Genomic DNA, 62,419 nt, shown 5'->3' on the forward strand with positions numbered 1-62,419 from the left:
TGAGAAGTGCCCGACAAGACAGCCACAGCTATGGCAAGTGCTACAGGAAGCGTGGGGTGAAATGTCACGTGAGTATCTGGACAAACTGACAGCTAGAATGCCAAGGATCTGCAAAGCTGTCACTGCTGCAGGTGAAGGATTTTTTTTTTTTTAGATGAGAACACTTTGAAGCAGTTTAAGAAGTTCAGAAATATTTTTATTTTTTAAATTTGTAGTAATTTTTCACGTTATTAATGTCCTGACTCTACATTGTCATCAGTTGAATGCCACTTTTGTGAGTAAGTACCAATTTCTTTCCATAAGAGCAAAATCTGTACATTATTTCAAACTTTTGGCTGTCAGTGTATGTTTCAAAATTACTATTAATTTCTTATGGAGTCATTTTTTTTTTTATTTTTGTTTTATAATGAGGGCAAAAATACTGAGTGCACCTTTAAGAAAGTTTGTCATACTGTTGCTTAGGATAGGAACGTTTGACTCCGTTCTTAGTTTCTGCTCGGCCACGACCATGCTGTACTTCTGCGAACAGGCCACGGTCGCATTGGTTTTAAAGACTGAAGATAAATGATCATTTTAAGTTACACGTGACACAATATCATGCAATTATGTACTCCAAGAAATGTTCACGACTTTTTTTTAGGTTGTTAACAGAATCGACGTTTAGATTTACGTTAATCCGAAACGTGTCCTCCAGTTCAAAATCCGTGCGGTCTCTGTGCAGCTGGACGGTGTGTCGGAATTACCGGCAGAGAAATCAGCTGTCAAACGGGTGAGACTCAATTAATAGATTTAACAAGCATGACAGCCCCTTTTCATAATAGGTAATTGAGTTGGTTTACTCAATCTTTCAGTTTTCGTTTACATGCGAATTTGCAATGATCTAAAACAGTTTTCTCCTGCAGACTGCCCCGTCTAAATCTCCGCACAGTTTCTCAGACTACTCTCGACCCCGCAGAGGTGCGGAAGTTTCAGGCCATGGCGAGCAAGTGGTGGGACTTGCAGGGAGAGTTTGCTGCTCTGCACTCCATGAATGACCTGAGAGTGCCTTTCATACGGTTAGTATGTCCCTGGTGACTTCATATAACATCTATTCTATTTACAAAAAAAAAGTATCATGGGTTTTAAACCTGAATACAGTATTTCAAAGTAGCATTGCATTGCCATCTGAGACCAGTGTCATGGTACTTTTTTGTTAGGGTGCTTACTGTGGAAAACTATGTCATGGAAATTATATATATATATATATATATATATATATATATATATATATATATATATATATTATTTGAACAGTCCATATTAATCATGTTTAGAGTCAGGCTGTGCTAACAATAGTTCCAGAATCTATTCTAGTGGAATTTCCACTGCTCAGTGACAGATAGAGAAACTACAGAAGCATCTATGTCCAGGTAATAACAATTAGAGTGAAAGGATGTGAACAAAGGCTAGAGATTAAATGCAGCACACACATATTTGTGATTCTTCTCTTGACATCTGTTTCTGTAAGAGACAGGATGGATATTGTGATTGGCATTGTGTGATTTTTTTTGTTTTTTTTTTTTTTTTCTCGCCTCCTGGAATTTTACAGAGCACAATTCCTTACCCTTCCCTGAGCACGGGATGAGTTGCATCGGCGATGCCATCAGAAGAGTGTGCAACAGCGTGCATGGCAATGGCATTGCCCAGAGGGCAGGTTTAAATGAGGAACCTCACTGCTGTTACTGGTTATTATATCTTACTTGAGGAGTGTGTGTTTTGTAGAGATCAGGCAGGAGGAGAGTAAGGTGGAAGGGAATTCTGTCCAAGATGTTAGGGTTTGTTGGTGGAGATGGGCTGAGATAACAGAACTGGCAGTGAGCACCTCAGGCTGCCTTGATCTGCAAGGACTGTCCAAGCATTTGGGGAGAGAAGTGAAGATGTTGCCTTTGGGTGCAGCAAGACAGACAGTGAGAATTTATCATTGCTTAAGGATGTCAGAGGCATTTGTCTAGCCAGAGGGATGAACAGTAGGACATGTTAGTGACTCAGGAAGCACATTGTGGAATTGCATGCCATGATCAGCATCCGATTTTCTGTTTTATGCCAGTCTGATGGACACCATTTTGAAATTTTACCAGACTGGAGGTGACGAGTGCCCTTTTCTTCCCATTTTGTAACCTTTGACCCCTATTTGCAGGGATAATTTGTTGAATGTGCACGGTGTACAGCAGTTGGGCAAACCTCTGGCTGAGCTCAGAATACTGGACGTTGGCTGCGGTGGAGGGTTGCTGAGCGAGGTAACTAATATCTTAGCAAATTATGCTGTTAAAGGGATAGTTCACCCAAAAATGAAAATTCTCTCATCATTTACTCACCCTCATTCCATCCCAGATGTGTATGACTTTTTCTTCTGCAGAACACAAAGATTTTTAGAAGATTTCAGCTCTGTTGGTCCTCACAATGCAAGTGAATGGTGACCAGAACTCACAAGGTCTAAAAATGACATCAATGGAAGCAAAAAAGTAATCCATATGACCCCAGTGGTTAAGTCCATATCTTCTGAAGCACTATGATGTAGGTGTGGGTGAGAAACGGATACATTTTTAAGACCTTTTTACTATCAAACTGCACCTTTGACCAGCCCCGAACAGTAGGTGGCTGAATGTGAAAGTGAAAGTCACTTCTACGCCAGAAGGTGGAAGTGAACGTGTGGATTTACAGGTAAAAAAAAAGGACTTAAATATTGAATCTTTGTTTTTGTTCAGCAGCAGAAAGAAAGTCATACACATCTGGGATGGCATGAGGGTGAGTTAATAGGGCCTTTCCCACTGGCGGTACTAAAGCCAGTTTTAGGTACTTTTCCCTGGGTCTAGTGCTTTTCGTCGCTTTCACACCTAAGGAACTATAGTTCCTCTAAGCCGTTTTAGGGGGACATTGTTAGCTCCTACTCTGGGGTAGTTACTTTTGGAACATATAGGAACTGTTGGACTGTGGGAGGTGGTGCAGCCTGTGATTGGTCAAAAACCTGCATTAAGAAAGGAGAGGAGCTCCATAGCCACCAAAAGTAAACAGTCTTGCTGCTAACCTGCTACTCAGAGGATTGCGCTAATTTTACAATTCCCTTAACAGAAATAACATAAAACAAAGTATCCAAAGAGAATCACCCATTTCACGTGTTTGTGTGTGTGTGACTTCATTGGAAGACACTATTTGAGTTTTCATTGCATCTGTAATGTACGAAAATACAGAAAATAAAGTGATTTCTGGATTACTACATTGATGGATATAAATAATCAGATGTTTATTGAGAGTGGGAAATTGAACTTTATAAAACACTAAACATCATTAAATCTAGTTTACATGAGGGAAGCATTGCGTGCCTGTTACTGCGTGGTTAACTTGCATCAAGAATTATTATTTTTTTTTTTTTTTTAAGTTAATGAGTGAGTATTTCTGTAGAGTCATTTATGCTGAGTCATAAAAGCCTTTTTGTTGATAAATAGGTTTATAGTGTATTTTCAACATGCTGTCCACTGAGTTCAGCATGGGCTTCGTGGTTAAAGCGCGCTTTCGCCGCCTCGTCTCATTTCTCCGGCTGCAGCACGGAGCACCGCATGTATGCCTCACAAGCCCAGTTTAAACTGTAACCTGAAGACACAAGCTGCCTTCGAAGGCTGTATAAGGATGGATGAAGGTAGAATGAAATAAGGAGCTTTTCAGATAGTTACATTCATCCAAAAACGCTGTTGTTGAAACCATTAACTGATAAGGCAGCTGCCTACGTTTTCCGATGCAGCCACAGTTCGTATAAAACAGCCCAAACAAACAAAAGTGTAGCTCCGATCCCGGCGTCCTTAGTCGGTGTTGCTGATTTTGTTGTTGTTGTTGCAATTACCAGCGATATACTGGTATACATGATAAACCGGTAGAAATTTGGCATCCAGTATACATTTTGGATTATAATCTGTATAGCGGTAACGCAAAATCGCCACTGTGTGACAAGAAATGTGCACCTCATTCTATTCCCATCACATGTACGTGGTACACATTCTGTCTGAGAAATGGAGGAGGAAGACAGAGCGGCTTCAGTTGAGACTGAGAAAATTGAAGAAACTAGGTTTTTCAGGTAGGCTATTAAATTATTTTTGGCGGCCACCCAAGTGAAAATTCGGTCCGCCGAAGCAAAAGCAATCACATTCATCTCGCGTTCTAATTAAATAAGCTTCTCATCTGACACACGCAACTGTGTTTTACATGATTGTCGTGCGCTAAATCTGAAGCATGAAACTGCGTGAGTCCAGGCTTCACCGGTTGTGCCTCATAGACAGGGGAGCTTAAAGCGGGATCACGCTACTCGATCCAGTTTCTCTCTATCGCGGCACAAAGTTCAAAACTTGCGTGACCCGTTTGAATTCTTCTTTTGTTTTTGTTTTTGTTTTTTTTAACCTTGAATTTGTATTTACACTGTACATAACAGACTGTATTAGATTTGCACTACCTATGTGTATGTATGTATGTGTCTGTACGTATGTGTATAATTATTTTTTATTATTATCTATGTCTTGCTGCTGTTTTTGTATTGTTTTTGTATTGTTGTACACTGAAAGCTCCTGTCACCAAGACAAATTCCTTGTATGTGTAAGCATACTTGGCAATAAAGCTCATTCTGATTCTGAAAGGGCTATGGACGTCAAACATCTCAAACAGCAAGAGAGCTCGAAATTCTAACCAACACTGATGAGGAAAACAGCAAATGTTTTGTGCGCCAACAATTATGTGTCATCTGTCATGCAGATTTTTTTAAACTACTCATCACACTTAATAAAATTCAGTTTGCATGATGTTAGATATTAAGAAATGAACCGGACATGTTTGCTTTCAGACATTCAAATGTTCTCTACAGTGATAACTTAAATCATTTAGAGCCAAAGGAAGTTTTTGTATACAGTGAGTTCAAAAATTATTCAGACCCCTTAATTTTTTTACATTTTATGTTGCACCCCTTGTGGAATTTTTTATTTTTTATTTTTTATTTTATTTTATTTTGTTTTTTAATAATTTAAAGCATTTTAGCATATCAGTCTTCACTCCATACCCCAATATGACAAAGCAAAAACCAGATTTTTGATAACGTTGCAAATGTATTAAAAAGAAAAAAACAAATTTCACATTGACATAAGTATTCAGACCCTTTGCTATGACACTTGAAATTTAGCTCAGGTGCATCCCATTTTTCTGGATCATCTTTGAGATGTTTCTACACTTTGATTGGAGTCCACCTGTGGCAAATACCATTGACATGATTTGGAAAGCCACACACCTATCTATATAAGGTCTCACAGCTGAAAATGCATATCGGAGCAAACACCAAGCCATGAGGTTAAAGGAACTGCCTGCAGAGTTCAGAGACAGGATTATGTTGAGGCACAGATCTGGGGAAGGCTACAAAAAAATTTCGGCTGCATTGAAGGTTTCCAAGAGCACAATGGCCTCCATAATTCTTAAATGGAAGAAGTTTGGAACAACCTGGACTCTTCCTAGAGCTGGCCACCCAGACAAACTAAACAATCAGGGGAGAAGGGCCTTGGTAAAAGAGGAGACCAAGAACCCGATGGTCACTTTGGTTGAGCTCCAGAGATCATGTGTGGAAATGGGAGAATCTTGCAGAAGGACAACCATCACAGCAACACTCCACTGGCAGAGTGGCCAGACGGAAGCCTTTCCTCAGTGCAAGACACATGACAGCCCGCTTGGAATTTGCAAAAAAGCACCTTGTAGCAGATCTCTTAGTTCAGGCAATGGAGGAGTCAGGAGACAATGAAGCAGATTCAAGGTCAGTCTCTTTAATGTTCACTTTTGATGGTAACAGTCAATACAAACTAAATGATTTCCAAAATAAAGGCAATCACTCTGTGTTTGGCTGTAGGGTAGTCAGTCACTCTCTCTCTCTCTCTCTCTCTCTCGCTCTGATGCTCTGGCGTGCCTTTTTAAGTCTCCCTCCGCCATCACTATAATGAGAGACAGGTGTTAGATAATTATGAACCAGGTGACAAGCCTTACTGCTCTCTCCCACAGACCGACGCATGACCACGCCCCCCCATGCCACACACCTAAAAGACTCTCAGACTGCGAGAAACAAAATTCTCTGGTCTGTTGAAACAAACTTTGAACTGTTTAGCCTCAATTCCAAGTGTCATGTCTGGAGGAAACCAGGCACCGCTCATCACCTGCGCAATACCATCCTAATGATGAAGCATGGTGGTGGTAGCTTTATGCTGTGGAGGTGTTTTTCAGTGGCAGGGACTGGGGGACTGGTCAGGGTAAAAAAAAAGCTGACCGCAGCAAAATACAGAGATATCCCTAACAAAAACCTGGTCCAGAGCACTCAGGACCTCAGACTGGGCTAAAGGTTCACCTTCCAACAGTACAATGACCCTAAGCATACAGCCAAGACAACGCAAGTTTGGCTTAGGGACAACTCTGTGAATGTCCTTGAGTGGCCCAGCCAGAGCCCAGACTTGAACCCAATCGAACATCTCTGGAGAGATCTGAAAATGGCTGTTCACCAGTGATCCCCATCCAACCTGACAGAGCTTGAGAGGATCTGCAGAGAAGAATGGGAGAAAATCCCCAAATCCAGGTGTGCAAAGCTTGTCGCATCATACTCAAAAAGACTTGAGGCTGTAATCGTTGCCAATGGTTCTTCAACTAAGTAAGTTAAGGATTTAAGGATCTGAATACTTATGTCAGTGTGATATTTTAGTTTTTTCTTTTTAATAAATTTGCAAAGTTATCAAAAATCTGGTTCTTGCTTTGTTATTATGGGGTATGGAGTGTAGATTGATGTGAAAAAAATAAATTAAAGCATTTTAGCATAAGGATGCAACATAAAATGTAAAAACAAAATGAAGGGGTCTGAATACTTAATGTGTGTGTGTGTGTGTGTGTATATAAATATATTATTTTTATTTTTTTTACACCGATCAGCCACAACGTTAAAACCACCTGCCTAATATTGTGTAGTTCCCTCTCGTGCCACCAAAACAGCGCCAACCCGCATCTCAGAATACCATTCTGAGATGCTATTCTTCTCACCACAATTGTACAGAGCAGTTATCGGAGTTACCGTAGACTTTGTCAGTTCGAACTGACAGTCTGGCCATTCTCTGTTGACCTCTCTCATCAAGCATTTCCATACACAGAACTGCTGTTCACTGGATGTTTGTTGTTTTTGGCACCATTCGTAGTAAATTCTAGAGACTGTTGTGTGTGAAAATCCCAGGAGATCAGAGGTGCCAGATGGGCTGGTTTGAGTATTTCTGTAACTGCAGATCTCCTGGGATTTTCACGCACAACAGTCTCTAGAATTTACTCAGAATGGTACCAAAATCAAAAAACATCCAGTGAGCGACAGTTCTGTGGATAGAAATGCCTTGTTGATGAGAGAGGTCAGCAGAGAATAGCCAGACTGGGTTCGAACTGACAAAGTCTACGGTAACTCAGATAAATTCTCTGTACAATTGTGGTGAGAACCCAGCGCGGGTTGGCGCTGTTTTAGCAGCATGAGGGGGACCTACATAATATTAGGCAGGTGGTTTTAATGTGTGTGTGTGTGTGTGTGTGTGTGTGTGTGTGTGTGTGTGTGTGTGTGTGTGTGTGTGTGTGTGTGTGTTTTATATAAACAGTGTGTGTATATATACAGTTCAAGTCAGAAGTTTACATACAATTTCAAGTCTTACAAGTCATTAAAACTCATTTTATAACCACTCCACAGGTTTAATATTAGTAAACTATAGTTTTGGCAAGTTGTTTAGGACATCTACTTTGTGCATGAGTAATTTTTCTAAAGTTGTTTTTTACAGACAGACTGTTTCACTTTTAATTGACTGTATCACAATTCCAGTGGGTCAGAAGTTTACATACACTAAGTTAACTGTGCCTTTAAGCAGCTTGGAAAATTCCAGAAAATTATGTCAAGACTTTAGACAATTAGCCAATTAGCTTCTGATAGGGTGTGCACTGAATTGGAGGTGTACCTGTAGATGTTTTTGTAACAGGTAAAGGATAGGCAAGGAGGAGGCAGAAACCGATGAACAGTCAACATAAAGTTTAAGGTTAAACTCAACGTAAAACAAACATAAACATAAAGCCATCTTTATCCCCCTCCCGGCTGATTAGCCTGATTCTGGGCCGGCCGTGTGTCCTCATGGCCCCACCCTCCTCCTTGTCACAGTATTTTAAGGCCTACCTTCAAACTCAGTGCCTCTTTGCTTGACATCATGGGAAAATCCAAAGAAATCAGCCAATTGTGGACCTCCACAAGTCTGGTTCAACCTTGGGAGCAATTTCCAAACACCTGAAGGTACCACATTCATCTGTAAAACAATAGTACGCAAGTATAAACCCCATGGTCCACGCAGCCATCATACCGCTCAGGAAGGAGACTTATTCTGTCTCCTAGAGAAGAACGTAGTTTTGGGGTGGAAAGTGCAAATCAATCCCAGAACAACAGCAAAGGACCTTGTGAAGATGCTGGAGGAAACAGGTAGACAAGCATCTATATCCACAGTAAAGCAAGTCCTATATCGATGTAACCTGAAAGGCTGCTCAGCAAGGAAGAAGCCACTGCTCCAAAACTGCCATAAAAAAGCCAGACTACAGTTTGCAAGTGCACATGGGGACAAAGATCTTAATTTTTGGAGAAATGTCCTCTGGTCTGATGAAACAAAAATTGAACTGTTTCGCCATAATGACCATCGTTATGTTTAGAGGAAAAAGGGTGAGGCTTGCAAGCCGAAGAACACCATCCGAACCGTGAAGCATGGGGGTGGAAGCATCATATTGTGGGGGTGCTTTGCTGCAGGAGTGACTGGTGTACTTCACAAAATAGATGGCATCATGAGGAAGGAAAACTATGTGGATATATTGAAGCAACATCTCAAGACATCAGCCAGGAAGTTAAAGCTTGGTCACAAATGGGTCTTCCAAATGGAAAATGACCCCATGCATACCCCCAAAGTTGTGGCAAAATAGCTTAAGGACAACAAAGTCAAGGTATTGGAGTGGCCATCTCAAAGCCCTGACCTCAATCCAAGTGCGAGCAAGGAAGCCGACAAACCTGGCTCAGTTACACCAGTTCTCTCTGGAGGAATGGGCCAAAATTCCAGCAACTTATTGTGAGAAGCTTGTGGAAAGCTACCCAAAACATTTGACCCAAGTTAAACAATTTAAAGGCAATGCTACCAAATACTAACAAAGTGTTTATAAACTTCTGACCCACTGGGAATGTGATGAAAGAAAGAAAAGCTGAAATAAATCATTCTCTCTACCATTATTCTGACATTTCATGGTTAAGGTGTATGTAAACTTCTGACTTCAACTGTACATATATATTTACTTATGGAATATTTCCTTAGTTGCATTGCTTTCAAAAGATGTCAAGTTTCTTGAGGTATATTTATAATAAAAAATAATACTAGTCAACATCAGACTGAAATGTGGCGTGTTTGTTTCAGTCATTTTCATTTATAAAGTACTTAAATGAATATTCAAAAATAGGCATTACAATATGGTTATTTAATAAACCCATTTTTATTCAAATTATTTTTAATTAACTATATACTGTATATCGTTATCGTAATGTAAAATGATTCATGTCATGATATAAAATTTTGGTCATATCATCCACTCCTAGCTCACCACTACCGTGCGGGCTACGGGAGTAATAAGGTAAAGTAGTTGTTGATGTGTTGTTTTGGAGGTGGTCAGATGCAAATGTCTACCACAGTGTGTCATCAAAAATCAAATCAAATCACTTTATTGTCACACAGCCATATACACAAGTGCAATGGTGTGTGAAATTCTTGGGTGCAGTTCTGATCAACATAGCAGTCGTGACAGTGATGAGACATATACCAATTTACAATAACATCAAATTAACACAACACAATTTAAACATCTGTTATACACATAATTACATACACTGTACAGTATACAATACGCACTATATAGATATACATTATTCAATTAAAAAAAAAAATATATATATATATATATATATATAGAATGTACAGTATTGTACTGTATTGACATTCAGGCTGTCGGTTGATAGTCAGTTGTTAAGAGAGAACATAATATAATAGTAATATAATTTATGACAGTCCGGTGTGAGATATAAGAGTAAGGGTAATAAAGTGCAGTGCTGATGTATTTTGATCGTGGGAGATCAAGAGTTCAAAATTCTGATTGCTTGGGGGAAGAAGCTATCATGGAGTCGGCTGGTGCGGGTCCTGATGCTGCGATACCACCTACCTGATGGTAGCAGTGAGAACAGCCCATGGCTCGGGTGGCTGGAGTCTCTGATGATCCTCCGAGCTTTTTTCACACACCGCCTTGTATATATTTCCTGGAGGGAGGGAAGCTCACCTCTGATGATGTGTCTGGCAGTTCGCACCACCCTTTGCAGTGCTTTGCGGTTGTGGGCGGTGCTATTGCCATACCAGGCGGAGATACAGCCAGTCAGGATGCTCTCCACAGTGCAGGTGTAGAACCGTGTGAGGATGTGGTGGTTCATTCCAAACTTCCTCAGCCGTCTCAGGAAGAAGAGGCGCTGATAAGCCTTCTTCACAACGACTTCAGTGTGGATGGACCATGTGAGTTCCTCAGTGATGTAAACACAGGAACTTGAAGCTGCTGACTCTCTCCACTGGTGCTCCATTTATGGTGATGGGACTGTGTTCTCTGTCTTTTCTTCTGAAGTCCACCACAAGCTCCTTTGTCTTACTGACGTTGAGGGAGAGGTTGTGCTCCTGACACCAGTGTGTCAGAGTGTGTACCTCCTGTCTGTAGGCTGTTTCATCATTGTCAGTGATCAGACCTACCACTGTTGTGTCATCAACAAACTTAATGATGGCATTGGAGCTATGTGTTGCCACACAGTCATGTGTGTACAGGGAATACAGGAGTGGGCTGAGAACACAGCCCTGTGGGGCTCCAGTGTTGATGGTCAGTGATGAGGAGATGTTGCTGCCTATTCTAACCACCTGGCGTCTGCTTGACAGGAAGTCCAGGATCCAGCTGCACAGCGAGCTGTTTAAGCCCAGAGCCCGGAGTTTCTCATCAAGCTTGGAGGGCACTATGGAGTTGAATGCTGAGCTGTAGTCTACAAACAGCATTCTCACATAAGTGTTCCTTTTTTCCAGGTGGGAGAGAGCAGTGTGTATTGTAGATGCAATGGCATCATCAGTGGAGCGGTTGTTGCGGTAAGCAAACTGCAGCGGGTCAAGAGAGAGTGGCAATACAGAGCAGATGTAATCTCTGATTAGTCTCTCAAAACATTTGCTGCTGATGGGGGTCAGAGCAACAGGACACCAGTCATTTAAACAAGTTATTTTTGATTGTTTTGGAACAGGCACAATGGTGGATGTTTTAAAGCATGTGGGGACTACAGACAAAGAGAGGGAAAGGTTGAAAATGTCCGTAAAAACACCAGCCAGCTGGTTCGCGCACGCTCTGATGACGCGGCCCGGAATGCCGTCTGGGCCCGCGGCTTTGCAGATATTCACCCGTTGAAAGGATCGGGTTACATCCGCTACAGAGACGGAGAGTGAACTAACCTCTGTAGCTTCAGCCGCGAGAGCTCTCTCCGCGAGGGCGGTGTTATTTCCCTCGAAACGAGCATAAAAAGTATTTAGCTCATCCGGTAGAGAGGCAGCGGTGTTCATGGCGGAGTTTTTATTCCCTTTAAAGTCCGTGATGATGTTAATTCCCTGCCACATGCTTCTAGAGTTGGTGGTGTTAAACTGTCCTTCAATCTTACTCCTGTACTGGCGTTTTGCGGTTCTGATAGTTTTCCGGAGGGCATAACTGGCTTGTTTATGCTCCTCCACGTTCCCGGAATTAAAAGCGGAGGTCCGCACATTAAGTGCCGTTCGAACATCGCTATTGATCCAAGGTTTCTGATTCGGATAGATTCGTACAGTTCTGGTCGGAACGACGTCCTCTACGCACGTTCTGATGAAACACATTACGCTATCAGCGTAAAGCTCGATGTCGTCATCAGAGGCGGACCGGAACATCTCCCAGTCCGTGTGATCAAAACAGTCTTGTAGCGTAGAATCTGATTGGTCTGACCAGCACTGGATCGTTCTGAGGGTGGGTGCTTCCTGTTTCAATTTCTGCCTGTAAGCGGGCAGAAGCAGAATGGAAGAGTGGTCCGATTTGCCAAATGGTGGGCGGGGGAGGGATTTGTAGTCATCCCGGAACGGAGAGTAGCAATGGTCCAAAACCCGGTCCCCTCGTGTGTTGAAACTAATGTGCTGATGATATTTTGGTGCGACTGATTTTAAACTGGCTTTATTAAAGTCCCCGGTCACAATGAACGCGGCCTCAGGGTGCGCGGTTTCCTGCTCACTTATAATCCCATACAGTTCCTTGAGTGCCCGGTCTGTGTCGGCATGTGGGGGGATGTACACAGCAGTGATAATGACCGCTGTGAATTCCCTCGGTAGCCAGAATGGTCGACACAGAAGCACAAGTAATTCCAGATCAGGAGAGCAGAAAGACTTGATAGAATGTACGTTCCTCTGATCACACCAGGATTTGTTGATCATAAAACATACACCACCTCCTCTGCTTTTACCTGAGAGGTCTTTCGCTCTGTCCGCTCGGTGCACGGAGAACCCCGCGGGTTCAATGGCTGAGTCTGGAATCTCCGCAGACATCCAAGTTTCCGTAAGGCAGATAATGCAGCAGTCCCTTGTATCTCGTTGGAAAGAGATCCTCGCTTTCAGCTCGCAGAGCTTGTTATCCAGAGACTGAACATTTGCCAGTAGAATAGTGGGTAGCGGGGGTCGATTTGCGCGGCGTCTTACTCTGATGAGAACGCCGGCTCTGTTTCCCCTTTTCCTCCTGCGTTTCCGTGGCCGTGCTGCCCAGACAAAGGGCTCCGCTTGCGTGTTTGTAAACAGTGGGTCGGCATTGAGGAATGTGAAGTCTGGTTTACGGTGTGAGATTGCTGAACTAATGTCCAAAAGTGTTTGTCTGTCATAGACAATAAGGCAGACAACATCCAAGACAAAAAACAGAAGAATTGTGAACAAAACAAACAAAACATTACTATGTTGTGTCGGAGCTCGCAACGCAGCAGCCATACTCGGCGCCATCTTGAGTCCAACCATCAGTCCAACTCACAATGTGGAGGAAGTAGAGAACGAGTTGTTTTGGCAGCTTGGTTTCAACACATGCTCTTTTTGCAATCAGGAGGACGTTGTGGCGGTATTACACTTGGTCACTTCATACGTTTTTACTGATTGGATTGCTATCCTATTGAATAAGCACATTCCATTTACATTTGACCACATCAACCAAACAGATATAAATCCCAATCTGCAATTCCTGCGCTATATGCAAATAAAACATCTGCTAGTTCTTATATGCAAATTTCACTTCGTTATTATGCTAATGCAAGGCAGCAAATATAAAAGATGTGATTTATTATTTAAACAGCCAGATGCATTTAAACTTGACTGAGTTTCGAATGGAGGTGGTTTGAGTGATCAGATTTATATCCATTTCGAATCTATCTTGGAGGGCATTTACACTTGGTCTTTTCATGATTGGATAGCAATCTGATCAGCAAAAATGCATGAAGTGACCCCCTTTGATTCTGAAACTTACAGTATGTTTTTAAAGTATAATGACCTCTTATATATTAAAAGATCAAGGAAAATTGTATTACTCATGTCATGACCCCTTTGACAGTGAACAGATGGTTTCCAATGTTGTTCTCTGGCATAACTTCTAGATTTTTATCATATCAGTGGCCTATAGAAAAAATATATATATATATATATTCATCATGGCGGTTCTCTCTTTTGGTCGTATTGATAACCGAAAACATTTGCTTTTTTGTGATGCTACAACCATGCCAATAAGCATCAGTATAAACTACAAGATCACCAAAGTGAAAAACAATAAATAAATAACTTTGTGCATCTTTTAGTTGTTGAGAATAGTTACTGAATAAACTCTGCAGTACATTACTTGTAATATACTGCAGAACGCCCAACAGAAGAAATCAACAACAAATGCAAGTTTAATTAGACTTGGAGTATCTTTTTCTAAAGGTTTGAACCCAGATTAGAGCTATCCTTTCTCAGCCACTAGGAAGGCTGGGAGCAGATGTGCTTGGGATCGACCCAGTGGAGGACAGTGTGCGAACTGCAGAGATGCACTCCTCCTATGATCCCAATTTGCGGGAAAGGGTTTGCTATCAGGCATGCACACTAGAAGAGCTTGCTGAAGAAGAAGCCGAGGGGTTTCATGCTGTAATTGCATCTGAGGTGGTGGAACATCTGGCTGACCTGGATGCCTTTGCCAGCTGCTGCCGGCAAGTGCTGAAGGTTTGTCACAACATCTTGACTCCTATCTCAAATAAAATCACAGTTGCACAGAATTACAGTGAGTGAGAAAGTATTTTTGTTTTTTGAGGACACATTTAAACATTGAGAGAAATGCAATCCAAATTTATTATATTACTCAACGAGACATGTCAGAGACGACATCTATGCTCAAGACGACAGGTAATTACATTATTTTGTATGAACTTTTTAATGTGGTTTAACTTAAGAACTGTAAACTGTTACAGTGGAATCATTATTAAAATTAGTGCATGAGATGGCTAGATTATTACATATAATATTATGTTTACGTTTTGATTGAGAATCTTACCGGTTTACTTAAAAAAAAAAAAGAAAAAAAAGCCACAACCTTCCTAAGTGAGCAGTCCACTGCACTTACTGAACAAAACAGTGCACAAAATAAGATGAGAAGAATTTAAGGAAAGCTAGCAAAGTTGGCAAATGTAATAACTTACCAAGATCAGCTACAGATGATACTAGTGATTCGGTGTTCGTCTCGAGCGTGACTAACTGAATTTAATGTTTTGGTTAGGACATTAAAGTTGTTTATGATTTGGTCAATCGTCCGATTAAATTGGGAGATTTTTTTTTCCGTATCTCTCATAGACACCTTTTTTTTTCTTAGCGATTTCTCTAGCTTATCTTGGATCTCCGTAGAAGACCATATCGCAAGTAGAGTGCTCGTTTCTGTGGTGGAAATTCGCACCGGCCCAGGAACCCAACCCCAAACCATGTCAGTGGAAAAGGGCTATCAGTCATTTGTTGTATGTAAGTGTGAGATTCCCAGCTGAGAGAAATTGGTAGAGTAGACCTTTTTAATCTCCTGGGTCAGTATGTCAGAAGGCAAACATTCTCTGTGAAGAGTTAGTCCAAATCCTTATAATCTTCCCTAATGCTGCGATATCCAGTTAAAATAAGGTGCATTTTCTTACCCCACCAAAAAAACCATCAGTAAGTTCACCTTTTTGATTTAATGAAATTAAAATAAACCATTCTTTTGTTTTTCTTGTTTCATCTGTTCAATTTTAAATAATCCATTAGTAAGTATTCACTACACTGTAAAATAAAATACTTTAATGTCCTTTTTATGCTAAAGTGTGCATTGTCTTTCCCCTGTAATAGTGTATATTCCGCAGACTGACTGAATTTTTTCACTGGAAATTATTAGTTCTGCAAAACGTTTAAATAAACATCTGAAATAGTATTAAATAAAGTCTGAGCTTAATTATGTTTGCAGAACAAATATCAGCTATACAGAGGATAAGAGCTAATTATGTTTGCAGAACAAATAACAGCTGTACAGAGGATAAGAGTTAGTGTTATCTTTCCTTGTCTTTCTTTCAGCCTGGTGGCTCTCTTTTCATCACCACTATTAACAAAACCAACTTGTCCTATACTCTTGGCATTGTGGCAGCTGAGCAGCTGTTAAGGATTGTACCAAGTGGAACTCATGACTGGGAGAAGTTCATCAGCCCAGAAGATCTGGAAAGACTGCTAGAGTCATGTGAGTGCCATCTCCCACTTCCACCTCGATCTAACTCTGTCTCTTTTCCCATTCATTTGTCCATCATCCATCATTTCCCTTCCACTCATCTTTTTTCACTGTTCTCATTTGGTGTTAACTAACGGCTTCCTTCCCTTTTCTATCAATCTATAAAAAGTCTTTATCTTCTTAGAAAAAGGCTTGTTTACATAAAAGTACATAACTGCTGAACATGATCTAATGGTCTTTGCTACTGCAGAATGTGTTACCTGCTTTTACCAGCTGCCTGTTTCTCTGTATCCCAGCTGGTTTCTATGTGGAGGCTATCAGAGGCATGATGTACAATCCTCTCACAGGAGTGTGGAGCTGGCAGAAAAGTACGGCCATCAATTACGCATTGCACGCTATCAAACGCAAAGAAGAGCCCCAGCCTGAGCAGACCTGGGCTGAGAGTGAGAATCTGGATAAGCCAGGTCAAGCCCCAAGTTACAGCTAAGCTTTTGCAAATGTTGGAGCTGCCAGCAGTTTCACTTTTATCAAAAGGCGGGTGAAGTTATGATCAAGACAAATTCAGGATCTCAGACTTTGCTTAGTTCAGAAATGGTGAACCAGTAAGATAAGGTAGGATTAGGTTGTGTTCCTTCATAAAACAAGCTTTATGAAGCTAGACTGAGATGTGAAGTCATGGTTGAAGCACTTATATTTGATCAACAACACAGTCTTCATGTCTCCTGCCTTTTTTCTCCTTTGTTTTTTTTAAACACAAATTACTTGTGTGTTCTGTGGTGTTGATCTTTGGTTGGTTCCATAAAAATAAAATCAGTCAAATAACACTGACTAATATGTGATAAGTTGATGCTTGTAAAGTACCTACTATACAAAGTTTGTTATGATTGTGGACTTTGTCGTTTGCAATAAAATTCAGCATATGTGTGGAAAAAATAATGAATTTGATTAGTTGCTTGATAGCCTATAAAGACATTATGGTTGCATGACTTCTTTATGGACATGAAAGAGCTTTGATGTGCTTCACATTCATTCAGCTTCACAATACAACTTCTCATGGCAACTTTCAAACACAAATGGACCAGTCGAAGTATTACATAACAGTAAGAAGTCCTCTAGAAGCTCTCAGTCATTCTCAAACATAATAATGAGATCAGATTTCTACTACGAATTAATGCTTTCTACCTTTACACATTAGTCCAGTGTTATAGGTGCTACAGTATGTTAAAAATGATTTATGTAAATTATGATCCAATTATGATTGCAGTAATTATCCCCCCTCCCCTCTTCTCCCTTGCATAATATTTCTTCAATTAGAAGTATTTGCCAAAACATTCTGTGCATTGCCTGCAAATGCTGGGACATTGTTTTAAAATTACAGTAGATTACAGTATATATAATTTTAAGTTTTATTACCTTAGATGCAGCAGGTATCCACTTTCTCTGGGGAACCTGTGTAATGTTACTGACTTAAAGGCTCACTTTCACAACATGCACATATAGGCTTGTGGGTTATGCTGTAGACATTTCTAGAACATCAACCTCACAAGGCATTAATTATGATGATTGCCTTGATATACATCAGATGTTGGTGCAATGTAAGTAGAACTCCCTACACCTCAGATAAGTAATTAATTTTGCAATAATATATTTATACATATATATATATATATATATATATACACACACTGATCAGCAACAATATTAAAACCACCTGCCTAATATTGTGTTGGTCCCCCTTGTGCCGCCAAAACAGCACCAACACGCATCTCAGAATTGAGATGATATTCTTCTCACCACAATTGTACAGAGTGGTTATCTGAGTTACTGTAGACTTTGCCAGTTTGAACCTCTCTCATCAACAAGGCATTTCCGTACATAGAACTGCCCTAACTGGATGTTTTTTGTTTTTGGCACCAGTCGGAGTAAATTCTAGAGACTGTTGTGTGTGAAAATCCTAGGAGATCAGCAGATGCAGAAATACTAAAACCAGCCCATCTGGCACCAAAAATCATCCATGCGATTATCTAATCAGCCAGTCGTGTGGCAGCAGTGCATAAAATCATGCAGATACAGGTCAGGAGCTTCAGTTAATGTTCACATCAACCATCAGAATGGGGAAAAAATTTGATCTTAGCGATTTGGACCGTGGCATGATTGTTGGTACTAGATGGGCTGGTTTGAGTATTTCTGTAACTGCTGATCTACTGGGATTTTCACATACAACAGTCTCTAGAATTTACACCGAATGGTGCCAAAAACAAAAAAAAAACATCCAGTGAGGGCAGTTCTGTGTACGGAAATGACTTGTTGATGAGAGAGGTCAACAGAAAATGGCCAGCCTAGTTCGAACTGACAAAGTTTACGGTAACTCAGATAAATGCTCTGTACAATTGTGGTGAGAAGAATATCATCTCATAATGCTATTCTGAGATGCAGGTTGGTGCTGTTTTGGTGGCACAAGGGGGACCTACTCAATATTAGGCAGGTGGTTTAATGTTGTGGCTGATCGGTGTATATATATATATATATATATATATATATATATATATATATATATATATATATATATATCATAAAACAAAGATCTATACGCTACTTTAAGATTAACTAAAATATAAATTAAATGTTTATTTAGAGAAATCTATTTATTACCTATTCAGGCATATTTAAATTATATTATTTTTATATTTCATATCAAATTTGAATTTGGGATGACTTACTTAAAGCCTGCATAGGTTTCATATGCTTAGTATCCATGTTTGACAGAGTGATGCGCTGTGACATCACTCAGCTTCACCAGCGCAAACAAAAGATGGATGCTGATCTGGATGCGGGAGCCAATTCCTGTTAAAATGCCGTTCTTTTGCTTTATTATGATGTCTAAATAACAGACAAACATGTAACAGTTGTGCGTTATTAAATGGATAAATGAAGTGGCGCAGGATTTGTTGGAAGAAGCGGGAGGAGAGAGAGCATGTACTGGGTCGCTGGATTCGCCTCCTCCCGGTCGTTCGTGATTGATCTCGGCCGGAATCAGAGCCCGTCCTTCGGGTTGTGTGGCTCTGATGAGCGGCAGTTATTCTATGGGTACATAGTAGCCGTCCCTCTGCAGGATTTTGGTGGGATCATGTCGGGACTGGTGTCGGATTCTTGGTGGAGGAAGACTCTTTACATCACCGGTGGTGCCCTTCTGGCTGCGGCTGCCTATCTGCTGCACGAACTACTCTCCATCAGGTTAGTGTTATGGCCTGTTGTGTTGATGCAATATCTGAAATGGTTCAGTATCGCTTATAGTACCTGATTATACATGCAGATCTTTTTAATTCTACAACCAACGGGACACACTGTGGCCAGTGCCACAGTTGCAGGAGTTTCTCCGTGTTTTCCATGAGCTCGCGTGCACTGGACCGGATCAAGTCACGTTTTCTAAATCAGATGCACAAACGGTGTTTGAACGCACGTCACCTTTTAAAAACGCCCTGTCATCAATATCAAATGCGGAATTGCACTTGTTTACATTAGCGCTGAACAATCGCATCATAGTCTATTCCTTCTGGATTCATGCGTTACTATCTTAAAATGAATGAAGCGTCATGTTATGCGGCACATGATCGTGAATGCTTGGTTTACGCTGGATTGTGATGCCCTTGAGTTGTATTGTACGGACGACCTTTCTTGGTCCGTAACGTGAGATATGCCGGCCATTAGCCTAAATAATAAAATCAAGGTGACTCGATTGCTATTGGAAGCGTTAAATTAGTTCGATTTTAGTGTTTGTTCCAAGGCTTTCTGTTAATATGACAAACACTGGGGGATGTTCAGCACCACAAATCAGTGGACAGCAGCATCTTGATTGACTGCCTAGATCTTCAGCACTTGCTTGATACAACCCCCCCCCAAGCGTTTTAAGAGAAGAAATCATGATTGCTTCTTACATTTGACTTGGAGCAACTACTAATGATGGCTAAATGTGGATGGATTTATCCTGTTGCACCTCAGAATCTGTGTTAAACTTTTTGATTTGTGTCAATGGATTGCAGCAAATCCAAAGTAATCCATTTTTGCGCAGTTGTAAGTGGTAGTATAGTGATACGAATCATGTTTGTTTTAGAATATGGCTTTTTAGTAGAGCACTGTATATGGTGGCCTTATAGTTTATACAGTTGTATGTGGGAATATGACAGACTAGGTAGTGTTGTTTTGTGAGAAAAGGCTCAAGCTATATTTGCATAGTAGTTGCTCCTTGCCTTCAAGCTGTTTTAAAATAACATCATGCCCATTTCCTCCCACACACATCCTGCTATTTTCCCATAATTATAGTATGATGACTTTTTCCACTGCACTTTAAAAAAAAAAAAAAAATTGTAATTTGTAAATGGCACCAGATTAGGTTTCAGATTAGGGTTCTTTGGCTTGTATCAATAACAGAACAAATTTGTGTTCCTGTGTAACTCACTGGGTTTGATTCCCATGTGTTATGACCAGGGTTGGGAGGGTTACTTTTGAAATGTATTCCACTACAGATTACAGAATACATGTTGTAAAATGTAATTTGTAACGTATTTCGTTAGATTACTCAAGGTCAGTAATGTATTCTAAATAATTTGGATTACTTCTTCAGCACTGGTAGATTTTTTTCACTTGTTTTGACTATAAAAACTCTGCCACTACAGTAAGACAAAATACACATGTTAAAAATACATTCTCTGACAAACCTAAATATCTTATGCAATGTTGTTTCTAAAACAAGATAAATCAAATCGATCTGGTTTTAAGGATTTTTTAGATATTTTTACAGGAAAACAATACAAAAATTGTTATTAAGAATATGATTTTTGCCCTTATATCAAAGATCATACTAGAAAAAAAGAAATTATGATCTAACGTGAATTTTCTTGATAAGAAAATATGAGCGTGCCTGGTAACGTGTGCATGTAAAATGGCTAGAAATAGCATTTTAGCTTAATGTAAAGCTGACAATTTGCACAAGGTTTATTTCTGTTTCTTCTGCTCCAAACTTACTTCAAATTTACTTCTCTGTCTGCTCGTATGAATGTAACACATCATAAGAAAGTGTTTCACTGCTGTTCAAATGCACTTTGGATCACATCATTTATATGTATAAATGTTTTCCATCTGAAAGGACTAAATATTAAATGAAACAAATGACAATAAAATTCAAAGTAATCTCTTCAGTAATCACAATACTTTTTGAATGTAACTGTATTCTAAATACCAATGATTTAAATTGTAACTGTAGTGGAATACAGTTATTTATATTTTGTATTTTATATACATAATCCAGTTACATGTATTCCGTTACTCCCCAACCCTGGTTATGACCTCGGTCTAGGGTCGAGGTGTAATATAAATGATGCACATCAATAGATTGAATGTTCAAATGATCTTTTTAAATTATTTTTTCTTATCACCACTTTACAACTGGAAGCAAAAGACTTCAGAGATGGGTAATAGCCGATATAAAAAATGAAACTCCCGCTCTAACTGATTTGCCAAGAACAAAAATAACCAAACAAACTAAACCAAACACAAAATACAAATAACATTCCCTATCTACCAATAAACAGGAGAAAATAGTATAATAATTAAATAAAAATGGCTCCCTGTCCCCTACAGTTTCTGTGGTGTTTACTCTATTTACCGTATTTACAGGAATGCATATACCAAACTTTGACAGGAAGAGAAAAGAGCAAAACAAGAGCAACACAAAGGAGAAAAATCACTTCACTAATTAGTGACGCTTATGCTGATGATATGCATACTTTGTATGTAGATTAAGTCACTTTGGATAAAAGTGTCTGCCAAATGAATAAATGTTAACATTTAAGTTTTATGAAGAAGTCTTTTGTAAAAGTGCAAGTGTAAACAACCTTAACCCCCAACACAAACCATTGTAGCAAAAAGAAAAAAGGGGTTCTTTACTTACATATGATTCTAACTTTAACCATGAATGCAATAAAGAATCTTTAAGAAATGTATTTTGTAAGTGAGTGTGTAGCTCACTTACATTTTGCCCAAATGTATACTTTTCTGACCATTTTGGAACTTTGTTGCACTTCTCAATGTTACTGTTTCCTTAAGATGAATATGGTAGCATTCCCCATTTGTAGTTGATACAGATGTGTTTATATTTTCCATAATGAATCCTCAAATATATTATCTAATTAATGTACATATGTATTTTACAGTTTATGGCTAATCTCTTTTTACAGGAAGGAGCAACAGTTGGATTCTAAAGATGCCATCATCCTTCACCAGTTCTCCAGGCCAAAGAATAGGGTGCCAAGTCTGTCACCTTTCTGCCTAAAAATGGAGACCTATCTGCGCATGATTGATCTGCCCTATCAAGTATGCATATGTTTAAAGGAGCATTTTGGATTTTGTAGTCCTTCGATCAGTGGTTACATGCACATATTGGAAGTCGCACCATCTGCTATTCAAATGTCAAAAGCACTTAGAATGTCAAGTAGGATTATCCATTTATTGAATAAATTGAATTTTCCAATTATTAAAATGTATTCAAATGTAAAATAATTAGTAATTAGTAAAATAATTAGTTTTGTAAAAAAGTATATACATATTGAAAATATATAAAATGTCAATTGTATTTATGATTTACATCCTTTTACCCTCAGTATATATTCTCTCCTGCATTTGTTTCTTTCTCTGCAGAACTACTTTGATGGAAGCCTCTCTGCTCAGGGCAAGATGCCTTGGATTGAGTATAACTATGAGCAGGTGTGTGGAACTGAGTTTATTATTGACTTCCTAGAGGAGAAACTTGGTATGAGCCTAAACAAGAGTCTGAGTGCTCAGGAGCAGGCGGTAGCACGGGCCATCACCACAATGGTTGAAGAACATTTGTACTGGTGAGTCATGTGCTATAGTTTTCAGAATGAGTCATACTTCTGCTGCTGAGCCAGATGGTTAAATATGCTACAACTGTTTACAGACTGAGTACTGAACAGGTCTTTTTAATAGGTTTAAAGCTGAAGTGTGTTATTTATTTGCTGTTAAAATATGGTCTACAATATGCTTAAACAACTATAAGGAAGCCATTTGATTTCCCCTAATAGTGTAAACAATGTGGATCTGCAGTGCTGTCAAGAGCATTGCTCTGTTTGTTTGTGTCTGGCCAACCCAACTTAGCAACACTGATGCAACCAATGGTATGAGTCTGGGCCAGGACAATTAGTTTGAATTTGGAAGATAAGGGGAATGTTTTTGAAAAGCCTGTTTGAAAGTGATCTGCTATTCGGTTTGGTGACATTAGTAGCACAGAAAATATGCACTTTAGCTTTAATGAAAAGTTTTGTTTAAATTTTAATTCAAGAAAGGGATTGAATTTACAACCCCAGTTCCGAAAAGTTTGCGACAGTATGGAAAAAACAAAAAGGAGTGGTTTGTAAATTCTGTTCACCCAGTGCTGTATTAAAAGCACTACAACAACACATTATTTGCTGTTTTACCTTGGGAATGTAATTGTTTTTTTTTTTTTCAAATCAGATGATTGCAACTCATTCCAAAAAGTTTGGACAGTCGAGTGTTTACCACTGTGTAACCTCAACAATTCTTCTAATAACACTTTTTAAGCGTTTGGGCACTGAAGACACAAGTTTAAATTTAGGAAACAGATTTCTCCCCCATTCATCTAATATGCAGATCTTAAGCTGTGCAAATGTACAGGGCCTTTCTTTGCCATATTGTGTGTTTCATAATGCACCACACATTCTTATCTGTAGACAGGTCAGGACTGCAGGCAAGCAGGACTCGCACTCTCTGCTTACGTAGCCATGAACTTGTAATGTTTTTGGGCAGTTTTAGGTTTGTCGTTGTAAAGCTGTACAAAAAATGTCCTAAAAGTAAGAAAAGAGCCAATGTTTATTTAGGTTGATGAATATTGCTCTTGATTTTTTATCTCCTTAAATATTGGTTAAATATAATGTTTGTTTGTTTTTATTCTATAGTAAAGATTAATTTAATGCCTAATGTGTTATGTCTAGACTTGGTTGTTCCTGGTCAATGCATTTTGATGGGAAGTACAAAGCTGCCATACAATTAATGGTTCTTCCAAGACCTCAATTTGTTAACAATCTTCATCATTGCTATAATACCTAATCAAAGCGGAGGCCTCCCTTAATGAGATATATTTCAAATGTTTTATGCTAAATCATTCTTGAAGATTTCAATTGCCCCTGAAAATGGTCCAGACAGTCCCATTCCATTTGCATAATGAAACTGATGAAAGATTGTACTTGTCCATCCATAGTAGTAAAACAATGCAATAAAAATATGCATAATAAGCTTTCAGCTGACAAGAATCGAATGCAACAGATTTATAAAACTGACAGTGTACACGCTGAAACATTAGCTTCATCACTGTATATCTTAGTGTAAGCAGCGTACTGTAGAAAAAAAGGAGGAACATCAAGAAAGAGATAGTATAGCCACTCTCTTTTCTTACAACCTAATCTCCTCATCTTCACTCCTTTCATGTTATCTTTCTTCATCTGATTTTTGTTGTCTCTTTCTTTTCAGCACATTCTGTCCTTATGTTGCATATCACTTTTCAGTGTACTATACATAGGCTTCCATATGCCTATTGACTGAATAATTAATGGGTTTACAAAGCTGTGGTGAGACCCTCCAGGTTTGTATCTACCAGAGTAGTGCTGTGTATGTCAGCTGGAAAGCTTGCTGAGCAGGAACATTTATTGACCTATAAATAAAGAGTGATGGGTGTCATGCTGGGACACAGACAGGAAATCTGGATTATATTACTGGCATGCCTTGATCAGTAAATGGTTCTCTTAACCCACTTGACCCATTAAAAAACAGATTAAGACACACAGATGCTGGCTGATATGTAAATATAATGCAGTATTGTTGCACTGAAGTCATGATGATGTAATGTTAAAATTAAGTTTTCAAATGTTGGTAAATGCAACATTTCATTGTCATACTGAATAATATTTTTTTATAGTGTCATAGTGCTTGAAATATCTGAGGATAGTACTATCTTTGAATGAGTTCATAATAATGCAGCTCTTAAAAGATATCGAAAACGTATAACATACCATGCTTTGATGTAGAGAAAGGAGCACTGCTAAACCTGTTAAAGCTGGTTCTTCATGTCAGTGATAAGTGGTATGCTCATAGCCATAAAGTGACAGTGTGAACCCATAGACCAGCCCTTGAAGCCAGTTAGGTTAAACACTTTTTATTAACACATGTCTAGTGAGCAAAGAAGTTAATTAGAATGCAGCCATAATTAATTTGATTCAGATCATCACAGAGCAGATAATTAATTTAAAGTTTAATCTCAAAGGTCATACTGAGTTTGTTTTCTATTTGATACTAAAGCTGCATTCAGCTACCAGCTCATTTATAATAACCTTTGAATTATAATAAGCACAGATTATGATGAATCACTTGATGATTTGGCTTCTTTTGGAACTATTTTCATTGGCAGAGAAAAGACTACCTAACCAACTGGGCAAATATTTCAAAAGTTAAAAAATGTACTTCTTGTTCATGCAACTGTTTTATAACAGTGAGATCACACTAGCAATCATGTAGTTGTACTGAACATGAGCTCATCTGTGATTACCTGTGGTACTGTATTAATGGTTCAATGCTAATGTGATATTGCTTAATTATAATGCACTTACTATGTCATATTACACTCTATAATGCTCGTTTCCCAATACGATTGATTTTAAGTGGTTAAGAGCATTTTCTACGAGTGATTTTGAGAACGTTCCTTTTTTACATGCGTTTCCCAAAGCTGCACTTAACAGGAATGCGCGAGGACGCGCTTTAAGTGCTACATAAGAGAGTCGCTGTCCGTATATGTGAAGTGCTAATGTGACAGTGTAGTGCCGCATGTCATTGTAACTTCATTATATTTGTGCATAACTTTCTAAATTCTCATAATCAACCTCACTGGGAAATGTTTACATTTTATTTTCTTAAATAATCATTCTAATTCACTACAAAATTAAATGAAGCTTTGTGATCATTTTGAGCAGTCACTGCTTCGTTCATCAGATATGCATTTTAATGTTTCATTTTCATAGATTCTCTGGGTCGAGGTGCAATTGCTTCCATGGTCAGTGAAAACAAATATTAATGGGCTGCGGTTAGTCACTGAGGTCCTGTGAATTATCCTGCCAATGATCAAGCACATGTTGAATATAACACGGAGTGCAAAGTAGAACGCTGGAGCCTGCGTTTTAGGAACATTCACTAACCAAGTGGCGGTCTGATCTTTGCTCTCAAAGTGGTAACGGTCAATGTTGCACAACATTGTGGCATGGATGAGAGGAGATGAGAATGACGACCAAAGACGTGCATAAAAGCTTACGACCGGTTTGTTGTTACCTTTGTTGTTACCAACTTCTTGGCCATCCAAAGTGTAGTTTTTATACTAGTTCGTTTTTCTATTAGTTCATATCTCTATTTTAGACATTCATTTATTATTATTTTTAATTGCTGATAAAGAAAAAAAATTAAAAGTAACTGAGATTAAAATCTCATTGTATGCTGCATAAAGTGTAATCATCACAATTGGGGTCATGACAATATATACTGAGGTTTACTTATGAGATTAGTAAAGTGTTTTGCACACAAAACTCTATTATAAAATATATTTGTAAAACATTATCATTTTCCACCCTCATTTTGACCCTTTGTAAAAAATAAATAATAATAAAAAAGCTCTGTTTTGGTGCTGATTCTCCTCTAAGACAGTAAACGCCCACTGTTCTGATTGGTTCTCTGCTCTTGACTGACCTGCTCTCTCCTTGCCATCTCACTGCTTACCGCTATTGAGCGGGACTACTGAAGTGATGAGGTAAAGCAGGCGTTCACGTGTTGTTGTGGAGGCGGTCAGATGCAATTGTCTAGCACAGTGTGACGTCACAATATGGAGGAAGTAAAGAATGAGTCGTTTTGGCAGCTTGGTTTCAGCAAATGCTCTTTTTGCAGTGAGGAGGAAGTTTTGAGTTCTGAAACTTATAGTAAGTGTTTATAGTACAATGACCTTTTATATGTCAAAATGTTGATTTCTCATGTCATGACCCCTTAAACTGTATTCAGTTGTATGTCAAGTAAGAAGAATGAAAGGTGGTTTCTTCGAGCTACTTAGGCTTACGATGCTTTTGGGAAACAAGGCCCTGTTTTGTAGTGAGATGCACTGTATACAATTTTCAAATACAAACATTTTCAGTGAAATGCAGAACATTTTATTTGACATTTGTGTGTAAAAATACTGTGAAAGTGTTTATTTTTCTGCTCTACCTTTTTAACTATATTAGTGGGAAAAATGACCACTGTCATGTCTAGTTGTCTACAGATATTGTGTGTTGTAGCTATTAAAATGTATGTTTTTCTCTCCACTACCTTAACATCTTATGGAGTTTTTTTCCCTTGCCACATTCACCTTTTGGCTTGCTCACTGGGGGCTTAAAGAAATTAAGACAAGATTTTCTGCAAAGATGCTTTGAAACTATATGAACTGAAAAAAGTTAAAAGTGCTATACAAATAAAAATTACTTGACTGCAGGTGGAGGCAGTTTATGTCATTGGGCAAATTCGAGGAGAGTGTGTTCACAAAGATGCTTTTTGTTTTGTCTTTGTATCTTAATTATTTGTGTTTAGAACTGGTCAGATTTAGGTACTCGTAAGTAAAGGCTTCCTTTAATTGACTCATTCTCTCTCTCTCTCTCTCTCTCTCTTTCTCTCTCTCTCTCTCTCTCCTCATGTTCTCACAGGACTATTGCATATTGTCAGTGGGTGGATAATGTTCATGAGACTCAGAGCATGCTGGATCTTCCTGGACCCCTCAGTGACGTGCTCAAATGGATTCTGTGTCAGCTGACTGGTGGAATTGTAAAGAGAGAGATGTACTGTCATGGCATTGGCTGTTACACTAAAGAAGAGGTTTACAGTCTCATGGAGAAAGACATGCGTACATTGGCCACACTGCTAGGTGAGAATGAAGAGGGACAGTAGTATAATAGTTTATATTATCTAAATAATTAATGTTGTGAGAACTTAAAGCTTGGATAGTTAAAGTCTGCTTCCTATCGCAGTGATTCCCAACCAGAGGTATGTGTACCTCAGGGGGTACTTAATAAGAATTACATTTTGCTTTGTTAAATCTATAAAAGAGAAATTGCAAAAAATTTAAATATTGTGGCTGTTAAATTGTTAAACTAATTAATCAAAGTTATCACATGATCTTTTTGTAGTAAACTCCTAAACACATTTACTTCTTTTTTTAAGGAAATCCAGTATAATATGAGCTTAAAAGAACACATTTTATGTTTGGTGTTTAGGACGGTACTTGAACCTTATCAATGGGAATATAAAGGTGCTAAGACAAAAACAGTTGGGAAACACCGGCTTAACGTTCAGGTTTTTGCTGTCTAAATTAAAATTTCCATGTTGAACTGCCAAGAAACATGAAATTTGTGTGTTTCAAAAAGAGAATGTTGCTGGCACGTACTGTAGTATGTACTTTGCAGTGTTACTTTGCATTTTGTTTTCATCTTGGTTTGGAAGACTCAGCAATTATTGTTGCGGAAGGCAAGAATGTTGTTTCAGCCACTTATTACTGGTCTAAATTTGAGGTATTACTCTAAACTAAGGTTTTTTTTTAAGTGCACAATAAATTAACAGTAGAAATACTTTTCTGAAATAATGTGGTCAGTATGGGGAAATATTTTCCCTCAAGGCCTCTGCATGAATGCAGTACACATTTTACTTCCAAATTGTCACAGTTAAGATCAAACAAGCTGTTTTAAGCCAAACATAATCTCAAATATAATAAATAAAATAACATAAATAAAACTATAATCGGCATGTTCTTCTGTGGCCAAATGCCTTAATGTGATTTAATATGAATGTGACTTAAAAAGGGGCAGTATTTTTTGAAAGGTGATCATGTTACTTGTTATTCTTTGGATCATGGTATTAATTTCTCCCTAATGAGGGTAGCAGACAAAACGTGTGAAAGCGTTTAATTTGTTCACTGAGCAAGCCAGTGCAACATATGCTCTGATCCATGCTGTGAACTTCAGTTTTTCATTTATCCATCTGTTATTAGAATAGACTGCAGGCTATAAATGTTTTTCTTGTTGTAGCAGTTTAAGGGAATGTGTCCCTTAAAAAAAAAAAAAGAAAAAAAAAATATGTTTATTATTTGTCCTTTCTTATTGCTGGGGGTTAATTTTACTTTCTTGATTGTCAGGGGATAAGAAGTACATCATGGGTCCCAAGCTGTCCAGTGTAGATGCCACAGTGTTCGGTCACCTTGCACAAGCCATGTGGACACTGCCTGGCACACGGCCTGAGCAGCTCATTAAAGGTGAGCAAGACCTGACAACTGCAATTTATCATTCTTAATAGAAACATAACGCTCTGCATCGGTCACAGACATTATTGTCTCGGTGATTAAAAATTACGTGGAAATAATTGGAAATCAAAAGGGAGATTCATGCATGTCCACATTTTGATGATATTGTAATGAATAGTTCACCCAAAATTGAACATTCTGTCATCATTTACTCACCCTCATGCCATCTGTGGAACACAAAAAGGAAATGTAAGGCAGAATATTCACGTTGATCTTTTCTACACAATGAAAGTGAATGACGATAGGGGCTGTCAAAACAGTACCATAAAAGTGGTCAGTGCGAAAAATGTTCTATATTTAAAGTCATTTGAAGCCATAAAATAGCTTTAATTGAGGAACAGACTGAAATTTAAGTCATTATTTTCTAAAAATCTTCCCGCGCTCCCGTAGTTCTTAAATCTCATTCGCATTCATGTACTTTCAAATATGGTGCATGAAGGTGTGACGTGCCAGGTTTAACGTCAATGACATCAAATGGCATTGGTTTATACATGTCTCATTACTAAATGTGATGGGCCAGATTGAAAATGTGGAAGTGAGAACTATGGCAGATTTCAGTCTGTTCGTCACACCCAGCTGTCGTATGGCTTCAGATGACTTATAATAAAGAGTACAAAGCATTTTGACTACTTTTATGCTGCTCTTATCATACTTTACCACACCTGTCCCCATTCTTTTTTATTATATGAAAAAGAACAGCGTAAACATTATGCCTAACATCACCTTTTGTGTTCTGTGGGTGAAAGAAAGTCATACACTTTTGGAATGACAAGAGGGAAAGTAAAAGAGGACAGAATTTTCATTTTTGGCTGAATTATTCCTTTAAAATTCTGTTGTTATGCATGGCAGTTTGTCAAATGTTTTTATTTAATTTATGCACTATTCATGGCATTAGAGACATTTATGTGCTGTTTGCTTATTAAAATCACCTGCCTAATATTGTGTAGGTCCCCCTTGTGCCACCAAAACAACGCCAACCCGCATCTCAGAATAGTATTCTGAGATGCTATTCTTCTCACCACAGTTGTACAGAGTGGTTATCTGAGTTACAGTAGACTTTGTCAGTTCGAACCTCTCTCATCAACAAGGCATTTCTATACACAGAACTGCCGCTCACTGGTTGTTTTTGTTTTTGGCACCATTCAGAGTAAATTCTAGAGACAGTTGTGTGTGAAAATCCCAGGAGATCAGCAGTTACAGAAATACACAAACCAGCCCATCTGGCACCAACAAACATCCATGCGATTATCTAATCAGCCAATCATGTGGCAGCAGTGCATAAAATCATGTGGATACGGGTCAGGAGCTTCAGTTAATGTTCACATGGGGAAAAAATTTGATCTCAGTGATTTGGACCGTGGCATGATTGTAGGTGCCAGATGGGCTGGTTTGAGTATTTCTGTAACTGCTAAGTTCCTGGGATTTTCACACATAACAGTCTCTAGAATTTACTCCGAATGGTGCCAAAAACAAAAAACATCCAGTGAGCGGCAGTTCTGCGGATGGAAACACCTTGTTGATGAGAGAGGTCAACAGAGAATGGCCAGACTGGTTCGAACTGACAAAGTCTACTGTAACTCAGATAAATGCTCTGTACAATTGTGGTGAGAAGAATAGCATCTCAGAATGCTATTCTGAGATGCAGGTTGGCGTTGTTTTGGCGGCACGAGGGGGACCTATGCAATATTAGGCAGGTGATTTTAATGTTGTGGCTGAATGGTGTATGTTATGATTTAGTCATATGAGCAAACAATGTTAAACCATGTCACAAACATGGAAATATGCTATTATTTACGATTTGAAATTACATTTTTCCATTTACTCTGAGCTAAGACACATTTGAACAATAATCAGCCATTCAGTTAGCAAGATTTGACAGGTTTAAAGACATAAGGGATAGTTAATCCAGAAGTGAAAATCGTGTTGCCATTTACTCACCCTCATGTTGTTCAAAACATATGTTACTCTCTTTCTTCTGTTTAGAACAAAAATTAGATGTTAAGCAGAATGTTAGCCTCAGTCACCATTCACTGTTACGGGTTTGGAACGACATGAGGGTGGGTAAATGATAACTTATTATAATGATAATAATGAGACAAGAAAGCTGCATAATAAACGTTCTTGTCATATCTGTCTCTGACATCTGTCCTCAGGAGAACTGATTAACCTGGCTATGTACTGTGAGCGCATAAGGAGGAAATTCTGGCCCGAATGGTTTGTAGACTTAGAGGACTTATGTTATGACACTGACAATGACACCTCCAGTGGAACGGCCAACTGCCTGATGGACCTTGGTCTCTTCTCCAGGACAGACACTTTAGAGGAGAGTGATCTAAGCTCCCTGTCACACAGTAACACACATTTGCAAGACACAGACCATTCTGGACGCTCACTTTCCAACTCTGACATTGAAGTAGACGGCTCAGATATGGAGCAGCAGGTAAAGGATTAAATCATATAACCTCTGCATTTAGTCAGGGGTGGTTGCTTAATTTAAAGGGATGCCCCTGTGTTTCCATCAACTAGAAAGTTTGGTGTAACATCTGGTGTAAAAGAACACTATGGCAAATGTGGTGGCTCCCAGTTCTTCAAAACTGAAATTTACATTTCTTGCCTGAATGAACAGTGTATGTATATGTATGAGACAGTAGTTTCAATATGACATCGGTTGTGGATATGTATTCAAGATTTACATCACAGAAGTTGGATGCTCACTTTTGCTCCCTGTGTGAGACATGTGTAAAAGATCATCTGTTCTCAGTTGTGGAATGGTTGCAGTATATGAGTCACCATTGGAAGCCTATTATACATCAGTTCTCTCAAATTACAAGTTTTTGTTGTGTCAAAGTTTAAGTTTGGCTTTTAGTTTTAGAATTCATTTTAAAAGAAAACAAACTTTTCTGTCATTCAGACAACCCAGCAGTTCAGGGTAAAACCACAAGAGGTCTACATTGTTGTAACCCTATGTGTTTCCGCAATAATGTGCATGGTTAACTGAACTGATACAGCAAAAATAATTAACATTCAAAACAGTAACCTAAAATGCAAACAAATATAGTGGGGTTATAAAGTCTGATTCCACATGTGGAAATGCTTCTATTCTTCATTAGAAATTTTAGTATGACAATTTGAATGAGAAGTTGAATTGAAATATTATCAATCATTTCTTACCATTTGGTATGCCTCCCAGACTCTACAAGTTTGTGCAAAACCTGATGATCCGTGTTATACCAGCATGATTTGTAAATGTTCCAAACTGTCTCTTCTTGAGTGTTTCAATGGAAGCAATGAAATCTGAACTTTTGCACATTTTTGCACAAAGAAGTTAAGGACAATGTAACAAATTAGCTTATTTCATAGTTACCTAGAAATAGTGCAGATTCTTAAATATTTCTCAAAAAGTTTACTTCATAATGTTTATATGTTTTAAATTGTAAAACTTCTAATTAGATTTTGAAATTCAGATATTCATTGTGGTTTCAGACTTTTGATCCCCACTGTATATATTAAAATATTAGCTTGTATGATTCCAGGATGTATGTGTGAGGATGACAGTTAGACTTTTTGTGATAGTACTAAAGCTGTATGAATTTCTTTCTCCTGTTTAACCCTGAGAATTCCTATTTCCAGATCAGCTGAACAACACTTTCATGCTGTTATAAATAGATGAGAAATGAGAGGATTGATAAAGGGATTATGAAGTATTTAATCCCCTTTCTCACTCACCTGTCAAACAGAAATAACACAGAAGTCCAAATTTCATGCATATTTAGCCTGAGTAATAAAACAGAACAGAGTATTTTTATATATTTTTAATGGCCACACTTTATATTTGGTGTCTATAACTATTATCTAGTAACATTAAAATACATACAATACAACATATTTACTGTGTAACTAAATGCTGTTCTGCAAAATTCTCACAAGATTTACATTTGCTGCTACTGAGTTTGAGGTATGGGGTATGTTTAGGAGTAGGGGTAGGGTTAGGGTTTAGAGTTAGGTTTTAGGGTAAGGGTTGGGTAAGGTTTAGGGTTAACAGTATAGCTACAAATGTAATTAAATGCAGGTACTTTAAATGTAAGTACAATGCAACAACACATATGCACATAATAAGTATATTGTATCAAATGCTTAAGTAGTTAAAGACACCTATTATAATGTGGGACCTTTTATTTGCTAGGGCCCCAGTGTATATCATTAGCTTCAACTGAGTCTTGATCAGACTGAATGGTGCTTAATGCCTGTGTGCCTGACTTCTATCATTTCCACTATCCTCTCCTTGTGTCTCTTCCATCAAGCAATGTTTGTTCTGTTATACACACCTGTGTAATAGTTATGCTACCACCAGAGGGCACTGTGACCACTTATTCATACATTGGGTGGGTCCTATACAGCCAGTTAGTTGTATTGCCCTTGCGGGCATCCCTGATAACTTATGCCTTAAAACAACATTTATAAATATCAGTAATTTCAGCACTGTAAGAACAACGGTGAACCTCTAGTAAACACTCAGAAGTCATCGACTTTGTTAAGGAAGAGTTAGGGTTGTCAAAATGTTTCCTCTTCATGTGTGTGTGATTGGTTTACCAAAGTGTGGCACGTGCATACTTTTGCAGATTTGCCTTAGTTGAGGGAAGGTTCATGTGATCTATAGTCACATGCTGAATTTCCCCTCTTTTTGTTGAATTTACTTGAAACCCAAGCCAGTACAAAGTGAAATTATTTCTATCCCTTAGGTAGTTTTATCTTTTATTCTGTTGTTTACTTTCGATATTGTTTGCACACTTTAAATTATTGAAAGACTGTGGACAATGTAAAAATACAGATAGAATCATGTGAACTTATGCGACAAAAAATGGCACTGAAAACAGGGTCCATACAATCAGTGAGGTGTGTCATACTGTATGTGTGTGTATGATGGTTGCCTGTTATAGGCACATTATTTACCTGCATGTGCATTTATGTGTGTGTGTGTGTGTGTGTGTGTGTGTGTGTGTGTCTAGACATGTGCTCTGGTGTACCAAAGTGCACCAGCGGAAATCCTCTATCCTCAATCCTCTAATGTTTATAGATCCTTTCATTCTCTCTATATATAGATCTATAATTTAATTCTTCTATACCATGTCAGTTTAAAGGAATAAATCCAATCTCATATGGATCTTGTGTAAATATTACTTAACTTGCAAATTTTGTTTACAAAGTTTCACAGTGTAAAATATATCCAGGTCTTTCAGTGACTTAAAACTCATGCCTATGAATTTAAGAAATAAACACGCACCTAAAATTGCCTTTTTGATCCATGATAATAGTTCACAAAAACTCACATTCAGAACCATGCAACACAAAATACAGTACATCAACAGATTCTCAGAATTATTTTATACCCTGTGATATATGTTTGTTTATAAAATTTCATTCTGGAAATGTTTCTGTGTGTTGAGAACATAGCTGGATTATGTTCTTATCCTTAACTGAGAAGAGATGTCGAAGGTAGTTTTGTTATCTGTTATTAGAGCTTGAAGCCAGATTACAGAATTCATTTCCTGTCTGTGGAAATAAATTATAGTTATAAATATAGATTCTATCTAATCTAAATCAGCTATAAAATATTGTGCATAACTGAGACCCTCCCATGAGTGTTAATTAGTTATCCTAAACTTGACTGGTTGTTTGACAATGATTGCTCCAAAACTTAAATTAAAAAAGCTATGACAATTTCAATGACTGTGTGTATGATCCTGTTTTTGAATGAAGAAAGCAACTCACTGAATTTAAATCACAACATGTTATCCTTTTTTTTTTTTTTTTTACATTTCTTAAAAGTTAGTAGTTGGTAGCTATGCACCTACATTTTGTCATTTACTCACCCTTATGTCGTTCCAAACACATATCACACAGATTTATTACATGGAACACAGGAGATATTTAGCAGAATGTCCAGGCTGCTTTTTTCCATATAATGAAGGTACAAGAAGTAAGTAGTTGATACAACCTGTGTGCTATATTACAAGTTCTCTGAAGCAGTTTGAACTTTGTGTGAGGAACACACCAATATTCCAGTTATATTAAAGTATTCTGAATCTATATTTAAGTCTTTAGCTGAAAATCACGAGGGGTAGTAAACAGTGTTGGGTGTAATCTGATACACTCTAATCTGGGGAAATAAAGACATTATTTTGCATTCATTTAATCGGGGAAAAAAAAAAAAACGTTTCTGTGAAAAGTTTAGAAAGTAACAAAGTAATTGTCAGTGTGCTTAATGTTTTGATTAAATTATCCATAAAGTAATCTGTTTCATGAGAAATAATTAGTGATTTGTATTGTTTTAATTTTGAGTCATTTACCCAACACTGGTAGTAATAAAATGACAACATTTAAATATTTGGTGAATTATCCCTTTATTACTAAACAATTCTCACATTGCAAATACAGGCCTGAGAGTTTGGATGAGTCATTCTTTATATTCTCTGTAACGCTTTAGATTACAGCCCGCAATTTACAGCGTAAGTACACCAAATTTACAGCGTACCTTTTTGTAATAATAGTGTACCTATAAATTACTTACGTGTAGGTATAAGGGAACATTATGCAAAGTTTGGGGAATAAAGGGGTAACAACCTGGAAAATTACAAATAATTTATACTGTAAGTATTTTATAACTAAGGGGTAACTATTCTAATATTACGTGGTATGTATGACCTACTATGCTAAACAACAATCTTACGTTTGCGAGCAGTTTAGCAAGAACATACACTGCGTAACTTTTTATAATAATACATAGGTATTATATTAAAATATATATACACTACTGTTCAAAAGTTTGGGGTCACTTGCCTGCAATGTTTCTCATGATCTGAAGGCATACACTTAATTGTTTGAAATTAGTTTTGTAGACAAAAATATAATTGTGCCACCATATTAATTTATTTATTTACAAAACTAACATTTTATTTAAAAAAAAAAGTTTTTGAAATGGATGACTTGGACCGAATAATTATGAAAAGCAGTCACTAAGTGCCCAGCATATAGATGGGAACTCCTTCAATACTGTTTAAAAATCATCCCAGGGTGATACCTCAAGAAGTTGGTTAAAAAAATGCCAAGAGTACATTTCTGGAAAATCTAGGCAAAGTGTGGCCACTTTGAAGATGCTAAAATATAAAATAGTTTTGATTTATTTTGGATTTTTTTAGTCACAATATAATCCCCATATTTCCATTTCTATTATTCCATAGTTGTGATGACTTTACTATTATTCTATAATGTGAAAAAAAAAAAAAATAATAATAATAATAAAAATAAATAATGAGTAAGTGACCCTAAACTTTTTAACGGTAGTGTGTGTATATATGTATATATATATATATATATATATATATATATATATATAGGCCTAGGTATTTTTTTAACCACGGGTTACATATTCTATTATTACAGGATACATGATGAAGACAACTGAACAACAAAATTTGAAATCTAGGGAAATGAGTTAATGAGTTTCTGCTATGATTATGTAACACAATTTTTGTTCCTGGATAGTAAGTGTTATTTCCTAATTGCTTATGCCTCAAAAGTATAGAAAATGGCTATTATTCCAAACTTTGCTTTTGTGACCAGGACAGTGACATTTTGAAATTTCCCTATTTCCAATGAGAAAACGGGCGAATTTGTGTCTTTTCATTCACATAAAGTCCGAAAACAACAACATATGAATCCAAAATCCTTCTTTATCTGTGGTCCGATGAAGACACCGGCTTTGACCTTTGCCTCAGACAGCTTAGGGAAGAAGTCTTGAAGGTACTTGAAGGCTGCCGACTGCTTTTCTAGAGCTCTGACGAATTGTTTCATAAGGCCCAATTTGATGTGCAGTGGTGGCATCAGCACCTTCCGGGGGTCCACCAGTGGCTCCCACTTGACGTTGTTCCTCCCCACAGAGAACTTGGTCAGCTGTGGCCAGTCCCGCCTGTGGTAGTGCGCCTTGGTGTCCCTGCTGTCCCAAAGGCAAAGATAGCAGGGAAACTTGGTAAAACAGCCTTGGAGACCCATCAGGAATGTCACCATTCTCCTATGACCTTCCAGCCATACTCATCATACTTCAAGGCGTCCAGCAAGGTGTTGATGCTGTTGTAATCCTCTTTGAGGTGCACCGAGTGAGCCAGGGGAAGAGACGGGTACTTGTTACCATTATGGACCAGCACGGCTTTGAATATTACTTTAGTATAAATACATGTTAATTTGGATTCATATGTTGTTTTTTCTGACTTTATGTGAACGAAAAGACACAAATTCGCACAAAAGCAAAGTTTGTGGTGAATAATAGCCATTTTCTATACTTTTGAGGCTTAAGCAATTAGGAAATAACACTTGCTACCCAGGAAAAAAGAAAAGAAAAAAGAAAATTAGTTACACAGTGTTTTATTCAGAATTTTCAGTGAGGCTACTTACCTCATGAAAGAATATTGCATACAGTCCATCTCAGCTGTGAGTCACGCCATTTTTTGTTTTATAGCAAAAGAGTAGAGGATTTAGTTAGGTCGTCAAGCAAAATTAAAACGAGGCAAGGCAACTAGGGAAACAAGGCAAGCAAAATTAGAACTATTGCAAAAAAAAAAAAAAAAAAAAATTCTGTAGTTACTGTGTAAATATACTATTGTTCCATGTTGTTACAGTGTAAGTCCAACTTGTTACCCCCTTTTTCCATGTAGTTATAGGGTAAGTGCAACATTTGTGGGCTGTAAATTGAAGTGGTGCTTGTTACCCCTTTATTCCCCAAACTTTGCATATTGTTCCCTTATACCTACAAGTACGTAATGTGTAGTTACACTAATACAAAAAAGGTACACGGTAAATTCGGTGTACTTACATTGTAAATTGCTGGCTGTAATCTAAAGTGTTAAAAATTCTCTGTAGTATTATAACAGACTCTTTGTTTTTATGTTGTTATTCGCTTGCCTTTGATATTTTATAGACTTTCATTTAGACCTTTAATGTATTTTAATGTCCAAACATAGATGTGAATGTTAATGTTTTACAACCTGTGTGTGTGTGTTTAGCCTGAGCCACCATCTTTTCAATCAGGCTAATGAGTGGCAGGCATCCATGCGCAGAGGAGGGCTGATTAAGGCGTTTCCAGGCACTGGAGGCGTGCAGAGGAAACAGTAGGGGAGTGAGAAAGGGAGATGGAGAGAGAGAGAGAAGAGAAGCGAGAGGGAGAGTGCCACGGATCAGGAACCAGGTTCCCGCGGGATGGAGCAGGTGCAGCCTGCGAGCGAGGCCTTTGGGCCCGACGGGGCAGCCAGAGCTTAAAACAATCCGCAGAGTACCATCTTTTAATTTAGGCTCTTCAACACCCCATCTCTCTCTCTGTCTCTCTCTCTCTCTCTTACTGCTGCTTAACAGATCAGTGCTCCACAAAGAGGGGTAAACAGAGAGAGGCAAATTAAAAAGGGAACTCCCCTGATACCCCAAAATAAATTAGTGCAAACAAATTACACGGAGTCAACACACAAACACTGCAGCATCTGTGAATTTGGACTGAGGTTGGCAGAGGTAAGCACAGCCTGCAGACAAGCTCGGCACCAATGCAAACATCTAGCAACGGAAAGACTTAAGGTTATTCTGTAGTCAGATACTGGATCAGATCACTTTTAAAACTCTTGTTTGTTCATGTTTACAGTATACCTTAAAGGAATAGTTCATCCAAAAATGAAAATTCTGTCATTTACTCACCCTCATGTTGTTCCAAACCTGTATGAGTCACTTTTTGCCAGTGGAACACAAACAGAGAAACTTTGAACAATGAACTGGTCTTTTTTTTATGATTAATGCAACTGGGGACTGGAGCTTGTAAGCTTAAAAAGGATGCAAAAGCACCATGAAAGTATCCATTCTAATATGCAAAGATTGTTTTACTCTAACATGCAAAAATACCACCCAATCTGCAGTATTTCTGTAAAAAAAAACAAAAAAAAAAAACACCTATAAGACAAACTAAAGAGCACTTGATTGTGTTTTAAATGGGTTAGATGAAAAGCCTGTCTTATGGGTAATCAGCCTGCAGGAAAATGTACAATTCTGAGACTAATGTAGACTGTTTTTGCAGTCACAAACACATTATATATTCCACACTCCATATGGAATATACTTCCTTCATACCATATGGAATATAGAGTGAATTGTGAGGCTGCTCAGTGCAAAGCTGTACATCACAATTGCATGTTTTAGAGGGTTTTATCGAAGCCAGGGTGCAGTAGTGCACATTCTCATTTACATTTATTCATTCTTGCAACATACACGCTGTTTCGCTTACGGGGACGCGGGTTTGAATCCAGTTTGCCTCTTGTCCTGATCCCATTCCACTTTAGTGTCTACCTCACGAAAACAGGTCCAGGTCATATTTCACCCCAAAATAAAAAATTAAAAAAGCTGTTTTTCAATTATCATACTGCATTGCATTAATGTGAAACAATTAAAGAAATATTATTTTTAAATGTAAAATGTTTATAAAACTTGGATATATTGTTGTACTGCCTTTAATTAATGCTGATATAACAAGCAATAAAAATGATCTGTTGTCTAATAAGAATCATATTTGATCATAAATAGTTGTCTGGATGCCTTGTGGTAATGAGAATTATTTTTGTTATTTATTTAATTCTTATTTTTTTCTTTTGCTATTTCTCAATTCTCATTACCCTAATAAGAAAAAGAAGAAGAAGAAAAACAGTAATGTGAAAACAGTAAAGGTATAATATTTAAATTGTAAAATATTTATAAAGCAAGAATGACCAAATAATGAGAAGTACAAAGAAAAAAACAAATCTGACAGATTGTGGTAATGAAAATTATTTTCTTTCTTTTTATATTTTTTAATTATAATGTCTTATGTCTTGTCTTACATATGTCTTATATGTGTTACCTAGAATTATTACCCATTTCTTAAACTCTCAAGCCATCCCAGATATATGTATGACTTTCTTTCTTCTGCAGAACACAAATGAAGATATTTTGAAGTATATCTCAGCTCTGCTGGTCCATTCAATGCAGGTGAATGGTGGCAATAACTTTGAAGCTCAAAAAAGCACATAAAAGTAGCATAAAAGTAATCCATATGACTCCATGTCGTCTTATGTGCTTACGGAGCTTCAAAGTTCTGGCCACCATTCACTTGAATTGAATGGACTTACAGAGCTGTGTAATTCTTCTAAAAATCTTCGTTTGTGTTCTGCAGAAGAAAGAAAGTCATGCACATCTGGGATGGCCTGAGGGTGAGTAAATGATGAGAGAATTTTCATTTTTGGGTGATGTATTCCTTTAAATGGTTTGTCTCTCTTTCTCGTGGTGTGTGTGTGTGTGTGTTTGAGAGAGACACAAAGCTTTTATCTGGCTTCATCCTCTGGCCCTTTGGCAGAGACAGTGACCCTACCATCTGCCCCCCGCTGTCTTCCCATTTGTGTGTTTTTGTGGATCCAGAGAGATGGGAATAGAGCAGCCCACACAGGCCTGGAGTGCAGCCCTGCATGTGCCAGGTGACTCCCCAGGCCTTGTCTAAAAGACGTCACTCACTCCAGGCTTGGCAGCCAGGCTCAGGTGCACCTTATAAAGACCGGGCTATGACACCAAGAGGTGGCGCTGTTTTCTTCACCAATTACACCTTTGTTTGCTTATTGGCATATGCCTCCATCCAGATTGTTTTGGACGAGTCCCTAGCCCGATGGACAAGAGCCAGAGGGGCTTTGTATGTGTGGGCTGTTTTTTTTTCCACCAACATCACTCCTCAAAGCCTCCTCTGAAAGAGCCAGAAATGATAAGCTTGTGGTAAGCTCATGTTTTTGAATCGTGCCATGTTCTTGATCATATTCTTTGTACAGACCCACATATGTCTGTCCATTTGTCTTACAAATTGATGAATTAGAAGCTATTCTCACTTTTGCTGCCTGTGACTTACTACTGAGGGTAAGTGTTCTCTGACCTAAAGCTTTTCAAGGTCTTTTCCTCAAGAACATTTTTAACCCCTGTACTGTCATTCATTCTCCTCTTTATGGATTAGAGCAGGTACTGTTTCAAAAGGGACAAAGAGAGAGGGCGAGTCACTTTGATACCCCCTGACTGAGAGGGGCAACGGTGCAACAGAGCGCGCCCCCATCCCAGAATCCCATACTTTTCCCTCATTATCTCCTTCCCCAAGCTGCTGTTTCTCTTTCCCTGGATGTTATCTTCAGCTGCTTATGCCCTAATACCGCGATTGTTGTTCTCTAAAAACAATCATTAGCAATCCCATCGAGGCTGAGGGGTTTTTAGCAGCTTTCTCTCGCTCTCCTGATGGTTTTCCCTAGCTCTTTATCTCTCCCTCCTCTTTTTTCCCCTCCTGAAAACAGAGGGATATTTGCAAAGCCTCTTTAAACTCTCTAGCATTACGGTGGATTATTTTGTGCTGAGACCCTTGGACATGTTTTTTTTTCCTTTCTCTGTCTTTTATTATTTTCCTCACTTCATGTCTGAGGCAGACACGCTAGGTAAACATTTTGGCGTCACACTCGATTGCGTCCCAGAAATTAAAAAGCGGTGAGACAATGGACCCGGGACACTGACACACTAAGACCTTGGCTCTAGGGGGATGGCTTGAACGCTGCATGACAGCACGGCCCTTGCGGGCGGAACAATGCCGGCCTGCGTTGTTTGGTGTATGCGCTCAGAGCACCCCGCTTTAGACTATCTGCTCTAGGCCATCTGTCTATCCTCCTCCTCTTCTCTCACCCCTCTGCCACAGCGGATTTGAACTTGGCTCAATTATTCATCTGTTTACAAACACAAACGCAAACAGAACAGTTGGATCAGTTGGGCGTGGGCCTTTTTTGGGAGCACTGATACTGAAAGTTTTCCCAAAGGCGAAGCAGTGTTAGAGATTTATTTCAGAGTTGCAGGTACTTAAGAAGCGACCTAGTGAAACGACGGCAGACGTGCCACAATATGTGTCATGCTTATGCGCTCAAGCGGACATCTGTTTATTGATACATTTCAATAACTTCATTTTAATAGAGAAAAACTGCTTAGTCCTCAGTTTTATCTTGAACATTTTTATTGCGGTTCCAGTTACGAGACTGTTGTGCCTAACTACTGATTTATTGCCCTCACTGAAACAAGTACCTGTTCTAGGTGTTGCTCTATCCAGGGCTAGGCCCCACTGACTGCACTCAAGAGAAATAGTCCCAGAACACATTCTCCCTAGAGCCTATAGAGGGCAGTATAACATCGTAGTAAAATGAGGATTGGACTTTTGCTTTTGAAAATCAGTAAAGTCAAACTTTTTCTTTAGGAACAGTGACAAACTGGCAGCCTAGAGCTTTCTTGCTCTAGAGATTCTGTGTATATATTCCTAAATTACTGTAATTTAGATGAATTACTATACTTTATTATTAGATAAATTTTCATATGCAGTATATACTGTATACATCTTTTCTATGATTAATGATAAATTATGTTTTTAAGTAATGGGTTCAAAAGCCATTTTAATTTTTTTTTTTCTGGGGCTTAAATCTTGAAAAAAAAAATGTTGGTGTGAGTAGTGCATGATAATCTTGTATTATTATTTCTTAAATGAAATGTGAAACAATTTTGTGTTATAAATATTATTAATATTTTAAAATCTTTTGTCCATTAAATCAAAAAGGTTGGTGTAAGCAACCTGTAGGTTGTCTTTTTTTTAAATTTATTTATTTTATACCGAAGTCTTAATGGTTTATCTCAGTACATTTTCAGAATAACACCACTTCCTGTTGCCCAAAAATTAAGCTTCTCTCTTTTTAGTTGCAAATGCTTAGATCCTGAAGGAAACTGCTGCTTCACACATTTATTTGCCTTAATGCACGTTGTGAATGTAGCCTTCCATGACATGCTGAAGACCTTTTAAACAACTATATATAATTAATACGTATACATGCATGGTTAATTCGGATACAAGAAAAAATATTGAGGTAAAATGTAAATTTCTCAGTTGTGTGCAAGTCTTCGCTGAATTTTTGTTAGATATGATTTATTAATACAGATTTGATGCTGCCAGGTTTTGACTGAGAAGCTGATCTGTAATTAAAGCAAGTAATTAAAATAAAATAATGAACTTTTTATTTTAAATAATTATAATAAGTAATTTGGCCCACATAATATCTTGCAACACTGCTACTGGTATATCACCCACCCACCACAGAGTACTGTCATTTAAATAAAGTAATTAAAAGTAATAAAGTTATTACTGTTCTTTTATTTCGTTCTAACCAGTTACCAATTTGAAAGTAGGCAGCTGAACACAAACAAAAATACTGTTTCTGCTCAGAACAAACCTAAATGAAAACATTTTGCTTTTAGTCCCTGCTTTTGAGTCTGTGAAACAGAAACCACATGGCATTTTATTATCATGTTGAACACAATGTTGAAATCAGTCAAGAGTCACTTTAAGGCTTTAGGGGTCTGTGAATGCGCTTTTGTTCTTAATATTTTCATACTGCTGTGATAAAGGTCCCTTGTTTGTCCTACGAATCACAACCTCTCTCCTCATATCACATTAAGCCTGAAATCTTTGTTATAAATTTCATAATCGAATTTCTCATTTCTCCTAGAGTGCTAATAACAATTAATAAGCTCTTAAACAAACTTGACAAAACACCAGACTCTGATTTTATGAACTCCCCTGAAAAACTACATTTTAACCAACCCTCATAACCCTCACAGCTCTCTAAGTCCACTAAAATCAGTTCTGTTTCACATCTTGAGACTTCCAGCTCTCTCCTCTAATTCCCAAATCCAAATTTTCAATAAACGATTTGTACATCGCCCTTTATTCTTGGCGTAATGCAGAGACAGATTGCGCCGTAGCTGTCAATTCTCTCACTTCAGTCCTGAGAGACTGAAAAGGTCTGCCCTGAAGCGCTGAGCATTCCTCCCTTCATATAAGCTGCTGCATTGTCACTGTGTACTAAGCCATTCCTTAGAGAGCTTATAACGTTCATTAATCTAATTAAATATGTCTTATTGCCCAAATGAAAGGCTGGAAGCTTTGCTGTAGGATAAGTGTAGAGTAAAACTGGGTCCCAGCAGAGAGGCACACAGTCAAGTCTCACTAACAGTGCTGTGCTTCATTAGGCTCCTAATTACCTACTGTTTCTCAGTAGTTTGTGCTGTTTTAATGAGAATCTACAGGCACTTAGATCTAATCTGAATTTTCTAATCTACTGATCCATTCCCGGAGAGTCAAAATGTTATTGGTTTATTTGTAATCATACTTTTAAATGGTGGAGATATGACTCCCCTTGGGGCTATTGCCGGGTTTTGAGTGACTAATTGAATTCTTGGCTCACAGACTCTACTTGGGTGTGAGTCAGAGATGAGTGCTCAGTGAGTGCTCGGTGAGTGCTCAGTCAGTCAAAGTGAGAGAAAGTGTACACAGCTTCAGTTCTGCTCTTTCACCCAGGGTCAAACCTTCAAAACTCACCTTTAGGGGGGCCTGGGTAGTTCAGCAAGTAAAGACGCTGACTACCACACTTGGAGTCGCTTTAACCTCCTCGTGGTCACTATAATATTGTTCTCGCTATTGGTGGGGTGCGTGGTGAGTTGTGTGTGGATGCCGCGGAGAATAGCGTGAGCCTCCACACGCGCTACGTCTATGGCTAAACAAGTCCCGTGATAAGATGCGTGGATTGACTGTCTCAGATGCGGAGGCAACTGAGATCTGTCCTCCACCACCCGGATTGAGGTGAGTCACTTCGCCACCATGAGGACCTAGAGCGCATTGGGAATTAAGCATACGAAATTGGGGAGAAAAGGGGAGAAAATAAAAAAAAAAAAAAAAAAAACCCTCACCTTTAGGGTCTCCATGGCAACAACCCTTCTTTTTCACCACCTTTGAGACCACCTTTGTGAGCTTTGAGACCATCTATAGTATGTATATGCTAGTGTACTCCTAAATGTTGAAAAAAATCAACTTTTAACAGACCCATTTAAATTTATATTTCGAGACTATAACAAACCAAAAATATTGATGACTTGCACTACACAGATTTTTGTCTGATCAAATGCTCTCTAGAATAAGAATGTCCCTCACCCTAAAGCCACCTGTAACCAACAATTAGCAAATCATGGGTTCACAGCTGTGATGTAACTTAAGCCTAATGGCTATTTTATACATAAAAAGAAAAAAATGAGACAAGTCCTTCAGTATGTCCCATCCAAACTTTCTGTTTCAATAGGAAATATGTCAACACAGGGGAAAAAAATTTGTGGTGAACATTGTCCAAAATGAGACACATTTTCTCAGTAATATACAAGTCTATTCCTGTTCATACGGTCAGTATAGGCCTATGTTCTTTAAGACCTTTCACTGCTATATGTTTATTTGTGTTTTGTGGGATGTGTGGATGTGTTTATCTATTAGCCAGAGCTGGCAGTGCCAAAGTGCTCATTTGATATGTGACCTGCCACTAAAGAATCAGGATATTTATCAACTGCTGAATTGCTTTTGTGTGATGCTGCAAAATGGCAGCAATACATTCTCAAATGAAACTGCTTGAAGGTTAATGAGTGCCAGTTGCCCAGTGAGGACTAAATCTATTAGTGTTTCATAGAGGAAATCAATCAACATGACCAACTCTCACTGATTTTCATTTTGAAACATTGCCCGTTTGAATTGAACAGCACATTCTGTTACATGGGATCATCTGTGATGGTTTGATTTGCTCTTCATTAAGGTGATTAATGCACTTTATTCATTGCATTACATTCATGCCCACCACAAAAACACACACAAAAAAAAAAAAAAAAAAACAATTCACAGAGCTTTGAAAATTCTGACATAAACTTTTTGTAAGGGGGTTTAGTGGAAAGGAGGAGGCGAGAACCGGCTTGACAACTTAAATAACAATTTATTAACCAAAAAACACAAACAAAACACACAACCAAAAACACACAGTACAGCTGTCTGTAATTCTCTCTCTCTCTCGAACTGTCGTCCCCGGCCGCCTTTATCCCTCGCGCGCCCCATCAGGCTGATTGGGGACCGGGTGTGTCTCATTCCAGCCCGGCCCCGCCCTCCTTGGCTCTACACTTTTTATAAGATATATTTAAAGTGTGAACTAATATTTCTGTGTATTTTCATATATGCAGACTGCTCTGTCATTATAAAGATCTCATTATTTTACATTACAAGCTATTATGATGTCATCTTACCATAAGTTCCTGATACCCAGCAAAAAAAGTTTTACAATTTCCATTTTTTAAATGTCAATATAGTGTTTGGTGCATAAAACACATATGATAAAAAAAAATTTAAAAAAATTTGAAAAAGGAATATTTTATTAATATTGTATTTGATGTGCTGAATTGAACTGTGATACATTTAAATCCATATTTATAGACAAAGGAGAGGAAGTTGTCATGGTCAAATTCTCAAACATTTTGTATCTCTGAAAAGCCCAGGGAGTCCTCTGATAATACCCCAAGAAATACCACTGTAGCATTTATGGGCTAAGAAAAACTTAAATAAAAATGTCCTACACAAAAATGAATTGCTGGGCCTCAGGAGGATAATGACCTTTAAAGCCTAAATGTATCAAATATGATACATTATTATTATTTTATTTTTGGTACAAAAAAAAGTTTAATGTTAAAAATTAGAATCTTCTGACAATTCTTTTATGTCAGGCTTTACAGGTTTAAGTCAACTTTTTTGTTAATTGAGTACACTAGTATATAGAGGGTTCAAAGCTAAAAGAAATGGACTGAAAGCAATGAAACTCCTATTTTGATTTCACAGGGTCTTTAACATGAAGTCCATCAGAGGAACTTTGCAAACGGTCAAACAAATTGAGTCTATCCTCTTCAGTTCAAACCACTGAGCCCTCACCCAAAACACAAAACATGCAGCAGGAGAGTTCAGGGATGGTGGAGGAGAGGGGGAGGTGGGAGATTCTACAGATTGTGTGATGATGAAGAGCTCTGTGCCGAGTTCTCATTTGCTGGAAATCTCTTGTTATCATATGTGCTCAGACTGCACCTCCCTCTCGGTCTTATATACTGCGTGCATTATTGATTGATGCCATGCGTAGCAGGGCTTCACTTGCCCCATGGGCTCTTGAGAGTATATGTACGTTCAGACATCTATTCAATCAACAGCTCAAAGCACAGATGGATGCTTCTTTACAAGATTCCCTCTCTCTGTTTTGGCTTGTCTTATCGGTCCCTTTTGTAGCAGAATTGCTTCATAAATTATTATATATCCAATTCTTATTATATATTCAATTCTGATGTTTAAGTCTCCTTGTACAGTATACAAGAAGTCTGTTTTGAAGACTGATTCTGAGAACATTTTTACCATCAGTGGCGTAGAGGTATGAGAGAATGTTATAACGCTGAGATTCATGCCCTATCATAGCCAATAAACTACATCCTCTAATGATTGATGACTGCTTTCAGATGCGATGGGCTTGTTTTTTTTTTTTATCATGCTGGCGCAAAATGACCGGGGACAGAGAGAGGCAGAAGAACTTCTTCAGTGGCTAATGAGAGGCATTATTCAAGCTCCTGCTCTGGTGTCAACATTGCATGTCTTGTGTCTCTCACTGCCTCTGCATTTGTACAGACAAGCAGCCCAGTGACTGTGACAATTAAAGAAATAGTTCACCCAAATTTTTAATTCTCTCATAATTTACTCATGCCTCATGCCAGATGCATATGACTTTCCTTCTTCGCAAACAGAGCTCTGTAGGTCCACACAATGCAAGAAAATGGTGACCAAAAATGTGATGCTCCAGAAAGCACATAAAGGCAGCATAAAAGTAGTCCATATGACTCCAGTGGTTCAATCCATGTCTTCTGAAGTGATCTAATTGATTTTTGGTGAGAAGAGTCCAAAATATTACACATTTTTCACTATTAATCTTGGCATCAGCAGTTTCCTTGTTGATTGTGATTTCAAGCTCGATTACACTTCCTAGTGCTATCAAGCGTTCTTCACATGCATCAAGCACTATGAAGTGTAATCAAGCTTGAAATCATGATTGTACCTAGAGACTGCAATGGCAAGATGTACAGTAAAAAAGGAGTTACATTTTAGTCTGTTCTCACCCAAAACCGATTGGGTCGCTTCAGAAGACATGGATTAAATCACTGGAGTCATATGGATTACTTTTACACTGCCTTTATTTGCTTTTTTCAGCTTCAAAGTATTGGTCACCATTTACTTGTACTGTATGGACAAACAGACATCATATCTCCATTAAAATATATTTGTTTGTGTTTTGCAGGAGACAAAATTCATACACATCTGGGATGGCATGAGGGTGGGTAAATTATGAAAGAAATTTAATTTTTGGATTAACTATTTCTTTAAAAGTATTCTTCCTTGGTAAATTTTTACCCATCAATAAAAATAAAAAGTTTAAAGGATTAGTTCACGCAAAAAATGAAAAATCTGTCAATTTACTCTCCCTTATGTCGTTCCAATCCCATATGACTTTCTTCCGTGGAACACAAAAGGAAATTTTAAAGAAGTTATCGTATGGTTTCAGAAAACTTGGAATATAGGGCATGGACCACATATGGACCACATTTTGACTTTCTTAGGGGCCGTTCACCCCGAACATGTTTTTGCTTTGGCCTTCTCTGTTTTTCAATTGTTTTTCCATGTAAACATTTGCTACATGGACGTCTTTGACCATCGCGCCGCGTCTTGCTTGCTTTTTTTCAGCATCTTGTGCATGAACGGCAGGTTTTTTTTAGATGCTGTGTCAAGTTAAAAAGAACCTCAACTTTTAAAAATGTGTACTTTTTGAAGTTTGAAAGTATCAGTTCATTTTTTTGTGTGAACTAAGGTACGAAGACTACATTAGAAAAAAAACAAAACAGTGTTCGCTGTCTTCTGCAGATCCAGCCACCTTAAAAATGAATGCAGTTTGCAGTATCAGATTGTCTGAGGTGTATTTCTTTACTGATAGTAATGGGACACTAAGTAAGACAGGTAGGTCTGCTGTGGAAACCACTGTCGAACTTTACATCTTTCAGCTTTGTGTTCAGACTTCCTTCATCACAAGCCATTGGCACTGGCTGTGTAAGTGTTCTTGGACCATCAGACCAGAACAGCTTGAGGTAACAGCAGCATGTTCTTGTCTCAACTTTTTGATGGAGTCTCCCTTTTGTGTGTTTATCAATGAGGGAGGATGCACCTGGGGCAGCTCTGGAAAGAGACAGGCCACCACACATGACAGGAGAGAGAGGGAGAGAGACAAGGAGAAAGAATGGAGATCACACGGAGGAGGAGAGAGGTGCCCGTGGTCTTGGAGGGAGCTCATCAGACAGAGATTTTATCCATCTGTCACAAATCATTTCTTCTCTGGAAGTAAGGAAAGGAAAAATGACAAAATATTTGAATAAGTTCCATGGGAGTGCGTCACGCTCACAGAGGGAGAAGCTTGGCAGCATTGGGGTGGAAAGAGAAGGGGTAGTGCATTTGAAATTGCATTTTATTGCGTGGCAAGAACAGTCAATTAAAGAGATGTGAGATGCAAAGCATGAATCACAATTTATTAATGTTGGTGGTTCATTCTTTCCAGTGATGTGCACAAACCTTAGCAGGGACGGGGTGGAAGGATGATAAAGGGCACTAATTTATTTTTAAAAAATTAAAGAGTAGTAATTATATATACTTAACTAATTTCTTTGCTTTTTGAGTATTTAAGCATTGTACATTATTTTTCACTTTTTTCCTGTATTACAAATAATAGCCTATTCTGTTATATTTCTCACAAAAAGCACCATGGTATTACTCTTCTTTATTTATTTTCAGACATGGTCTGTGATAACCCCATGTCTTTGACATGTCAAATCAAGTCAAGTGGCTTTTATTGTCATTTCAACCATATAAAGCTAGTACAGTACACAGTGAAACGAAACAACGTTCCTCCAGGACCATGGTGCTACATAAAAACAACATGAAACAACATAAAACAAACACAGAACTACACGAGACTACACAGAACTAAAAGACCTACACATTTCTACATAAAGTGCATGTGAAACGTGTGCAAACAGTACAAGATGGTACAATAATTGCTGAAACAGGACAATAGGCACAGTAAGAGACAGTGCAGCGTTGACCAGTACACAGTTCTAGTGTGAAAGTGTCAGATGAATCAGGTAGTGCAAAAAGATATTACAATATAATAGAAAATACTGTGATTGTCAACATAACATAATATGACATAGTATTCAGCAGATAAGCTTGTACTATATATGGACATAGCAGTTATTGGGGTAGCAGCCAGGTAGAAATGACAGAAATTAAGTACAATATTTTATGAATACAGTAGCAGCAAAAAAATTCGAGTAGATAATACAGAAATGTGCAAAATTGCAAAGGGAGTCGGATGGTGTTCAGTTGAGTGTGTGTGTGTGTGTGTGTGTGTGTGTTGTCAGTCCAGTCTCTGAGTGTTGAGGAGTCTGATGGCTTGGGGGAAGAAACTGTTACACAGCCTGGCCGTGAGGGCCGAATGCTTCGGTACCTTTTGCCAGACGGCAGGAGGGTGAAGAGTTTGTGTGAGGGGTGCATGGGGTCATCCATAATACCTGTGGATGTGTACAAGTACCTTAGAGTACCATAACAGTATCATGAAATATGGATATAATAATAAGTACCATGCTATTACCAGGTAACAGCACAGTGTCTTTTTTGTTAGGGCTCTTATGTTTTTCTTGTCTCATCATCACTCTTCACTTTCTCTCATCTCTCCCTCCCTTCATCCTGTCATTTCTGCTGCTTCCACTTGGACCTCATTATCCCCTTTATGTAACTGACACTTCATATATTACTTTCTCTTCTTTTCTTTTAATATTCATGTTATTTTTTGTATTCTGTCATTAGTATTTATAAAGGATCTTACAGCAATAATATGGCAGAACCAGGGTACAATAATGGTGTCAAGATGGTAGCTATTGTGGTTTTGAATGGTTATCATGGTAGACTACATGTCCAAAAAATGGTAATACCATGGTATTTTTCTGAAAGTGATTAGTCTAATAGCTTATTAGTTTAGTGCACCCTTGAAGGGCACTGCTGCAGAAGGGGACACCACTTGAAAGCTTGTTCAAATCGGAAGTGAGAAAATGAATCTTTTCTCGAAGGGCCCTTCCAGAAGACTGTTAGCGAAGGGTACATTCATACAGTAATGCCATGTTTTCTGTCATGAGTACCCACTTCAAGGGCTCTGCACTTCAGAGTGAGTAGGGTATAGGGAGGATCACTTGCAATTGGAACCCGATCTGCTGTAGCACGTGCTGTTAAAGGCACCTCTTAATTTTCTTTAATATGCCCATGATTAAAAAAAAATGTTATAACACATTATTACGCTTATTGTGAGATTATTACGAGATTGTTGCGCCCCTGCTGTCCCCGTTCTGTGTACGCCACAGATTATTTCATTCTTACAGTTTTTTTTTTTTGTTTGTTTTGATTTTCTCCCTTTTTCTCCCCAATTTGGAATGCCCAATTCCCAATGCGCTCCAAGTCCTCGTGGTGGCGTAGTGACTCGTCTCAGTCCGGGTGGTGGAGGACGAATCTCAGTTGCCTCTGCCAAAGACCGTCAACCCGCGCATCTTATCACTTGGCTTGTTGAGCGCATTACCGCGGAGACATAGTGCGTGTGGAGACTTCACACTACTCTCCGCGGCATCCACGCACAACTCACCACACGCCCCACCGAGAGCAAACCACATTATAGTGACCACGAGGAGGTTACCCCATGTGACTCTACCCTCCCTAGCAACCAGACCAATTTGGTTGCTTAGGAGACCTGGCTGGAGTCACTCAGCATGCCCTGGATACGAACTCGCGACTCCAGAGGTGGTAGTCAGCGTCTTTACTCGCTGAGCTACCCAGGCCCCATTCTTACAGTTTTTGATGACACATATTAACACATATTGAGCCCATATTGTCTGAGAGCGAATCATAAAATCACCCCAGCATCATACAGGGCTGACAATATTTGCAAAGTTATAAACCTTCCTATCTTTTATGTCAGTAATATGTAATAAAGACTGTATTAAATCCTTTTGTTTATGCTGTTGTTTCTAAAGATCTAATTCAGTGTTGAAGTTGATGCCTTCTGAATCATTATATATATATATATATATATATATATATATATATATATATATATATATATATATATATATATATACATAAAATAAAAAAACCATTCAGATGTGTACAGTACATCACTTTCAGACATTTTAGACATTCTCAGGTAATAACTACAAAATAGTTGATTCATTTTTGGGGTGTTTCAAATTTCACTGATGTGACTATTATGTATATTATACCAATAAAGAACACAACAGTGCCCGCTTTTTCAGATGCCTTGGTTCCAGAAGTATTTTTCCCATTCCTTTTTTTTTTTTTTTCTGTAGGGATTTAATAAAATCATTCTTAAAAAGTTAAGCAATTAACCAATTCAACCAGCTTCAAGGTAAATCACAAGGTTATAAACTTAAAGACTTTGCTTTTAATGTCTTAAATGAAAGAATGAGCTACAATCCCATGAAGCATTGCAAATGACATAACTGAATTAAAAACAATAGAAAAATATAAAACTGTTGATTTTAAGTTGTTTAAAAAATTTGCATAATGTATTAAAATGTTTTAGCGAAATGTTCAGATGTATGCAAATATAAGTAAAGTCCTTCATAAAAGAGATTTAATTGATTAAACAAATCAACCAGCTTCAAGTTTAACCACATTATAAACTTTGATTTAAAGAAAAAAGTATTCGAAGCCTTCCACGGCCCCTGTCTCGAAGCCTTCCATGGCCCCTGTCTCGAAGCTGTATGATCTGCCACTGATGTCAGTGCGTAGGGTCATGAAGACCCTACCTCGCAAATTGCCAATGCCCACACCTGCCACGGCCAGCAAGCTGGAAGCTTCGTCCATCCCAGAGCCAGCGTTGAGACGGACAAGGCTGGCAACGCTGGCTCTGGCAGTTCGTCCCAGAGCCAGTGTTGTCAACTTTGGCCATCCGGAGGAGGAGGAGGAGAAAAGTTTCTGTTCCCAAGTCTCTTCCCATGTACACGACCACGGAGGTCGTTCCCGAGTCTCCGCCCATGCCCACGACCACAGAGGTTGTTCCCAAGTCTCTTCCAGTGTACATGACTACGGAGGTTGTTCCAGAGTCTCCGCCCATGCCCACGACTACAGAGGTAGTTCCCGAGTCTCCGCCCATGCCCACGACTACAGAGGTAGTTCCCGAGTCTCCGCCCATGCCCACGACTACAGAGGTCATTCCCGGGTCTCTGCTCATACCCACGACCACAGAGGTTGTCCCCAAGTCTCCGACCATGTTCACAACCACAGAGGTCATTTCTGAGTCTCTGCCCATACCCACGACCACAGAGGTTGTTCCCAAGTCTCCTCCCATGTTCACGACCATGGAGGTCGTTTCCCATTCATCCAGGACTCTTTGTCTCAAGCCTCCCACAGCTCCGCCTCCCACGGCTCCGCCCCCAGAGCCTTTTCCCCCAGCGGCTCCGCCCCCTCCCCCAGAGACTCCTCCTACAGCATCTCCACCACCTGACCCTGTCTCGGCCCTGCGGCCGCCTCCCAGGTCTCCTGACCCTGTCCCCACCTTGAGGTCATCTCCTTGGTCTCCTGGCCGTCCGCCTGATCTGCTCTGGTCTCCTGGCCACCCACCTGATTTGTTCTGGTCTACTTGGTCCTCCGAGCCTGCAGCGTCGCCCTGGCTCTCTATCCCTCCGGCTCTGCCTTTGTTTCAAGCCTCCCTGACTTTGCCTTGTTCCTCTGCTCCCATTGCCCCTTGTGCCCCCTTGAACTGACTGTTATCCCCCACACCCCATGGACAAATTTTTTTTTTTTTTTTTTTTGGAGCTTCTGGAATCCGCTCCTTAAAAGACTTATGTTGAAATTCTTGTTTAGTTTCTGTTAGTTTGTAGTCCTTTTGTAGTTTCATTTTATGATTGGTTTTCCCCTGATTGTTTCCACAGGTGTTCCTCGTTCCCTTGTTTGCCCCTATGTATTTAAGCCCTTGTTTTCCCTGTTTCCTTTGTCAGTCTTCACATGTGTTGTCATGTTCTGTGCTTGGTTTCCCGTGTTTGTTTCATTTTATTCTGAGTTACTTTGTTTATCTTTGGTTTCCATTAAAAGCTGCATTTAGATCCTCATTCCACATCTGCCTCGTCACATAAGACTGTGATCTTAGCGTCTTTAATAAGGGAATGCACTACAATCCCATGAAGCATTGTGAATGATGTAATTGATTTAAAAACTGTTGATTTAAGTTGTTTAATACAATATATTTAAATTTTATTGCAAAATATTAAGATATATGCAAATATACAAGTAGTTTAAAAGTGTAGGGAGACCGACTCGATTTTATCATTCACAGTGCGTCATGGGAGTGGGAACTCACTGCAGGGCTTGTTTGGTGTGCTTTGTTCACTGCGATTCCCTGATTGGTCATGAATGATACCTCAGATCGAGCAGCTTGTTGAGGAGAGATGTGCCGTTACTTTTCTAAGTGATTGGAAATGAGATTTTGACTAGTGAATGTTAAAAACAAAAAAACAGACATTTAAGGAGAGGGACCTGAGCTATATCTAGGGGCCAGAATTTCATAAGGCATTTTCCACTGCAGGAACTTTTCCTAGTTCCTGGATCTAGTTCAGGGTTCCTTTTTTCCACCACATGAATTAGTTCCACATGGAACTACAACCTGAACCAAACCAGGAAAGTTTTTATTACCTGCTCCAAAGGTACCTTGCAAAGTAGAGTTTCTGGTGCCCCCCTAAGGAGTTGGTGTCCTATGCAGACTGTGTTATATGTGTATAGGGAGTTCTGATACTTCTACCAGCTGCATAGCAATAACCTGGCAACAAACCACAGCACCCTAGCAACGTGACAGTAAGTTTTGGACATAATTTTGCTCTCTGAGAGAGTGGAAAATAAGGGTGTTTTACATTTGTCCATTTCTGCAACCATTGTTTATTTGTCTTTCTCCAGAAATCTTTTTTTTTTTCAAGCAATTTGAATTTCTAAGCTTTTCTCAGAAATTAATTTTAGTAAATTCTGCTAGTATTTCCTATAGCAGAAGAGATAGGCAGTGTAAGGTGTGAAGGACACAGGGATTTGATCTCTGTACCTTTGAGGAATAGTGAGATAAGTGCTCTCAGAAAAGCTTTGCGTGCCTAGACTGCAGAAAGAGACAGCTATTCAGAATCTAGGTAACTTGGCCATTGTCCTGTCCACTGTTTTTTTCACTTACTCTTTGCATTGTGCCTCATAGAAAACAATTTATCATTGGTGTATTTTCACATTGGATGCTTAAAATCTATATAGTTATAGTAATTCTTTACAGAAGTGGTTGTATGGCTGGTTTTGTAAAAACAGGCTGCCAAGTCCCTATTATTATGTAAAACATTGAAAGATTGGCCAATTCTACTTATCTGAAACAGTGCCACTTGTATCAAAAATAGTTAAATCACATTTCATATTTATTTATAAATATTTATTGTATAGCTACCTTCATTTGTATGTCTTTTGTATTCTATTAAGATATTACATATCGCAGAATTGACATGATGCTTTTAAGACAGAAATAAACTCTCTTTTATGGATTGAAGGCTTGAATCCAGCAGTTTGTTTTTATTCTGATCTGAAACAATTTCTTATGACTAATGTTGCTTTCGTCTCTATCGTTGCTGATGACTTTTACTCATTTGCTCCTTTTACCAACATTTCAAAAGCAAAGATCAGACCAGTGCAGGAAGACATGTGTGAATATTCATCATGAGCTTAAAGAACATCAAGGATTTACTGTAATGTAAGGATGTAACAAGGTAGGATGTAATTGAAAGTGAGCAGCACACATATCAATGGCCATCTCTGATCATGTATAGTTAAAATGTGTTCTTTTAGATGAGTCGTGAGTAAACAGGAGCTAGCTTGTGTCAGTCTGTGCCAGATCAGTGTACTTCTTGTCTCTGGGCCACTAAACACTGTGATTAATTATTTCTCTAATCAGAATCACAATGGAATAAAACAATGTTTGTCTGTTTACAATTCTCCCAGGCCACAGCTGAAATTTGCATGTATTTGATGGAGGGAAAAAAGGAATCTCTTATCCAGGGGAAAGATCAAGGTTATGACTTCCTCAAAGCAGAGTTCCTGAAACCAATTAAACTTGGTGCAGTAAAGTTGCTGAAGGACATACGGCTGTAACAATAGGAGAACGTGATGACAGCCAACACCACTATCTCCCTGCATTTCCACCCATGCTAATTATATTTGCAGATTCTGTCATTTAGACAAAAGGCGAATAACTCTGGTAATCATCATGAAACATTTAAATCACTCCCGTGCCGGTGCACGTAGCTGACCTTTCTAAATTAAGTCAATTGCTAGATATGTGGGGGTAATCAAATATCATTTTGATAAACTGAATATGGATATGAAATGTGAATAATTATGAGCAGTTTTTACCATTGCAATGAGATGCAGGTTTAATTTTCAGGAAAAAAAAATAGTAAAGATATTATTTTATTTCATGTATGCCTTTGAATTTGATGTTTTTATAGGATCTGAAATGTTTTGTTTGGCAAAAAGCCTAAACAGGTGTGTACCACTTTGGAGTTGAGGGGATCAAATACAGTGTTAAAAATGAATAATTTATAAATGCTCTCATGTACAAAACGTGAAGTTAAAATGGTCATATTCACATATGCGCAAGCACTTCAAGTTGGTTTAACTCAAAAGAAAGCCTTTGACGGTCATTGTGCCACAGTGAGTCATACCCAGTTTTAAGGCACTGGATTTGCAAAAGCTCTTTATTTCAAGTGTTTCGCCGTCCATTGTTAGCGATCAAAGCCATTCTAATTCAGAAAATGTTGTTATAGCCACTGGTCCGTCCCCCTACTCTCACTCCTGTTCAAAAGACTATCATGCCAAAGAGAGCTGGAGTAACTGCTTTTGATTTGAATGTGAAGTGTCATTCAATTGCACCACCGCCGAGCAATTTGCCATGGTGATAGGCCTACGTTTGAGAACACCTGGCAAGGTAGCAAATGTATTCTAATCTATGTGAATTGTAATGCTCTCACCTGGGGCCACTGGGCTGGCTGGTGTGTGTGTGTGTGTGTGTGTGTGTGTGTGTGCGTGTGTAAACACAAGTATTGGATATAATCAGATCTCATAACGAAACACAAAACCATAGAAAGAAGACGAAATAGCACAGGAAATGGTCATGGAAGATATTTGAGAACAGGAGTTTTCCTGTGTGCCCCTAAGAAGTTTCAAATAAACTATAATGGATTGGCATCATGAACTAAAACCTTTGAAACCTTCAGTAATCCAAAGTGAATGTTCAGTTTTGATTATACAGCCATGCATGTTTAAAGACTTGCAGCACATCAAATGTTTGAATATTAAATTTTTAGGGAGGAGGCTTGAGTGGGGATGTGAATATTTGTAGCATATATAAATTTTGATGGCTTCAATCCTGAAAATAGTTGCTGTAGTTAAGGGAATGAATCTCTAAAGAGAATGGTTAAGAGAAAATATGCAGCCCTTGCTGAAAATGGCCGCACTAGAAAGTTTGTCCTCCCAGGCTGGGATTGCTGAGAGCGATTTATGTTGCAACCTTAAACATGTAACTATTTGCCTTCATTTAGTCACCCTAATTTTATTCCAAACCCATACATTAGCAGTTGATAGTGACTCAATGAAAGCTTAAAAAAGCACCTAAAAGTGTCATAAAAGCAGTCCATTCAACTTGTGCATTATATTCTAGGTCTTCTGAAGGCATACAAACATTTATTCATCAATTTAATGTTAACTTTTCATCATCCAGAGAGGTGATTGAAACATGACAATTTAATTTTTTTAAAATTTTTTTATTTCAATAATTTTTAAACAATTAATAAGTACCTAAGAAGGTCCTCGGGCCAATTTGGCCCAGTTCATATAAAGAAGGAATCTGTAAAATGGCAGAACAGTCCAAAATGTTATTCATAAGAACACTCATACTCATAATTGCATAACAGTGGGACTTTCAAAAGTTAAAGGAATAGTTCACCCAAAAATGAAATGAAAATTCTCTCAATTACTCACCCTCATGCCATCCCACATGCGTACAACTTTCTTTCTTCTGCAAAACACAAATGAAGAAAGAAGTGATATGATAGGTGTTGGTTAGAAATAGATCAATATTTAAGTCCTTTTTTAACTGTAAATCTACACTTTCACTTCCACATTCAGCCACCTACTGGTTGGGGCTGATCAAAGGTGGAGATTTATAGAAAAAAGGACTTCAATTTATCAATTAAAAATTACATTTTGATCTGTTTCTCACCCACACCTACTGTATTATATTGCTTCAGAAGATATTGATTTAACCACTGGAGTCATATGGATTACTTTTATGCCTTCTTTTATGTAATTTTTGGACCTTCTCTGTTGTGAGGACCAACAGAGCTGAAATATTCTTCTAAAAATCTTCATTTGTGTTCTCCTGAAGAAAGCCATACACATCTGGGATGGCACAAGGGTGAGTAAATGATGAGAGAATTTTCATTTTTGGGTGAACTATTCCTTCAAGTGACTTAAAGTGAGGCTTCTGTGTTTAATCATAAAAAACTGTTATAGAGTCATTATTCAAGCCCAGAGTTTATTCGATCAAAACTACTGATAAATTAAGAATGAATATAACATTGAAATTAGGTGCCTGATGCTAGACCAGAATTGTATCTCTGAAATCCAGAAGGGTAGCTGAGTTTCTTCATTTTTTTTTTTTTAAACTGGTAAGCATGCATCGTCCAAGTGGTCTTTGATCATCAGAAAAGGGATAATGTCATATCAAGTCTATTTTATGACAACTGACAGAAGGATGACTGGATTTTTGTTGATGCTGTTGTCTTGTTCCACTGTGGCTGTGAAGAGAGGGATTAAATGGACTGAGGTTTGTTTTTGGTTTTCCCTTGAGCATCCTCACACACCTCTCTTCCTGCTTCTCCCCTCCCCTCTGTCTTTCCTTCAAGAAATATGGCCAGATTCATTATTTAGCTGTGCTCTTTTTGACAGCTGGGTCGGAGGGAGAATAGGGTTCTAGTGTGTGTGTGTGTGAGAGTGTGTTTGCACGTGTGCATGGAACAGCAGGCTGGAACTGAGGCCTGACAGAAGACAGGAGGCCTGTCGGTGATGCCTGCAGGAGCTGACAGCTGATCACTGTCAATCAAGGGAGCTGTCCATGCTGGAGGCTAACAGACTCAACACCATCAACCTTCTCTTTGTCGTTCAGACTCTTCCTCCTGTCAATCCTTTTTCAACCCTCTTTTTTTTTTTTTTTTTGCTTTTCTTCTGTCTAAATGATCCACTGCTTCTCACTATCCCTCTAACCATTTCTTTTCAAGCACTTTTTTCCCCATGAAAGGTAAATGTCTTCTCTCCTTAAACCGCCAGCCTCCTCTTTTTTTTTTTTTTTTACCAAATAATCTAATATTTGTTAAATATTCCTTGTGGATTGGCAGTTAAAGCATGAAAAATTAGAGAAAGGCTCAGCTCGTGGACTGAAGATATGGTGTACTGCCTCATAGCTACTATAGATTATTGCCTCATAAATGATGATTCCCAATGGAATCAATTTTTTTTGTATCACTTTAAAATAAGGTTACATTTGTTAATGTTATTTTACAGCATTTATTTATCTTCATTAATGTTAATTTCAGCATATACTAACACATTTTCAAAAACCAAAAATGTTATATATGTAGCCGGTGGGTTGAAAATGATCACCACAGGATACAAAAATATCTTTTGGGGTTTTATTCTGATGGCTGTTTATTAAAAAGGGAAAAAAAACGGTGGTTGATGTATTATATATATATATATATATATATTTTTTTTTTTAAATCAAGAAGATACAAAAGTAAAATGCGGAAATGCAAACAGGGCATTAGCCTACCCATATGCTTCAGCATACATCACCTTAATACATGCTTAAATCACTCAAAGTATTTTGCTTATTTTTTAACCAGGCTTTAAGGACACGTATAGCAGTCTCAACAATACCACTCATATTTTCACATATAACACGTATTACACTTATTCACTAAACTGGAAAACACTCTGGGCTATAAATCATTAAATGAGATATGATTAATAAAAAATTTACATACCAAGTCCTCACATGTGTGCACAGAACGTGGTCAAACTCCACACATGCAATCACACAAATGTGCATCCTTCAAAAATAACCCATAACAAACACTTGATTCTAACATACAACTCTTCTGAACACATATTTAATGCAATTTATAAGCATTTTGTGTGAAATGTTATATTTACCCCAAGAATTATCAACCGATGAACAAAACCGGACGTTCTCTTGAACAACGTATGTTCTGACAGCATTATTCCCATCCCCCACCCCACCCGTATTCCGGCAACTCCCGCGATTGATATATTTAGACGTCAGATGATTGGACGAAGGTTTAGTCTATACATCACCAGCTTGACGACGCCTTCTGACTGGATGGTTATCGATTCTATAACTTCTGACACTTTGTCATTCCGACAGTAGAAAACGTCTTGGTTACGTACGTAACCGAGACGTTCCCTTATGATTCAGAACACTTGACAGTCTTGTGGGATGGCGACTGACATGAGCATGCCGCAATGAGTGATCCTCGTGTTGGCCACTCATAACAATATATTAACCTCTAGATGAGTGTGCTTTAACACCAATTGGGCAAGTCTGACCCTACGACTCATAAGCCAGGGTAATTGCATCGACAATCCAGTGAGCGAGCCTTTGCTTGGAGACGGACATTCCTTTTGTACGTCCTCCATAGCATATAAAGAGCTGATCATACAGTCTGAACTGGCAAGTACGCTCAACGTATGCATGTAGTGCCCACACAGGGCATAACAAATGCAATGATTGTTCCTCATCCGAATTAAATGGAGGAGGGAAGAAGGCCTGAAGGTGAACCACCTGCGCTTTGAAGAGCATGGTTAGGACCTTGGGTACATAGTCTTTCCTGGGTTTGACAGTGGCTCTTGAAAGACCGGGGCCAAACTCCAGACATGAATTGTCGACTGATAGTGCATGCAGGTCACCTACGCATTTTACTGAGGCCAGAGCCAGTAGTAGTGCGGTCTTAACGGAGAGCATGCGCAAATCAACAGAGTCCAAAGGCTCGAAGGGGGGCCCTGCGAGAGCTTTTTGGACTAAAGTTAAATCCCATGTAGGGACTGTAGCCGGCCGAGGTGGGTTTAATCGTCTTGCTCCTTTAAGGAACTTTATGATTAAATCATGCTTGCCTATAGAGGTGCCGGCTTCATGTGAGTGATATGCAGATATAAATTAATATATATTTATATTTATATCACACAACATACAATACACAATTGCTTTGTAAGGATACACAAACCCTGCTGAAGCGCTGCAGGGAATCAGGATGCTGAGGCCCGTTCACCAGCGAAGCGTCTTCCGCGAAGATTCCGCCCACTGACACGTGTATATCGACGGAGAAGGTAGAGGGCTTCTAAGAGATGATTGCTGTCTTGAAGGAAGAAATTCTGAGGAAATGGTTTCTGTGCACCTGTTTTTATAGCAGACAGTTTCGTGCCAAAACAGGCAGGGCTCAAACACCATAGCCAATATTAGAATATTGCCATTATTGTAAAGAGGTCGTGTAAGAAGGCACTCCCCATATGCATAGCTACGCAATGTCAAGTGTACTGAGTCGTAAGGGAACTATTTGTGATTTTCTTTTTATTAAAAGTAAATGGCTGAATAAATGTACTGGAAAGAAAATAGTTAATTATATGTGACATATAACTTTGTCCTGAACAATAATGAGCGATATGAATACGATTCATTTTTTTGACAAACCGATTTTGCCTGGCTCCCACATCTATGGTTTTTACTCTATGCCAAATATAAGAATATAAAATATCAAGGTAACCACCACTTCCCATGAGAGAATATGTATTTTTTGTAGTTAATTATTTCAGACTTTTCTGAGAATGCTGTGATATAG

At 38.5% G+C, this 62,419-nt stretch overlaps 2 protein-coding genes across 3 annotated transcripts; both read left to right on the forward strand.

The window, feature by feature from the left end:
- The first annotated feature begins 486 nt into the window (after positions 1 to 486).
- LOC127453329 (ubiquinone biosynthesis O-methyltransferase, mitochondrial-like) lies at positions 487 to 16,817 on the forward strand. 2 transcript variants are annotated; one of them, XM_051719659.1, is made up of 6 exons: positions 487 to 769; positions 903 to 1,055; positions 2,177 to 2,276; positions 14,139 to 14,381; positions 15,744 to 15,903; positions 16,188 to 16,817. In XM_051719659.1, the coding sequence occupies exons 1-6, from the start codon at positions 606 to 608 to the stop codon at positions 16,376 to 16,378; spliced, it is 1,011 nt and encodes a 336-aa protein (XP_051575619.1). In that variant the 5' UTR covers positions 487 to 605; the 3' UTR covers positions 16,379 to 16,817. The 2 variants fall into 2 exon arrangements, with proteins under 2 accessions (XP_051575619.1, XP_051575620.1); XM_051719660.1 differs by having other exon boundaries at positions 694 to 821.
- A 1,880-nt stretch (positions 16,818 to 18,697) lies between these two features.
- On the forward strand, positions 18,698 to 35,050 carry LOC127453319 (failed axon connections homolog). Its single transcript, XM_051719647.1, has 6 exons — positions 18,698 to 19,125; positions 22,125 to 22,260; positions 22,585 to 22,781; positions 27,687 to 27,904; positions 29,168 to 29,284; positions 31,486 to 35,050. Exons 1-6 carry the CDS (start codon positions 18,866 to 18,868, stop codon positions 31,782 to 31,784), a joined length of 1,227 nt encoding a protein of 408 aa, XP_051575607.1. The 5' UTR covers positions 18,698 to 18,865; the 3' UTR covers positions 31,785 to 35,050.
- Positions 35,051 to 62,419: the final 27,369 nt, after the last annotated feature.

Source organism: Myxocyprinus asiaticus, chromosome 15, assembly GCF_019703515.2.
Source record: "Myxocyprinus asiaticus isolate MX2 ecotype Aquarium Trade chromosome 15, UBuf_Myxa_2, whole genome shotgun sequence".
NCBI lineage: Eukaryota > Metazoa > Chordata > Actinopteri > Cypriniformes > Catostomidae > Myxocyprinus > Myxocyprinus asiaticus.

Coding starts and splice junctions, on each gene's coding strand:
- LOC127453319 (XM_051719647.1), top strand. CDS start 18,866: ATGTACTGGGTCGCTGGATTCGCCTCCTCCCGGTCGTTCGTGATTGAT. Junction 27,905..29,167: donor TACATTGGCCACACTGCTAG/GTGAGAATGAAG, acceptor CTTGATTGTCAG/GGGATAAGAAGTACATCATG. Junction 29,285..31,485: donor GCCTGAGCAGCTCATTAAAG/GTGAGCAAGACC, acceptor ATCTGTCCTCAG/GAGAACTGATTAACCTGGCT.
- LOC127453329 (XM_051719659.1), top strand. CDS start 606: ATGTACTCCAAGAAATGTTCACGACTTTTTTTTAGGTTGTTAACAGAA. Junction 770..902: donor AGAAATCAGCTGTCAAACGG/GTGAGACTCAAT, acceptor TTTCTCCTGCAG/ACTGCCCCGTCTAAATCTCC. Junction 15,904..16,187: donor GGAAAGACTGCTAGAGTCAT/GTGAGTGCCATC, acceptor TCTGTATCCCAG/CTGGTTTCTATGTGGAGGCT.